This window comes from Lathyrus oleraceus, chromosome 4, assembly GCF_024323335.1.
Source record: "Lathyrus oleraceus cultivar Zhongwan6 chromosome 4, CAAS_Psat_ZW6_1.0, whole genome shotgun sequence".
In the NCBI taxonomy this organism is placed as follows: domain Eukaryota; kingdom Viridiplantae; phylum Streptophyta; class Magnoliopsida; order Fabales; family Fabaceae; genus Lathyrus; species Lathyrus oleraceus.
The window spans coordinates 20,034,530-20,106,618 of NC_066582.1; the positions used below are offsets into that span (position 1 = coordinate 20,034,530).

The following is a 72,089-nucleotide window of genomic DNA, read 5'->3' on the forward strand; positions in this document are numbered from 1 at the left end:
TGGACCCCCTACATTATCCACAGTCGGACCAACAGTTGCAGGAACTCTATTCGGTAAACCAATTGTCACTGGAGTTTGATTCACTGGTCTCGTCTGACTTTCAGCCCTTCTGTAACTGCGGTAAGCATTATCATACTTCCACGGCACGGCTCTACTATTCTCAACAGCCCTTCTTCCAGACGCAACAATAGTAGTCGGAGCACTGATGGTTACAGGCACGGAAATGGTAACTGGGGTACCATTCGTTGCAGGTGCACTAACGACCCTTTGTCCACGTCCTTCAGACGGTTTAAAGTAAATGGTGATAGTTGACACTGTCCCACGATCTTTTACAGCCCTACTGAATTGCAAACAACCCTCATCCATCATACCCTGGATACCGGCCTTTAACTGGTCGCAACCATTCTCAGATTCTGCACAACCCAAACAATCCTCATCACAGCCCGAGTAGACACCCCCATTCAGCAGACGGCCCTTCACAACTAGCAGAGAAGTCTGAACATCATCAACACTAACAACCAGATCTTCAGCTTCTTTCCCCTCAATATTGTTCACTCTATGCCCACCATGCTGAGGCATAGGGTTGTTTACGACGTTAGGCACTGGAGCGAAGTTGATTGCTTTGGCATCGATCAAATCTTGGACCTTGTGCTGGAGAGCCCGACACTTCTCAGTATGATGCCCTGGTGCCCCAGAGTGAAAGTCACAACGGACGTTGGCGTCGTACCCAGGAGGCAATACTGTAGGCGGAGCCATTGTACGCAACTCAACCAACCGCAACCTGAGTAGTTCGGGCAGCAGTTCGGCGTACGACATGGGTAGCGAATCAAAACGTCGATCAGGCATCCTTTGTCTGGGCTGATACGGACGTTGCAGTTGTTGTTGTTGTTGCGGTTGTTGAACTCTTTGTTGTTGTTGTTGACAAGGTTGAGGTGCCAGAATGGTCACTGCAGCAACCTGACAGCGTTGACTTCTGTTCTGATCTCTGCGGTATTGAACAGCATTAGTTTCACCCTCTCTTCGACGAGGTGCCCTAGCAAATGGCTTCTTAGAAGAAGAGGAACCAGCATCTTGGATCTTCCCAGTTTTAATCAAGCTCTCAGTCCTCTCTCCACAAATGACAACATCAGAAAAACTACCGAATGGGCAGCTTCCCATCCGGTCCATAAACACACCCTGAAGAGTGCCGATAAACATATCTGTCAACTCCCTCTCCAGCATAGGGGGTTGAACTCTAGCAGCCAGTTCGCGCCACCTCTGGGCGTACTCCTTGAAGCTTTCGTTGGACTTCTGACAAAGACTCTGCAGCTGAGTCCGGCTAGGCGCCATGTCCATGTTGTGTTTGTATTGCCTCAAAAAGGCCTCACCCAGATCCCTCCAACAGCGGATAGAATCTCTCTTCAATTCCATGTACCAGTCCAAAGAAGCCCCAGATAGACTATCTTGGAAAAAATACATCCACATCTTTTCATCATCGGTATACGCAGAGATTTTTCGATAATAAGCCTGCACATGGGTGCGAGGGCAAGAAGTACCGTTGTATTTATCGAAGGACGGTGCTTTGAACTTGTAAGGGATTCTCAAACCTTCCACCAACCCCATATTGGTAACATCAAAACCGAGAGAATTCTGACATTCCATAGCTCTAATCTTCTCAGCAAGGGCATCAACTTTACGATCCCTCTCATCAACCCTTCCCAGAACGTCTTCGTCTTCACTGAGCAGAGAAAACATATCCTCTTGTCTGTCAACAATCGGAGCAGGATTACGGGCCGGGGCACAGACTACTCTGGCATTAGCGGCATCTGGAGCAATAGGTTGACCGTTGATTCGAATACCCCCCAACTCATCACCTACAGCATAGTTGTTGATGGGTACAGCAACAGCAACATTATTATCATTGACCGGGCCTCCCTCTGGCGGAGCATGGTTGACCGGTGGAATTGCAGCCTCTTGTCTCTGAACCATGGCTCGAAGTTCTTCTTGACCTTGTGCAACCCCTTGCATCATATTCATAAACTGGGCCATGTTAGCCTTCATCTCAGCTAACTCAGCTTGAACTTGATCCATACCTCTCTGTTGATTCAGTCTTGTTGAGTAGCGGTGCGGACGTTGATCAGCTATCCTGCCTGAACAGGAACCAAGAGTGAGAAGTCACGACCAAGAACACCTGTTATGCAAAATGATATGAGTATGGTGCTAATGATGCGTATGATGCACATGATATGTTCATTTCTCAGGCATTCAAAGAGCCTGAGTCATTCTCAAAAGATGGCAACCTGCAGCAAGAACAACATAGAAGCACAGAAACAACATACACAAGAGTGATGAGTACAAGGTGAAACCAACAACCTCATCTATATGAGTAACAGGATCATACAACAAAGTCGACAAAGAAAATCCAAACAATCGAAGTACAACAATGAATCCCATCCAACAAGCCTGGAGGTGATTCTCAACATACATATCAAAGATACAGGCTAAGACAAACGGCCTCCCGGAATGAGAGTCTTCAAGTACTGACACTGGTCTATCAACAGGTCACATTCTGAACATTCTGGCAAAAGAGTGATCTTCCCCTTCAGTTGTCGTCTAAGCTCTACCACTTCTCCTCCAAGGTGGTTCTCTGATGCCTGTCTCAAGTCTACTTCTTCCTTCAACTGGATGTCTTTATCTCTGAGTTGCTTCTCCAAGTCTCTGATCTTCTTCTGATAGCTGGCCTCAACTCTCTGCAACCTCAAGCACTCCCGGTGTTCTGCATCTAACATGCTCTCCATCTCCTCGTAGGATCTCTTCTTGCTTCTCAGTCTGCTAGCATCTTCTTCTCGCACTCCTCTGAGTTGATGAGCCAAGTTCAACCTATCAGCTTTGGCTTTGTACAGCTCCATCTGGGTATCTTGCTCCTTCCCTCTCAAACGGCGATTCTCCATCAGGGCTTGCTTGTAGTGCTCCGCAGGCACACTCTCAGCAAGGATCAAAGGTGGTTGCTCCTGTAACGGCTCCATCCTATCGTAGGGTAACAACAAAGTTTCTACTCTCTCCTTGACCCAATCAGTGTAATCAGGCATAGCTACGGCAAACTTCTTCCCTAAGACAGATCCATCCTTCATACCAATAGACTTCCAAGCTCTCCCTATCTGCTCCAATCTATCCGGGTCACTCTTCTTCTCAAAATACACACTTTCAGCTACCTCAGCCTCAAGTGGTCTTCCCTTCATCACAAACCCCAACTGGCGAAGAGAAAGAACCGGGTTGTAATTGATGCAACCCCTAGTCCCTATGAGTGGCACATTACGGAATCCTCCACAGCTCATAATGACGTTACGCACATCCATCCGGTAAGATTGCCATCTGATATCATAGGAAGTAAGAGACATAATCCTCTGAGTCCACTTATGCGTGCTCTGAGCATCCACGAAAGGTCCACTGACTGGCAGAAGAGACAAGAACCACCTGAGCAAAAGCGGGAGACAACACCTGATAGCCCCACCCTTACCATGCCTACTGTGAATAGCATAGTAAATGTCAGCTAAAAGAGTAGGAACTGGATTTCCTCCAATGAAAATACTGACTGCAGCATAGTCAACAAAGTTGGGCATACTCGGAAACAGGACGATCCCATAGATCATGACGGCCAACTGAGCATGAAAGGCTTCCCAACTTCCCTTCTCTGCTTCCTCTCTAGCTACCCTCAACAGAAACTTCAAAGGCAATCCTACAACATCCCCACTGGACTTCCAACTATCACTGACTTCCTTGATACCCAAATGGAGAGCTCTGGCAACAACTCCGAAATCAACCTCCTTGGGCACATCCAAAAAAGGAACCTGATACCGGATCGGGACACTCAGCAGAATGGAGTACTCCTCAAGAGTAGGCGCCAACTGATAATCTTGAAAGGTGAAACAATGAAGCTCTGGGTCGTAGAACTGTAGAAGAGTCTGCAACGGCACCGGATCGACTACCATCTTCAACAGTGTCAGAATATCTCCATACTGGTCAACAAACCCCTTCTGGTTACCACTGGTCATAAGGTTGCTCAACTCAATCAGAGACGTCAAAGGTTCACGGTGAAAGCTGTAGGAACAAGTCTTCCGCTTCAACTCTGGGACTGTTGCCATCTCTATCAGTGAACAAGCTCTGGAATGTACCTGAGAAATGATATGCATGCGGGGATTAGTTTTTTTTTCTTTTCTTTTTCCCCTTTTCTTTTTTTTTGTATCTTTTTTTATTGCGTTTCTTTTGAAAAATAAATATGCTATGATGCAAATGATGCAGACTGGACTGGTTGGCTGTGTCTATCGGAACACAGGATCAAAGCTTCGGCTTGAACTCGGAACCATAAATTCATCTGAAACCCAAAGTCATCTGAGACCCCAAAATTCTGAACCAATAGTCACCAACAGGATCACAAGTCACCAACAAGTCACCAACAAGTCACCAACTGTACCTGTAATAATGATCATTCCATCCCCACTCACGGGTGTCGTCTAGGCCAGGGTAAGGTCGAGAGAAACGCAGCATAAATAACCTTTCGCAGAATATCATCATATACACACCCGAAGTATGTAACGATAATATCCCACCAGGGTCTGAACTGCTCGTGATATCAATGTTCCGCTAAGTGGCGCAATACCACCCGCTTCCCATGAATCACTCTATTCCTAAGTATCCTAGATTTCACTCATGGCCTGGGTATTGGGCCTTTTACCTCATGTAACTCCCACCCCAACAGAGAGAAACAGACAACCAGCCAGGTGAACAACGAATGAATGCAAACATTAATGCAAACAATAAATGCAAACAGTAAATGCAAATATATACAAATGAATGCAATAAATAACAGCACAAAGCAACCAAAGCCTTAACCTAGAGAGCGCTAGGAGAGACTCGCTTAGGGAAGATGGACCAGCACAGGTCAACTTCTCTAGTCCCCAGCAGAGTCGCCAGCTGTCGCATCACGCGAAAAACCGGCGGGAAAACAAGAACAACAAAGCCGCCACCGTGCGTTATTTATCCCAAAAGAGGGAAAGGAAACGCTCAGAGTAAACCTAGGAAAAGAACATGGTCTCGCGACCAAAGAGAATGGGATCGGGAGTCGGTTATGCGAAGGGAAGGTATTAGCATCCCTACGCATCCGTCGTACTCGACGGGATCCACGCACAATAGGAAGGAAAATGGTTGCTAAACACTGCTCAAACTCACACACACTGGCTGAAAGAGACACAAGAAACAAACAAGACGGACTCGGCAGGATATCGCATCCTGGGCCTACTTAGTCTATCAGGCATAGACATCAGAGTCGAAGTAGTTCGGACTGGGGAAACGACACATGCTCGCTAGGATATCGCATCCTATGCATACGTATCTTCTTGGACGAAGAAGAATCAGAGCATTCGTAGCTCGGCTAACACACACACAAACAAACACAGGCAAAGGCAAACATGGAGCCTGAATACCAATCACTGGACTTACATCAGCATCCGAACCAAAATACACCCACACTGGAACCTAACTGCCACTCGATGGACTTACATCAGCTTCCAAGCACACAACAAGACAAAACAAAGACACAGGCGCCCGAAGAGATCTGCTCATCTCCTGCCTACGTACCTCATCTGGTATGAGGATCAGGGCGACGTAGTTCCCCTACAGAGGGATAAAGGACTAGCCTAACCAGATAACAGAGGGAGACACAACTAGGGAGACTACGACTCGAGCCTAGATGTTATCATGCAAATCATCCCTAAGTTAAGGTTTCTAACTAACTGGCACAGGGAGCCAGCCTATCCTAGTCATGACTTGCACGGGAAGCAAGCCACACACACACTTAACTTGCACAGGAAGCAAGCCAAGCAAAACCTAACTTGCACAGGAAGCAAGTCTAAACTAACCCTAACTTGCACAGGAAGCAAGTCAAACAAACATACAAGCACAAATAGCACACACTATACACAAACAAGTGGCTCAAACAAGGGTTAGGTTTTAGTCGAGGGGTCATATCAACCTCAACAAACAAACCTCTGGAACGGGGTAAATGTGCTCTTAACCTTGCCATTGAGGGGCTAAGGTGAAGCAGATGAAAGGTGAGTGAAGATAAGACTTCACAGCTCTTATCCCTGGCCTGGGAGAGCTTAAGACAAGAATGTGTGGGTTCAGAAAGTGGGAACCCTTCTACACATTTGAAAACTGACTCAACTGTGCAATTGCACAAGATCTTGGGTTTTTATCTGTAATGCATCAACACAGTGGTGCGAGCAAAATAGATGACACACAGAATAGCAGGGGATAGGTTGCATATCCCTTGGGTTCTGCCAATTGCCTCTTCACTTAGGAGGTCTTTGACTCTGTACCAGGACAAATTAAACATACACAAACATTGCCTCTTAAGGAGGACTTCAGACAGTTGCCTGGCCAAGTAACAGGCCAGGTCTTCCAGACTACATGAAGAAAAAGGAATTATACCTCAAGCAAGTTGCTAAATAGCAAAGCAAAGCAAGTTCAAAGAACTTAAGCAACTAATGGTACCTGAAATGGTCAAACAGATCAGTACACAGTTCAACAGTCAAAGCAAAAGGAATTGGGAAACAACAGTCAACACAGAGGGACCAATGTGCAAAGCACAAGACTCAAATCATGAGCCAAGCCACCTACAAAACAAAGGTTAGCTCAATGACAAATAATCAAGCTTAATCAGAAAGAAATTGATCTCATTGGTCATTTGGTGTTCAACCTGAAAACATAAGCTCAACAGTGAGTAACAGGACCACTAGGACAAGCCTAGGGTCAAAAGAGAATGAGAAAGTCAAAACAGCAAAGGGAAGGCATCCAAAATCATGTTCAAACAACCAAGAATCAATACCAATTGGGTTCACATTCATATCAATCACTATCACCATTTCATGAACAAATTAGGTCAAAACATGGCATTTAGAAGCTCATAGAAGTCAACAGCAAGACTTGAATCAAAAGAAATCTTAAACATTTCCAAAAATCACCAAATAAATCATGACCAATCACAACCCACAGCATGGTAAGTATGTCAAATTTCATCTCACTTGGACAAGTGGAAGGCAGTCAATGAAAATCAGAAAGTCAAGGCAATTTTGAACATGCTCAAAGAAGTCAACCAAACATGCATCAACTTGAAAAATTCATAAATCAAAGATGGCATATGATAAATGAATGGGACCAAAACCATGTCAAAGATTAGGATGTCTAGTAATCACATATCAAATTTCAAGTTCATCCAATAAAGTATGAGAATTTCACAAATGAAATGGGAACAAGTGTCACAAAAAGTCAACATATGACTAAACAGGGGAGAAAATCTCAAACAATTAGGAAATGCCACAAATAATTCCAAGAAAATTCACATGTAAACTAGACATATAATAGAAGGTTCATGCAAAATTTCACATCAATTGGAGGTCAGGAAGCATGGTATCAAAAATCATGAAGTTGGACATCAATGGTGTGACACAAATTGTCACACCCTAATTCAAAAAATCATATCTCACAAACCAGCAATGATAAATTCACAAGCTCTACACCAAAATCACCATGAATGTGTCTAGTTTAAGCACAAAAAATTTGGGAGCCATTGGATAAAGTATCACCATTTCACAAATGTTTTGGCAAAGTGTACAAAATATGCATACATGTCACAAACCCTCATACCAATTAAAAACCATCCATCAAAAAATTCTGGAAAAATATGATAAAAAACTAGAGATGGAGATGAACATTCCACAAAAAACCCCATGAATTTTGGATTAAAATTGGATGCGCAATGATTTTTGTAAGATTGATATACAAAAGTGAAATTAAAAATAAAAAACAACATAATCCAATGTGTCATGTGCCACGGCCGTGGCATTTTTGTAATTCCGGAATCCACTTATCAAAACACGGCCGTTTTGGGCGACGAAAGGAAATAATTTGATTGGCTCTTGGTTAATGGGGGCATGCAGCACGTGAAACAGCAGAAAAATCTGGAAAAACTGGCTTTAGGGTTTGCTACAGTAACCGTGTGTGTTCATCAACTTCATTCAAATCATGAAAAATTAAATCGCCCAGAAACATGAATCGATCATACCATTCTCATCAGCACTCCACATACATTAAGAATCCAAGCATCATTTTCCTTAAAACACACTAACCATCATGAATCGAAGATAAACATATTTCAAACTCAAACTTAAAACCTAGATTTCTCCTAACTCAAGCAACCAATTAACACGATTCCAAGTTCATAATACTCAGCAAGGTAAAGTCTACACATGGCATAGCAAAATTTTGAGAAAAGAAGTGGTCGAAACCTTACTTGATTTGGAAGAAATGGAGGAAACGGCTGTTGTTTTGATGATACAAGCTCAAACAGGTGTCCAGCAAGCTTCCCAAAGTTGAATGGAGGAGAGACTTTGGCTCAGTGGTGCTTGGAAATGCCCGAATCATGATCTGCCATTGTTGGTAGCTTGAAGAAACAGAACACGAAAATGGTTGTACAGTTGGTGTTATATGCTTGCAAAGGGCTCACAAAGATGGTCAGGTGATGAAACAATGAAAGCTAGCTCGAGTGGTTTGGGAGTTTTAGCAGGAATTGCAATTGGTGAAAAATGCAAAATGAGAGAGAATGAGAGTTTCTGTATGTTAGATGGCTGCTGCTAGGGGTTTCATTTTGCAGAAAAAATGATGTACCTCTGCTGTTTTTGTGGTACTAATGATGGTTCATGAAAATATGGAGTAGAGTGGGTGAAAAGTGTACTTTCTTTCCAATTTTCAAGCAACTAGGTGATGGCTATGTGTACTGCATAAAAATGAGCTTGTAACAAGTTTCAAATGACATTTCAGAACATGTTTGATTGGTAGAATTGGTTAGAAATGGTTAATTTTGAAACTCACTTTTGTACCACACTTGAAATCAATTCATGCAAGTCCAAAAATGCCATTTTGATTGGTGAAGTTTTGGTACATGAAAATTACATTTTTGGAAAGAGGGCATCAAATGTGACTTGTAGGAAAAAACCCCACCAAATTTGGCCAAATGGTTTGAGAGATATGGCCTTTTGAAGTTCAAAAATTTCTGAAAACGATTCGATCATAACTTGCCAACCATACATGGGAATTGAGAGTTCTTGGAATTTTTGGAAATGGGAGAACAAGATCTTCAACTTTCATGTTGGGCAAAAATTCATTTGAAGCTTGTATCATGATGTAAGTTTGAGGATCAAGACTTTCCATTTTGGGCAGGTTTCAATTACAGGTCCAGTTTCCATTTTTGGAAATTTCTGATCTGGCTTCAAATTCTTCCATGATGGTGTTTGACATGATATATGAGGCCTATTGGGACATGAATAAGCTCTCTCAAACCAAATCCAATCATCAAATCACTGATTAAATGGACAGTTGACCAACAGTTGACTTTTAGGGTTTCTGACTGATTGTGCATTGACTGATGACTTCTGAACATCCAATCCTTGACCAAAACACTCCAAATGGATCCCCAAGTCATGTGAACATGTTGGACCAACCCTAGGGCCTTGGCTCCTTGAGAAATGCACTTGCTTGCTTGACTGACTGATCTCCTGACCAGTTTGACCTAATTTCTTGATTGGCTTGCACTTGAGGCAAATGGGACAATGCAATGCTATGCAATGGACCATGTTATGCTATGACCTAATATGAGAATGTATGTACAATGATAGGTGCAAATTTGAGGTGTTACAACAACTTACCAGAACGAACACCAAATGTACACTTATTGGGATTCAAGTGGAGTTTATACTTCCTCAAACGCTAGAATAGCTTCAATAAATGCTCAACATGTTCCTCTTCATCAATTGATTTAGCAATCATATCATCGACATAGACTTCAATCTCTTTATGCATCATATCATGAAAAAGAGTAGTCATTGCTCTCTGGTAAGTTGCACAAGCATTCTTCAAACCGAAAGGCATCACTCTATAACAGAATGTTCCCCAAGGTGTAAGGAATGTGGTCTTCTCCATATCTTCGGGTGCCATCTTGATCTGATTATATCCGGAAAATCTGTCCATAAACGAAAAGACTTTGAATTTAGATGTATTATCTACCAACATATCAATGTGTGGTAGAGGGAAATCATCTTTCGGACTGGCTTTATTCAAATCTCTATAATCAACACACATGCAGACTTTTACATCCTTCTTCAGAACAAGCACAATATTGGCCACCCACTGCAGATACTCAGCGGTCACAAGGAAACCAACATTTATCTTCTTCTATACTTCTTCTTTGATCTTTACTGCCATATCAGGATGCGTTCTTCTCAACTTCTGCTTGACTGGCGGGCACTCTGGCTTCAACGGTAATCTATGTTCCACTATCTCAGAATCCAAATCAGGCATGTCTTGATAGGACCAAGCAAATACATCTGAATACTCTCGGAGAAGATCAATCAATCCCTTCTTCACATCTGGACACAGTCGAGACCCAATCTTGACTTTCTTCACATCATCCTCGGAACCCAAGTTGACTAATTCAATTTTCTCTTCGAATGGCTAAATGGCTTTTCCTTCATGCTCAAGAAGAAGAGACAATTCATCACTCACTTCTTCATCACTTTCCTCCTCAGCCTCAAACACGGGGAATTCAAAATTTGGAGAAGGGGAAGGATCATTGTATTCAATGGGGTTAGAAACCAACCTGCACAATGATTTGATATTTTGATTTTAGAGAAGTGAATTTGTGACCAAATATTATGCAGATGGACAATTATATTATTTATTTATGTTTTTTGTGATTACCATTTTCAGAATAAAGAAAAAAGTAAAAACAAAACATCATAGATGTGGATGAATAGAATTATACTTTATTAATGATCAAATTGAAAATGCCCAACAATGCTCACTTCTCCCTTAGGCATAGGAGAAGGATTTTTTTTAAAACAAATAAAAGAAATTACTTAGATTGATGCATAATAACAAGAATATTGACAACTGTCCAATTGTAGAAAGCCTTTCCATGCGTCACAAAATTGGTGCAGTCTTCCTCTTCATCATCTTTTAGCACAACAGTTAAGTGTTGTTCATTGCCATGAATGAACCCTCTGCTACGGAAGTTGAGTTGCATATCCTCTGATCTAATAGCTGACGAACCTTGCTGAAAACCCAAACTGGTTCTGTCCTTATTATCAGAGACCTCTACCATTCGCCCCCACTGATCAACATTTCCTTCTTCAACAATCTTCCTTGCATCCTTCAATGAGGACATGGGTGCCCAACTCTCTTTTCAGCAACAATAGATAAGGCTTGGAACGGAGTTCCAACCTCATCCTCAGCTTCAACATAAGAGAAAGATGGCAGGTGGCTAACCAACAGTGCCTTCTCCCCGCCAACAATGACTAACTTCCCATTCTTGACAAACTTGAGCTTCTGATGCAATATGGAGGTAACAGCTCCTGCCTCGTGGATCCATGGCCTTTCTAACAGACAATTATAGGTCGGGTGGATATCCATTACTTGAAAAGTAATCTAGAAGTCACTCGGACCTATCATAACCAGAAGGTCCACTTCACCAATCACCGTCTTACGCGAACCGTCAAAAGCTTTGACGATTACACCACTATATCTCATAGGCGCTCCTTGGTATGACAATTTTGACAATGTTGACTTCGGCAGCATATTCAAAGAAGATCCGGTATCAACTAGCACATTGGACAAAGCATCATCTTTACAGTTCATGGAGATATGCAAAGCCAAGTTATGATTCCTACCCTCCTCAGGGAGTTCCTCATCACAAAGACATAGATTATTATAGGAAGTGATGTTGGCCACAATATGATCAAACTGATCCACCGTAACATCATGTTCCATGAAAGCTTGCTCCAGAACTATTTGTAGTGCTTCTCTGTGCGCTTCGGAATTCATAAGCAGAGGTAGTACTTAAATCTTTGAGGGGGTTTGGAGCAGCTGCTCCACCATATTGAACTCACTCTTCTTTATTAGCTTGAGTACCTCATCATCATCGTTAAGCTTCAAATTGCTGGATTCACTAGACTGACACTTTGGAGCGCTAACTGGATCTATTGCGGGTACTTCCACCTTCTTACCGACTGGACAAACTTGTATATTCTTTGGGAACACCGGCCCAAACACACGACCGCTACAGGTCACCTTAGTAACATCAGCAATGCTTACGACAGAACTGGTCGTAGGTGATAACACTGAAATTTATCGTATTTTCGACTCCGATTTCACATGCATTCTAGTTGTTTTATTGCTATTTTGTTATGTTATTACTATGTTTTTCTTTGTTTTCAGGTTTTTACTTTAATCGGAGCCCTGATCAAGAAAAGGAGCGAAAAAGAGCTAAAAAACCCTAAAATTCAGCATTTTGTACTTGTGGCTTCCCCCATGGCTGGCGCCATAGACCCTGCCATGACGTGTCCAAGCTCAACTTCCCTCAACTACCACGTTCTCCACTACTTCCACTAAGGCGCCTCAGAATGGTCTTGTGGCGGGCGCCATGGCCTTGTGGCGGGCGCCACAAGAGGAAAAGTTTTCCCTCCCATTTTCAAGTTGAAGGGCATCCTTGTCATTTCCATCTTTTTACTTGCTTATAAATAGAAACTCGAAATCACTTTTACAATCATCCAAACTTAGAACAGAGGCAAACTCAGAGCAACTTTGTTTCACTTAGGCATATATTCAGTATTTTAAAGTGGTAATCGCTTCGCATTGGCGTGTTACCACAATTGTGTAATCGAGTCTGTGATAGAGTTTGTAATCGAGTTTGGAGCACTTTGGAAGGAAGTTAATCCTGCCGTCATTTTCATTTCCGCTTTGCAATTTACTCAACCCTCCGATTGGAGCAGGTTTTTATTACTTGTCTTTATCTTATTTATTTTCCCGCACTCGCTTTACTTTATTTATTTTCCCGCACTCGCTTTATCTTATTTATTTTCCCACACTCGTTTTATCTTATTTATTTTCCCGCACTCGCTTTACTTTATTTATTTTCTCGCACTCGCTTTACTTTATTTATTTTCTCGCACTCGCTTTAAATTATTTATTTCCTAGCACTCGCTTTACTTTCATTTATTTCCTCGCACTCGCTTTAAATTATTTATTTCCTCGCACTCGCACTACTTTTATTTAAATTAATGCACTTTTACTTTACCATGTCTAACTAAATTTATAAGGTTAGAATGTAAGGATCGTAATTGAACCGATAATTCGTACAATTGTTCGTAGAAGCACTTAAGGGCTATTTTAACTTTCAACTTAAGTTTTCCCGCACTTCAATTCCGTTGGGTAAGATCGAAAGCAGTCCAACGTCTATCTAAACTTAATTGTTTTTAACTATTTCAAAAACAGCGAAAGCGCTTTGTTTAGTTCATTAGGAGTTTTTAGTTTAAGAAGAAAAGAGATTTTAAAACTATTTTCGGACGCGTTTATAAGTTTAGAGTCTGGTTCGTGAGAACCTCTTTCGGTTAAGAAATCCAGGTTAAAATACTTTTCAACTTAGTCAAGATACTATATTTCTTAAAGATAGGTTTACTATTCTAACACAATGCGCGCCTTTTTATAAGTGACAATAAGAGGGTTTTATTAGGGAGTACAACTCGGTTCTGAATACGCAAAAGCGACAGTTCCCGTTAAATTAGTTCTTTTCAAAGTAGGAAACATTGCCCATAAGTAATTCTATTAGCAAGTACTTGGATTATTAATTAATTATGTGAATTACATTCGACCCTGTCTTTATTAATTAAACTTTATTCAATACTTTACTTTTCATTGCACACTCTCAAAACACCTATTTTGATTGCCTTTGATAAACACCATAACAATAGTTAACGATAGATTGACACTTGGTCTCTGTGGATTCGACAATCTTTTATATTACTCTGACGCGTTCGTATACTTGCGAAAAGCAACGCATCAAGTTTTTGGCGCCGTTGCCGGGGACCAATTTCGTCAAATTTCATTTTCCTGTTGTTATATCATTTAGACTTAGGCTATTTCCCGCCGGTCAATGCGAAGAACTCGCAGCACCGGAAGTTTAAGCTTAGTATACCCTCTGGCGGAACCTGAACGTTACGCTCGCCCACGTTTATTCTTTCATAGAATTAAGAGAGCTATGGCCGAAGATAAAAATCAAAGACCTCTTAAGGATTTCGCCCAACCATCAAATGAAGAACCTAGTTCTAGTATAGTAAACCCAACCATCCCAACTAATAATTTTGAACTTAAACCATCCCTGTTGCAACTAGTGCAACAGAGACAATTTGCAGGTCTCGCCACTGAGAACCCAAACCAACATTTAAAAATATTTCTTCAATTAGCAGACACTTTTAAAACCAATGGAGCTTCTCCTGAGGCAATACGTTTAAGATTATTCCCTTTTTCCCTCAGAGATAAAGCCCTATCATGGTTAGATTCCCTTCCACCCAATTCCATTACGACTTGGGATAACCTTAGAAGAGTTTTTCTTGCCAGATATTTTCCCCCGAGTAAAACCGCCGTTCTTCGAAACCATATAACTAGATTTACCCAAAACCAAGGAGAATCGTTGTTCGAAGCTTGGGAGAGATATAAAGAGTTGTTACGAGCATGCCCACATCATGGCTTAGAAAATTGGTTAATCATTCAAACCTTCTATAATGGACTTCATTACAACACAAAGATGACCATCGACGCTGCCGCAGGCGGTGCTCTGATGAATAAATTTTATCCTAAAGCTAGTGCCCTCATCGAAGATATGGCTCAAAACCATCAATCATGGGGAGTCGAACGAGCGACAGTTGAGAAGAAGGAAGCCCAAGGAGGAGTGCATGAACTAAGCTCTATAGACATGATGCAAGCTAAAATGGACGCATTAGCCCTTAAGGTCGAGCATATGTGCATAAACCCGAATACTGTAGCCGCAGTTTCGTCGGATTGTGAGATATGTAGAACCAAAGGACACCAATCTGCAGAATGCAGTCTATTAAACGAAACCCACTATGAGCAAGTGAACTACACCCAAGGGAACCCATACTCGAATACCTATAACCCTGGATGGAGGAATCATCCGAACTTCTCCTATAAAAACAATAACCCAATCCAAAATAACGCACCTCCGAGACCTAGTTATCAAGCACCAAGATTAAATCAACCTATGCAACCTGTGCCACCAAAGCCGAGCCTTGAGAAAATTATGGAAAATTTTATCACCGCTAAAACCCAACAAAACAAGGAGTTCATGAACCAGAACATTCATGTTAACGAATTGATTACTCAGTTAGGAACCAAGGTTGACCAAATAGTTACTCATACTAAGATGCTTGAAACCCAGATCTCTCAGGTAGCTTTAAACCAAGCCCCTCAGACTACACCTGGAGGACAGTTCCTTGGACAACCTCAACAAAATCCGAGAGGACAAGCCAATGCCATTACCCTACGAAGTGGGAACGCTTATGATGAGCCACCAAACCTAATATTGGGTGAACCCGAAACTTCTAAGGAATGTACCAAACCCACAGACGAAGTAAAGGAACCAGAGGAATCTAAAAACCAGGAAGGTCGAGAAAAAGAAGAGGATCCTAAAGATAAAACTTACGTACCACCCCCGCCATATAAACCACCTATACCATATCCGCAAAGACTCAAACAAACCCAGATCAGTAAACAATATCAAAAATTTATTAAAGTTATAGAAAAACTTCATGTAGAAATCCCTTTCACAGAAGCCATCACCCAAATACCTTTTTATGCAAAGTTTCTCAAATACATCCTTACCAACAAACGTAGACTTGACGATCCGAAGCCTTTGGAATGTAATGCTATTTCCGAGGACAAATTAGCAAAGAAAGATAAAGACCCTGGAAATTTCTCCATTCCTTGCCTTTTGGGTAATCATGTCATCGAAAAAGCTTTTCTAGACTTAGGAGCTAGTGTGAGCCTAATGCCTTTAGCAGTTTGTGAGAGGTTAAACTTAGGAGAATTATAGCCCACTAAGATGTCACCTCAGTTAGCCGATAGATCTGTTAAATATCCGATAGGCATTTTAGAAGATGTCCCTGTTAGGATAGGTCAATTGTTTATCCCTACTGATTTTGTTGTCATGGACATCAAAGAGGACAATGATATACCAATCCTTCTAGGTAGACCATTCTTATCGACTGCAGGAGCCATAATAGATGTCAAGAAAGGAAAGTTGACATTTGAGGTAGGTGACGAGAAAATAGAATTTATACTTTCGAAATTTCTTATGGCACCTGTGATGGGAGACGTGTGTCATGCCTTAGATATCATTGATGAATGTGTTAGAGAATTAGAACAAAAAGAAATTATAGAAACAATTAAGTTACCATCAACTCTCATAAGGGAAGATGATGACTTTAAGAAACCCTACATCGATGATAACCTTTACGAATGTTTATCCCTTACCCCAGATCCTATGCCATGCCCTAAGAAACCAATCTTAGAACTTAAGGAACTGCCTAAGAACCTGAGATATGAGTTCCTCGATGAAAAGATGAACCGTCCAGTGATAGTCAGTGCTACCTTGAGCCAAGAGGAAACGAACCAACTTTTAGACGTTTTACGAAGATATCCCTCAGCCTTAGGATATAATATCTCTGACCTGAAAGGTATAAGCCCATTTGTATGCATGCATCGGATTTCGCTCGAAGAAGATTCAAAACCCTCCAGGGAACATCAGAGAAGAATAAACCCTATAATGAGTGATGTTGTTAAAAAGGAAGTTCTTAAGTTACTTGAGGCAAGTATAATCTATCAGATCTCGGATAGTAAGTGGGTGAGCCCTGTGCATGTAGTACCTAAAAAGGGAGGCATCACAGTCGTGCAAAACGACAAAGGCGAACATGTAGCAAAACGGTTAGAAGGAGGATGACGGATGTGTATAGATTATAGAAAATTAAATAAAGCAACTAGGAAGGATCATTTCCCTTCACCATTTATAGACCAGATGTTGGAGCGTCTAGCCAGACACTCTTACTTCTGCTATCTAGATGGATACTCAGGATTCTTCCAAATACCTATCCACCCCGAAGATCAAGAAAAAACTACCTTTACATGCCCTTATGGAACTTTTGCCTACAGACGAATGCCATTCGGCCTCTGTAATGCCCCAACCACTTTCCAACGCTGCATGATGTCAATCTTTGCAGATTACCTAGATGGTATCATGGAAGTGTTTATGGATGATTTCTCGGTTTGCGGATTTGATTTCCACAATTGTCTTGTTAACCTTGAGAAAATCCTGGAGAGATGCGTGGAGGTGAACCTCGTGCTAAACTGGGAAAAGTGTCATTTCATGGTGACCGAAGGAATAGTTTTAGGACATATAGTTTCTGAAAAAGGTATAGAGGTAGATAAAGCTAAAATAGAAGTTATAGAAAACCTAAAACCACCAATAACCATCAGAGAAGTCTGAAGCTTTCTTGGACACGCTGGATTCTACCGGCGTTTTATTAAGGACTTCTCCAAAATAACCAAACCTTTAACTGGACTTTTAATGAAAGATGTTGAATCCATTTTTGATGAAAAATGTAATGACGCGTTTAATCTTTTAAGGCAAGCATTAATCTTAGCATCTATTATGAAACCGCCTGATTGGTCGGAACCTTTTGAGATAATGTACGATGCTAGTGATTATGCAACTGGAGCCGTTCTAGAACAAAGGAAAGATAAAAAATTACATGCCATTTATTATGCCAGTAGAACCCTAGATGCTGCCCAACTTAACTATGCAACAACTGAAAAAGAATTACTTGCTGTAGTTTTCGCTATAGACAAATTTAGATCTTATCTAGTAGGAGCAAAAATTATAGTTTACACCAATCATGTTGCCATTCGTTACCTATTAAGTAAAAAAGATGCCAAGCCCAGGTTACTCCGATGGATTCTATTACTACAAGAGTTTGATTTAGATATAAGAGATAAAAAAAGGCACTGAAAATGTAGTAGCCGATCACCTTTCTAGGCTAGAACATCTAAAACCTGAACTAGTACCCATAAATGATGATTTCGCCTACGATAGACTGATCGCTAGAGTAGAAACCATTGAAGATAATAACCTAGATCCTAATGAGCACCCCCGAAATTCCTTAGCAATAAGTAACATGCCCTGGTATGCGGACTTCGTTAATTACCTAGTTGCCGATATAGTAACCCTTGATCTATAGTACCCCATGATCTTGACTACCACCGCAAGAAAAAATTCTTCCACGATGTGAGAAACTTCTATTGGGACGAACCGCTCCTTTTCAAAAGGGGTAAAGATGGCATTTTTCGCCGTTGCATTCCGGAAGAAGAGGTAAATAGTATTACCAAGCATTGTCATTCTGCACCTTATGGTGGACATGCGAGCACCTCTAAGACATACGCCAAGATTCTTCAAGTTGGCCTATTTTGGCCTACCATGTGGCATGATGTCTATGCTTGCATTGTCAAATGTGATAGATGCCAACGCACTGGAAACATTTCAAGGCGTGATGAAATGCCTCTAAGAAACATTCAGGAAGTAGAACTCTTTGACGTATGGGGTATAGATTTCATGGGACCTTTTCCACCATCCTTAGGAAACAGGTATATCTTAGTAGCTGTAGACTATGTGTCTAAGTGGATTGAAGCTATAGTTGCACCCACAAACGACACTAGGGTAGTAATCAAACTATTTAAAAACTATATATTCCCTAGATTTGGAACACCATGTTTAGTCATAAGCGATGGAGGATCACACTTTATATCGAGAATATTTGACAAACTTTTAAGAAAATATGGAGTTAGGCATAGATTAGCAACACCATACCATCCACAAACTAGTGGCCAAGTAGAAGTATCTAATAGGGAGATAAAACAAATCCTAGAGAAAACTGTTTCTATTTCTAAGAGAAACTGGTCTCAGAAGCTTCAAGAAGCATTATGGGCCTATAGAACCGCTTTCAAAACCCATATAGGAACTACTCCTTACCAACTAGTTTATGGAAAATCCTGTCACTTACCGTTCGAATTAGAGCATAAGGCCTATTGGGCCATTAAAACTTTGAATTTAGACTACCTAGCCGCTAGAGAAAAGTGTACCCTAGACATTCATAAACTAGAAGAACTTAGGCAATCTGCCTACGAGAATGCAAAAATATATAAAGAGAGAACAAAAGCCTATCACGACAAAAGAATAGTAAAGAAAAACTTCAATATAGGCGATCCTGTTCTCCTTTTCAACTCTAGGTTACGACTCTTCCCTGGAAAGCTACGTTCAAGATGGACTGGTCCCTTCGAAGTATCCAAAATTCTGAGATCTGGAGCCGTAGAAATCAAGAACGAAACCTATAGTCCATTCATTGTAAATGGACAAAGACTGAAGCTCTACGAAGGAGGAGACATTCCAACATACTACTCAAGCCACACTCTGATTGATCCACCGATTCCTACTACTACAGGTGTATAAATTCTAATTGTCAAGCTAATGATGTTAAACAAGCGCTGCGTGGGAGGCAACCCATGGTTTTTCTTTTATTTTTACTTTTTCGCATTTATTTAATTTTATTTTATTTTTTCATATTTTGCATCAAGACTATAAATTTTAATGGTTTGCATTTTCAGGATCACTTTCCTAACCTTTACAGGATGCAGGATTTCGATGATATGCACGTGGCCTATAGAGATAATGCTCAAAGAGAGCGCTACATCGCTCTGTATCAGTGCCCTATGGCACCCACACGTTATCCTGATCAGCATTGTATGGAGGTATTGGGTATCGAGTCGAGTATCCGATTCCTTAGCCACCAGCTTCACTGGGACGAGTTTGTCGATGACTTGAGTAACACCTACAGGAACCTGACATTGGAGTTCCTGAGTTCATTCGACTATGACCCATACTCTGAACCAGATGGGTATGCTGCTTTCAGGCTCTTTATAGTTGAGTACTCTTTCATCCAGAAAGAGTTCGGCGACCTATTGGGCTTCCAGACCACTCCTGATGCTATCTCGGAGACACCTATGGGATATTTTATGGGTAAGGAGGTGGAGAAGTTTTGGAGTGATATATCAGGTGGCGGAAGCCAGGATCCATCTACACAGCTATCTCATGTTATACATAACCCCGCCTTTAGATACTTTCAGATGATATTGGCACATTCCTTCCTGGGAAGACCGGATGCAGAGACATTATTGAGTGAAGAGGAGATCTTCCTACTATTTTATGCATCCCAGTGTCGCCCAGTGGCATGTGGGAACTTTTTGTTATATAGTCTCAGCGGTGTCTCCAGATCTACCGAAGGAGCCATCCATGTGGGCGGGATCATCACGCAGATTGTTGTCTCTTTAGGTCTGTCTCGCAAGCTGTTACATCTCCGGACCTATTGTGGGTACACTACCATGGACATCGACTTTTGTTTGACCAGAGGGTTGATGAGGAGAGTCTCCTTCCACCCATGTCAATTCCGATTACTGGTCGACAGCGAGGCTATCCATTATTTCACACTGCCAGATCCTATGATGACTAGTGTGCATGATCCAGCGAATTGGAGTTATGCTCTAGAGGGCCAGGGAGAGACCGTCGAGGAGCCGAGAACACCACCCATTGCTGAATACACGCCTACACCACCATCTCCCAGGATCACTGTTCTCTCTAATAATCTTTCATTGCAGACCCCCGACATCCGCACCTAGATTGTTGAGTGCCGTAGAGAGATCGCAGAGCTTAGACAGGAGGTGGCTGACCTCACTTTACAGATAGGAGTGTCTGATCTCACCCATGCTACCGAAGCCGATTGTTTATATCAAGAGATCGCAGAGCTCAGGCAGGAGGTAGCCATCCTCCGTGGACCCACTCAGGAAGACGACATCCCTACTATATGATCTCACCATTTCATCTTATTTTATCTCTTTTTATATTTCTCGTATTTACGTAACTCATTTTATATTATCGCAGTTGGAATATTATATAAACTATGTCTATACATTGATATTTCTACTTTTATCTATATATGTCTTATGTTTGTTTTTTTATTTTAGTTGTTTACTCATTTATTAGTCTAATATTTAATTTTTGTTTCATTTTTATTTTTATTTTTACTTTTATAAAATTATGCAAGCCAATGATGCTAGGAAATCACAAGACAAATACTATCCGGACCCCTCAAAGCCAAAAGACAAGAGAAGCCCAAGCCAAAGGCCCCAAATCCGGCCAAGCCAGATTTTGCCTTGTGGCGCCCGCCATAGACCCTGTGGCGCCCGCCACAGCGTCTGTAAAAGGTCGGGGCAGAACCCCTTTCTTCACCATTTTCACACCTTACAACCTTCTAAACCCATTTTTCCACCTTGCATAAACATCCTTGAACCCACAAAAAGCTCATACCTTTCTAACCATCACACCGTACAAATCATTTCTCCGATTTCCGTTTTCATTTTCATCCGTCGGATTTCGTAAAAATCCAACCTTTTCACATTCCACTTCATCTTCTTCGTCACTTTTCAAGAGCTACACAAATGGAGTTTAATGGATTCATTCTTCGAGGAGGGAAACCGGGGGATAGACAAAGAAAAATCATCGAACGGTTGCAAAATCGGGAGATCCTCCCGACAAGGTATGTTGACGAAAATTGTCTCTACACTTTAGGTATCTATCATAGCATATTTCATTTATTATATAACTTAGGATTGCATAATTTATTTTCCAACAAAGAACCCACCTATGAGCGATTGACAATTGAATTCTTGAGTTCCTTAATCTATATTGTCAATCCTAACACTGCTAGCACAGTTGGTACTGTCAGATTTAGAATGTTTGCCGTTGAATATGAATTCAGTACCGACAAACTAGCCAGCTTGTTGGGAATCCCTCATGGGGACGGTGCTATTTGTGAGGCACCTTTGGATTCGGAGTGGTCAGTTGAGGTATTTTCCTTATGGGAGCGATTATCAAACACTTCCATAAACTTTTTTGAAGGAGTTCTTGCCTCAACTATCCACAACCCGACCATCAGAGTTTTTAGATATCTGTTGGCATGCACTATTTTTGGCCGGGAGAATCCAAATAAGGTTAATGCTAGAGAGCTTCTATTTTTGCAAGGAAGCCTCACAAATAGACGAATTAATTCGGTCCCGTTCATGCTTGCCCATATGACTTTAACTTTGAATAAAGCGGGACCGATTTCTTTTGGTGGATTGATTACGTCTATTGCTCGGGCCCTTAACCTGAACAATGAGATGGCTACCCTAGACCCCTTACCTCCTCGCACAATTAACCTAACATTTCTGAGAGACATGAAATTGTTCCGTTTGAGGAGAGAAGGAGGCTATATTCTTATGGTTCATGGTGTAGCCATCCCATATGTTGTTTTACCGTGCACTAGACGTACAGATGTACGAGATGAAAGGAATTGGACCTACGCTTTAGATGTTCCACCTGTTTAAGGTCCTCTTCCTCCTAACATTCCTGATGAGGCGGGACATGACACTGATGATGAATATGATCAGAGAGAGAGATCTCCCGTACCCCATGTGTCCCCCCCATCATCCTTCACCACCACACACCGCACCATCTTCTTCTTCTGCAGGTACCACTCCTGGCTTTTATATTACAGAGGAGATGTGGCGTGACCACATGGCTAGAGAGCAAAAGCGTGACGACCTACTCTCTACCATCCAACAACAGCTGAAATTTACATTCCATCAATCCCCTAAATCCAATTATCTTAATCTAACAAAATCAAATCAACTTTGACCAAGGCCTAACAACACAAGTCAAACTTACAAAGTCAATCAAAATGGCTCTACACAATTTATTTGACATTTATTCAATTAAAAATACTAAAAATAATACATTAAATTAAATATGGTTGGTCAATTTCCTAAAACCTCATCAAAACAACAAAGAAATGGCCATGAGATTTATCATAGGTCAAACAAGGTCAAAGGACCTTAGAGAAAAAATTTCAGAATTTTTGGAGACTTAAAAGTATTTTTAAACAATTAAAAATATCCACAAAATCATGAAAAATATTAATAATGATCCAAAAAATAATTTCAATTCAGCAAATGAAATAGGATTTTATTTAATTTTTTTTGGTGAAACTCTCATATTTTTTCGATCAATATTAAAATAAATATGAATTAATGAAAATCAAAGGAATAAAAAAATAAAAACAAAAAAACAAAAAAGCGTGGATCACTTGATCTGCCTCATTAATTGAGGTGGCAGATCAAGTGGTTGAGCGCGCGCATTCCATGATGCGCTTGAGTCAAACATCCACACGCTTGGTAATCAACATGTACGCTCATGATTAAAACATTTTGAATCCATCTAATGGCTCTGGACCACGCCACATCATTGCCGGAGCAAAGTGATGGTCGTCTTCTCAGGCGATCTTGGCCGGACTGGTCCATTCATGACTACATCATAAATGAAAAAGGAGGACATAATCTGAAATATAAAATGGCGTAGATAATGAATATCACCTTAATTTTGACTAACTCCAAATATATAGAGAGATACGTGGAGTTGAATTTTGAGGTGTGTCAATTGAGTTACTTCGATTTGACCTCAAAGCAACTCAATCTTCTTGCCTACATGGGTAGGACTTCAGATACCCAAGGATCCAAGAGAGTTGACGAGTATTAAGAGATAATCGAAGAGAAGAAAAATCTGGAAACTTACATTCAATGTCGTGCAGAAATGGATCTCTCTTGCTTCAAACTCATGTAGGCAAGAAGATTGAGTTGCTTATGGAGCTTGTGGAAGTGGCTTAAGAACAATGCAAAGCTTTGGATCCTGGAGTTTTTGAATCTCCAAACAGTGAGATTCAAACTCAATTTTCAAAATGAAAATTCTTAGGTTTTCCTTTCTAATGTGAGGGTTTGAAGTATGGAGGCAAAGCTGGCGCGCAAGGGTCCTCTGAAATGAGCATATAGGGTCTCTATTTATAGCAAAATGAAGTGTTATTTGCACACTTGAAAATTTGTCCAAATTTGGCAATGCAATGCACATGCTTGCATGGGCGTGTACAGGCCCATGAAGCAATCCAATTAAGTCCATAATCAACTAAAATAAGGACTGCATGAAGCTTGAGTGGCAAGGCAAAGTTATTTGATCATTTGAAGCTTGAATCTTGCCAACTGATACAGGCCTGTTTACACCATGTGCAAACCCATCAAACTTAGTCCAAAATGAATGAATTAGGACTCTTTTGAAAGCTTAGATCAAGAGGAACAACTCTTATGTTGAACACGCTTCCATTTGGAACATGCATCATGGTGAATTTTGAGGTGGAAGTTTGGATATTTCAACATGTTGAAAAAAATTCTAAGTGTCAAGCCTCATATTCAATTATTCCACCTTGCTTAACTTTTTATGTGAACTCCAAATGAGATCAGTGTCTTCATCAAAGTTGTATATATTTCAAATACCTTAAAAATGGTCACCAATTTGACATTATTTGGATTTAGAACGAGTGAGTTATGCATTTTTGAAGTTGAGGAAAATCACTTGTTCAATGGTATTGGTCCAAAATGACCTATAATGTATCCTCATATCACATGCTCATAAAAGTTGATTTAGCTCTCACTCCAAACATAAAAGTTGAAGTAGACATATTGAATTTGATTGTGTAACTTGGAAATCTTTCATCTCATAAAAAAATGAGCAAGGTATGACCTTGGGAAGTTGACTTTCAAATTAGGATTTAAACAAAATGACCTATAATGTTTCAACATAGAAAACGACTTTCCAAGCAAAATTAGATCTAGAACTCAACATGAAAGTTGTTTGGAATGTCATTTAGAGTAACGTTTCGCTTGGAATCATTTTCATATGATGAAAATTGTAGGAGATAGGGTCCAGGGAGACCCAGTTTTGATCAGATGAATTCATCTGGCCAACCACCATCAACCAACTTGCTAGCTTCCAATTATCTTGACTTTTTAGGCTCATGGTAGATCATATATGCATAAGATGATGGAACTTGAAGTTTCCCTTGAGAAATTTGATCAATTGGTGAAGAAGCTTTTTGAAGAAGTTACTCAGGTACCCAGATGAACTAGGGTTTCCAAGACAAACCAATTCCAAACTCTTGAAGAATTCTTGATTAAAATAACATGCAAAGATCATGGGGACTCATATATAATGCCTAATGCCATTGTGGATCATTCCTTGGTTGTGCTCTTAGCAATGGGGGTTTCAAACACTAGATGTGAACATGATGGATCAATGATGATCATGCCCTACCTACAAAAGAGTTAGGCAAATGATAATATACAAGTATGATACAATCACATGGTGGTTGGTGATCTCTCCCAAAACAAACCCAATGAAAGAGGGGTAAGGAGGATGCCAAGGTATGATCCCTGTCGTACCCCAAATTTTGCCCACACTTCATATGCTTTCTAGTGCCACTTTATGTTGAATAAATGAAATGGCACAATTGGCAAGAGAGCATGTGAAAGGCATGTAAGCACAAGGACATGGGTTCGATTCCAACTTTTTTCATATTTTTGGCATCATTTATTAACAAATATTTTAAATAATAATTAATTTTTTTATTTTTATCCGAAATAAAAAAAAAATGATTAAAAGAAGAGTGTAAGGAACTTAAGGGCAAGCACGCAAGTTCAAATCTCACCATCTTTAAATTTAGTACTTTTGTGCTCTTATTTTTAAAATCATTTTTTTTTCTTTCTACTTTTATTTTGGCATTTTTTTATAATTAAACCTCTATTAGACACTATTATTTTCATTAGCACTATGATTAATATTCTTGTTACTATTAATTTCGTTTTTATGTTACGTTAATACCTTTAGTATATTAAAATTGTTATTACTAGGTAGATATTATAGGTTTATTAATGCTATTTTTATGGCACTATTATTATTATTCAATTCCATTAAATTCAAATAAGAAAAGAAAGAGAAACAGAAAGAGCATTTTGGTTCATCATCATCAATGCCGTATCCCCAATGTCCAAATTACAAAAGAAAAAATCAGAGTTTCCGAAAGTTAAAGTCACAGTTTCTACCGATTCAATCATAAACATATCTCTATCAGATTTTTATTAACTCCAAAATCAATTAATCAATTTCAAATATGATACGAAATTCAAATCACAGTAGACAATCCATTCTTCCCAAATTTAACAACAATCAAAATCAATTCCTAAAATTGTTTTTTATTATAAAAAGATAGAATAGTAAGAAGAAAAGGGGGACACAATTGGAAACCAAGGAAAATTACTGTAAGAGAAAAATTAAAACACCGCAACAGCATCCACAACGATCGGAAGAAGAGAAGACGATACTTCAAAAACCTACGCGACCAATCACGACATCCTCCTCTGTGCACCAGTCGCGCGCTGCCTCTCTCAATCGATCTTCTCATCGCTGTTCATCCTGAACGCCACTGCACCACCGCTAACGGCGTTTCCGGTCAAGGTCCGAACTCAACCCCTTACTTATTTTGCATAATGATCGCTTGACTATGGTTGTTATTATTAAATATGATGTGGTGGGTTTGTGTATGATGATGGAATTAAGGGAAAGAAGATCTGTTTTTTTGTTGTTAAGAGAGAGATGAAAATCTATGGTGTTTTATTATGTCTTATTTTATATTATTTTTCTCTTACTTATTTGCCACTTGTCACAATTAGAATGAGAATTTGTTTTGGTTGAAATCTTGACCGAAAGAGCTGTATTGTGATGCATGCATTATTTCAATTTTTTTATTATTCTCGTTGTTATAGTACATGCCTAACTTACTTAATTTATTTTCTTATATAAAAGTCATGATAAATATCCTTATCTAATTGTATGGTTAATTTTAAAGAGAGGGATATGGATGGGGTAGACTCCAATTTGCCTTCCTGGATTTATTTTTGTGTTTTTTTCATACTATTATTTATGTTTTTTATGGACTTTGAGATTTAGAAATGCTAATAGGTTTGAAATCCTAATTATTGACTCTAACTCTAGGTTTCGGAGTATTGAAAAGTGTTTATAAAAATTAAATATTTAAATTATTTAGTATATTTTAAAATTTGTAGTCTTTTGTGTCAAAGAAATATTTATTTTATTTTCACGTTTTGTTAATAGGAATAGAGGTAAATTGTATTGACTCTCATTCATTACTAAATATCTCCCATAATCTCTTTTACACCCCTTCCAACTTGTATATGTTTTTTTCAATTATTATTATTAATATTAGAATAGTAATTCATAAAAACATTTATAGAAAAAAAACAGTAAAAATAATTATACATCTATTAGGAGTTTATTTTCTAAATCAAACTAATCATTATATTGTTGCAATCAAAATAAATGGGATAAATATGGGAAAAAAAAATTAGGGATATTTTATGGGATAATCATGGGATAACTTTGGGATAATATGGGATAAAATTCTATGACAAATTCTAAGGATTTTAAAGGGATAAAAATTGGGGTACGAAATATATTATCTAAGGGATACGTTATTTATTTTCTTAAATAAACTAGATGTTATATTTTTGAATCAAATAATTGGGATAAAATTGATCTCAACACACTTCAAATTATAAGTCCTCTACCCTAAGGTATTGAGGCATTTTAAAAATCAATCATTTCTCCGCCCCCGATGCGTGAGAGTTTTTCAAGGGATAAAAACGACAAAACAAACAATTATTTTCTAGAAGAACTACGGTACTCTGATCCCTCGCCTAATGCGAAGGTACGTAGGCATAGAGTTGTAAACTCTAGCGAGTACAATTATGAAAAACATTTTTGGGTCTCTCGTCCATTTAAAAGTAACACCTTCTGTAAATAAATAATTAATTAATAATTAGTAAATATCAAAGCAAACACTTTAGAAACACACACTAGCCCTAGAATTGTAGGAGGATTCCATTGAGTACAATGGAGGTAAGGGGTGCCTAACACCTTCCCCTTACTTAACTGACTCTCGAACCTAGTCTCTCACCCTTAGTCATTAGGTTTTATCATTATTTCCCTATTCCTTAGGAATGAATAAAGGATGGTGGCGACTCTGTCATTTTTCCAGCCGCGACAGCTGGCGACTCTGCTGGGGAGTTCTAATACTTTCCCTAAAGAGAGTCCATCCTAACCTCCGATTTTAGGATTTTGTGTGCTTCCTTGTTTGCTTCTATTTGTTTATTTATTTATTTACTGCTTTTCATTTATTTATTTTTCTTTTTATGCTCTATATTATTCTCTTATCTTATTAAATTATCATATCATTGGTGGGAATCGATATTATGTGAGGAGCTAAAACCCAAGCTCGAGAAAAAAGTTAAGCTTAAGTAAGGGGTCGTCCTGTCTCGGCCACCGGGGTTTTCATCCCGTAGGGTCTTTGATGACGATTCCGCCCAGAATAGATCAATTCAAGAGGTTTGTCATGAGAAGGCCAGCACTTCTTCATGATAGAGCTTTGGGTTCGATCCATGACTCTGGGGACCTAGTATAGAACCCTCGCAATTTAGGGTGACCTTACGTTATCAACCTGCAAAGGTCGTTACTAAGGTCCCGCCTAGACGAGGCTTATCCCGAAGGATTACCATAGGAAGGCTTGCTCCTTCTCATGGTAAAACAAGGGTATAGTCCATGACTCTATGACTATTATTTTACCAAAAGCTTTATATCCTACAAGTGAGGGGATTGGGTAGTCTAACCTTATATCCAACCTAATCTTAAGTAGCCTACCCAATATAGGGCATACTTACACGACCATCCTAACCAAAAATATGTAAAGATAAGATACATTCATATCATCATGTCATTAGCATCAAAAATAAAGCTCTTACATACATTTACCATCCTTTGGGGAATTTCAAAATTCGTTGTAGGTACTCAATGGAAATGAATAAAAGAACAACTCTCCGCATCAAGGCAACCATACCAGACCTCCAAAGTTTAAGGATCCTTCAGGGGTTGATGCCCAACTCCATCCAGAGGAAGTTTACGCTCAAATATGGGGGGATTCTTGATCTCTTAAGAGTCCCTGTGAAGGCAGAGGCAGTTACTGCCTTAGCTCAGTTCTATGATCCGCCCTTGCGGTGTTTCCTCTTACAAGACTTTCTCCTAGCCCCCACGCTAGAAGAGTTTAAATTATATGTAAACGTCCCCAAAAACAGAAAGGGACCATACATGGGAATGAGGCAGAAGATAAATCCCAAAGATTTGGCTTTGACTTTAGGGATATCCCCTGAGGACCTTCTGTCACATTATAAGGAAGATAAGGATGTCCAAGGTCTTAGGAGGAGTTACTTGGAAGGGGTAGCCCGAAGAATGGCTGGGACAGAAAGGTGGGGTTCATATATTGACGTTATGGCTTTAATAATGTTTGGGATAGTCCTCTTTCCTAATGTGGGTGACTTCGTGGATGTCTCGGCCATTAGTATCTTTTGGGCTGTGAAAAATCTCGAGGTGGATCCAGTGCCTGCTCTACTAGCTGACGTCTACTATACCATGAACATTTGCCATAGTAAGGAGAAGGGATCCCTGCGCTGTTGCATTCCATTGTTGTACCAATGGTTTGCCTCACATCTTTATAGGGACATCCATCTAATAGAGACCAAGGGTAATCACGCTTTGGCTCAAAAGCTGGCATCCCTAAATGAAGGATCGATCCTCTGGTATCCGAAGGAGACAGATACCAGAGACATAATCATCAGTTGTGGGAGTTTTCCCAATGTACCCCTCATTGGTTCCAAAGGGTGCATTAACTACAATCCAGTACTGGCTCTAAGACAGTTGGGTCACCCCATATGGGAGAGGCCTAAAGAAGATGAGATAGAGGAGTTTATCTTACATGGTGGAGAAGCTTCATATAGAGAACAACTTAGGAAGGTTACTCGGGCGTGGGAAAAAGTGCATGTCAAGGATAACAAGCCAAAGAGAAAGGATACTTCATTCGGAGAGTCTTACACCCCTTAGATTAAGGAAAGGGTCCGTCTAATTAAGTTACCTTTCGTGATTGACCAAACTTATGTTCCAGACATACCTAACCCTGTTACAATGTCCACTGAGGAGGTCGACCATCTCAAAGACACTATTGCTAGGCTAGAACAAGATAAGGAAAGCCTAGAACATAGTCTTTATGACGTAAACTATGAGAAGAACCAGATAAGCTATGACCTGGAGCAGAAGGACAGACAACTCCTTGAAAATATGGAGGAACTCCGGACTGAAAGAAGTAAAAGACAAAAGACCTTAGGGGGTTTATTTAGTGCCGGAGTTAATTTTGAAAATCTCAATGGTAAGTTGAAAGAGGCCCAAGCTGAAGGTCAGAGGTGGAAGAGGGCATGGGAGCTTGCCACATGGGAACAACAGGAAAGAGAAAACATTGTAATGAATCAAATCCAGGGATTCGAAGAGGCGCTTAGGAAATCTCAAGCTGTTGCTGCTAGGCAACGACAACTAAGAATAGAAGCCGAGCAAATGCTACCACTTGAGTGGAGGAAGATCTACCAAGAGGTCCGGAACCTAAGAGAACAAGTGCATCTTCAAAATCAAGACCACGAAGTCTTGACAACTCAGGTCGCACAGTTAGAGGAAGATATCCATCACCTAAGGGACCTCTCCGCCGCAGCTCAAGTCATCGTTCAAGAACAAGGTGACCGAGCTGAAGCCTGGAGGATCGAACATTCCAATCTGGCTGAGTTCGCCAACAACTTAGTACGAGATATTCATAGGATGTTCAGAAGAGCTGATGGCGTGGCAAACTTCCACAACACTGCCCAAGAAGTACTCGAGTTTATCAGGCTATGCGACGTCCTGCTGAAGGAATTTAAGGCCCACTTAAAGAAGGCCATGAACACACCACTTTAGTTTCAATTTTTCGTTAAGAATTTATCCTTTCCGTTTTTATTATTATTGTTGGACGTGTTGTTATAATTAGGGCATCGCCCCTGTACGAACCTTTGCTTTGGATTTATAAATAAAGTTATTTCTATAATATTTACGATCATGTTCATATTCCTAAATGTGCGACAATGGATTTTGAGTGTCCCCCAAAGGAATAAAAATATATATTTTTCTGCATACATCATCATTCATTCATGCACATCTCATTTCATATGCATGGAAAAGAAAACAAAATCATTTTTCCTCATACTTTCCCAGTACCTTCGAACGTGACAACCTGACTCTCCAAACTCGAGCTCAACGTAAGAAGGTCATGGAGCAACTTGAACAAAACCAGGTAGCACTCAGGGTAGACATGGACTCAGTCAAAGGAAACGTGGAGGAAATGAAGGACAAGATGGATCAACTCACTAGGGCCATTACTAACATGTTGGCCAGGGAAGTTGAGACTGAAAAAAGGAAGACTACTTCCACACCCATACCACCACTCTGGGACGGTAACCCTCTACAAGGGTTTACTTCCGACATCCAAGGGGGTGAAGCCAAGGATGGTGCTGTTCATCCTGAGGGGTCTACCCCAACTCTTGCTCACAATGGGGAACCTCGTTCCGTACAAATACCTGTTCCACAAGACAACTATGTGGACCTAAGTCAACAATATGAGGAGGAAGATCCTAAGGGAATGCTCCAAGGAAACAAACCAGTTACTCACTTGGATGCCACTATTGGAGAAACGAGAACCGAAGACAGATATAAAGTCCTAGAAGAGAGATTGAAAGTGATTGAGGGCTTCAATATCTTTGGAGTTGACGCTATGGGAATGTGCCTGGTGCCAGACGTCACCATACCTCCAAAGTTCAAAACTCCTGACTTTGAGAAGTACAAGGGAGTCAGTTGCCCAAAGAACCATCTCAGGATGTTCGTCAGAAAGATGGCTGCCTACGCGGCAAATGAGAAACTAATGATGCATAGCTTCCAAGACAGTCTAAGCGGGGCATCCCTAGACTGGTACATGCAGCTGGAAAGAACCCATGTCAAGACGTGGGAGGACCTAGCTAATGCCTTCTTAAGACAATACAAATATAATTTGGACATGGCTCCCAATCGCATGCAACTTCAGAATCTTTCCCAAAAGGGCAGTGAATCCTTCAAAGAGTATGCCCAACGGTGGAGAGAACTAGCCTCCCGCGTACAACCTCCACTTTTGGAGAACGAGTTAGTTGACATGTTCATGGGCACCCTGCAAGGCCCTTACTACAAAAAGATGATCGGTTCAGTATCCACTGGATTTGCTGACTTAGTGATAATTGGGGAAAGAATTGAGAATGGCTTGAAAAGTGGTAAAATTGGAAAACCATCCTCAAATCAAAATAGTAATAAAAGGTACTCCAACAATAACGATTCAAAGAAAGGTGAGACTAACGCTGTCACAATTGAAGGGAATTCTCAGGCGTCTTACAATCCTTACGTTGCGGCAGTAGGCCCCAATCAATGTCCACAACAGGCATACTCTAGGCCTCAAACACAACAGGCAAGAACACCGCCTCAACAAAATCAACAAAATGGGTATGCACGGAGGGATCAACAAAGGCCGTGGAAGGAATTCGATCGCATACCTACAACCTATACTCAGGTCTTACCATATTTAATTCAAAAGGGATTGGTAGAGATTAAACCTCTAGCACCTCCGCCAAATCCGCTTCCACGTGGTTATGATGCTAATGCCAGGTGTGACTTTCATGCCGGATCTCCAGGGCATACTACTGAGAAGTGCTTGGCACTTAAGTTTAAGGTACAAGACTTATTAGAGCGCAAGATCATCTCTTTCACTCCAGAGGGTCCAAATGTGAAGGGAAATCCAATGCCAGGACACAATGATCCAACTATCAATGCGGTAGAAGAACTAGACAACACCGTTCCGACCCAAATGGTAGATCATGTGAAAACTCCCACATCAAAGACACATGAAAAATTGATCGGATACAAGGCATTCGAAGAGTTACATGCTAACTGTAAAATCTGCCTCGTCAATCCAGACACTTGCGGGAGGATGAAAGAGTGTCTCCAACGAATGATGAGTGATGGTTTGGTTCAAATCGGCTATACCAGAAAGCTAGAAGAGGTCTCATTCATAGAATCTCAAGGACACACACCTTTTGAGATCCCTTACCAGCAAGTAGAAACCCCAACACCATTTCAAATACCATTTCAAGCGTCGTCCCATATATCAGTATGTATACCGGTTCCAATCCCATCTCAAGTTCCATTTCAAATACCAGTGAAGTCAGAGGACCCTATTGTCTTTCATGTCCCTGCACCGTTCCCGTTTGAAAGCACTAATTATGTACCTTGGAATTACGACTCTACGGCATATGTAGGAGGCAAACCTATAGTGCTAGAACCAGTAATCACTAATATTGCTGGAATTGGGGGCATGACCCGGAGTGGTAGAGTGTTTTCTCCTGAGCCACAAATGAAAGAAAAGACACCAGAAAGTTCAAAAGAAAAGGAAGTTGAATCTTCCAGGAAGACCGTACCTCAAGGAGAAGCCGAGGAATTCTTAAGGTTGATCAAAAAGAGCGACTACAAGGTTGTAGACCAATTAAGCCAAACACCATCCAAAATATCCATACTATCTTTATTGTTGAGCTCTGAAGCCCATAGAGAATCCTTGTTGAAAATGTTAAATGAAGCCCATGTTACCCAAGACATAACAGTAAATCAATTCGATGATGTGGTGGCCAATATCACCGCTAGCAGTTGTTTGGGATTTAGTAACGATGAATTACCACCAGAGGGACATGCTCATAACAAAGCTTTACACATATCTGTCAAATGCCAGGATAGTCTCATATCAAAGGTATTGGTGGACACCGGATCGTCTCTAAATGTCATGCCTAAAAATACTCTGGGAAAACTAAACAATGTAAGAACTTCCATGAAAGCTAGTACTTTGGTGGTCAAGGCTTTTGATGGTTCGAAGAGGATGGTAATTGGGGAAGTCGACTTACCAATAACTGTGGGACCTCATACCTTTATGGTCACTTTTCAAGTGATGGACATCAATCCATCATATAGTTGTCTCATAGGTCGACCCTGGATCCATGCTGCAGGAGCTGTAACTTCGACCCTACACCAGAGGTTGAAATTCGTAATCGACGACAAGCTAATAATCGTCGAAGGGGAGGAGGACATGTTCGTTAGCCACCTTGTATCCTTCAGCTACATAGAAGCGGAGGGAGAAACATTGGAAATACCCTTTCAATCCTTGGAAATTGCAGCAGTCAGTCGAAGAAAGGAAAAATCAATATCCCCATGGGAGAAGATGTCCAAATTGATCAAGGGTAGATATACCCAGGGCTAGGGCAAGTTGTTGGAGATACCAGAGAAAAAGGATCGACTCGGGCTGGGTTACAAACCAGCTAATGAAATAATTCAGAAAACAAGCCAGAAGAAGCTTTATACACTTCAAGAAACCTTCCACAGTGCAGGATATAGGGATGAAGATCAAGTGACTATGATTGAAGAAGAAGAAAAAGGGATGCCTAGCTTGGTGTGCCACTGTTCATCAAATATACCTCTCAACAATTGGAAGGCCATCGAGATCCCGAAGATGATTTCCAATTTGAAGTAATTTACTGTTTTCAAAAAAATATAATAAGTCTTTTGCTACGCCCGAGGCAAATGGACAAGCTTTGTAGGGCCCCCCTTCGTTTCAATTACTTATTTATGAATAAAATTGCATTTTTGTTTTCAATCAAGATCATTTTCTTTCGTTTTAAATCTTCTTTTCAAAAAAAATGGCAATACCCTTCCAATATTCTTTCATTGCTATCAAATCATCTAAAAGACAATAATATATATATATAAAAAAATCTTCCTCATGCAGATTAATGAATGAACCTATTGAAAATGACACTACTATAATCCCTTATGACTTCGAATTCCCAATTAACCAAGCGGAAGAAGGTGATGAGGACGATTGTGAACTACCAGAAGAGTTAGCAAGATTGCTGAAGCAGGAGGACAAAGAAATTCAATGTCATCAGGAACCAGTGGATGTGATCAATCTGGGGACTGAAGAAAACAAGAAAGAAGTTAAGGTCGGCGCTTCCTTGAAAGATGAAGTCAAGAAAAGGTTGATCGATCTCTTACATGAATACTCAGATGTGTTTGCCTGGTCATACCAGGATATGCCGGGATTAGACACGGACATAGTCGTACACAAATTACCACTCAAACCAGAATGCCTGCCAGTTAAGCAAAAATTGAGAAGAACCAGACCAGACATGTCTCTAAAAATCAGGGAAGAGGTCAGAAAACAACTCGATGCTGGGTTCCTAGCTGTTGCAAAATATCCAGAATGGATGGCTAACATAGTTCCTGTTCCAAAGAAAGACGGCAAGGTTAGAATGTGTGTAGATTATCGGGATTTGAATAGAGCGAGTCCTAAGGACAATTTTCCACTACCGCACATCGACGTACTTGTAGATAACACCGCTCAGTTCTCACTCTTCTCTTTCATGGATGGATTCTCGGGTTATAACCAGATAAAAATGGATCCTGCAGACATGGAGAAAACCACGTTTATCACTCCTTGGGGCACCTTCTGTTATAAGGTAATGTCTTTCGGATTGAAAAATGCTGGGGCAACATACCAACGGGCCATGGTAACCCTATTCCATGATATGATCCATAAAGAAATAGAAGTCTACGTTGACGATATGATTGCCAAATCACAGACTGAAGAGGATCACATAGTCAACCTACAAAAACTTTTTGATCGTCTAAGAAAGTTCAAGTTACGTCTGAATCCAGCAAAATGTACTTTTGGGGTCAGATCAGGAAAGTTACTAGGGTTCATAGTCAGCCAGAGGGGAATTGAAGTCGATCCCGATAAAGTGAAAGCTATCCAAGAGATGCCATCCCCAAGGACGGAAAAGGAGGTTCGAGGATTCCTAGGGAGATTGAATTACATTGCTAGGTTCATCTCACATCTTACAGCTACATGTGAACCAATCTTCAAGTTACTCAGGAAAAATCAAGCCATCAAGTGGAACGAAGATTGTCAAAAAGCCTTCGACAAAATCAAGGAATACCTGCAAGAGCCACCTATCTTGGTACCACCAATCCCTGGGAGACCACTTATAATGTACCTAACGGTACTTGATAACTCTATGGGATGCGTATTGGGACAACAAGATGAGACTGGAAAAAGGGAGCACGCAATCTACTATCTAAGTAAGAAATTTACCAATTGTGAATCCCGATATTCACTCTTAGAGAAGACTTGTTGTGCCCTAGTGTGGGCTGCTCGGCGGCTTAGACAATATATGGTGTGTCATACCACTCTATTGATATCCCGAATGGATCCTATCAAGTATATTTTCGAGAAGCCTGCAGTAACCGGGAGAATAGCCCGATGGCAAATGTTACTAACCGAATATGACATCCAGTATGTCACACAAAAGGCCATAAAAGGAAGTGTGTTAGCAGATTATCTTGCACATCAACCAACAGAAGATTATCACCCTATACAGTTTGACTTTCCTGACGAAGATATTATGGTGATAAAGGATTGCGAGACCCCAGGTCCCGATGAAGGACCTGAACCAGGATCACGATGGAAATTGGTATTTGATGGTGCTTCAAATGCAACCGGACATGGAATCGGAGCTGTCATAACCTCCCCAACAGGGTACCATATTCCTTTCACTGCTAGGTTATGTTTTACCTGTACGAACAACATGGCAGAGTATGAGGCGTGCATCCTAGGGATTAACGAAGCCATTGACTTAAGAATCAAGATTCTAGAGGTATATGGAGATTCAACTCTTGTTATCAATCAAATCAAGGGAGAATGGGGGACTCATAATGCTAAGTTAATCCAGTACCGAGACCACGTCCGGAAGATGATTACTTACTTTGATGAAATTACCTTCAATTATATTCCTCGAGAAGAGAATCAACTAGCGGATGCCTTGGCCACATTATCGTCCATGTTCAAGGTCAAGTGGTATAACGAGGCGCCAGCTATAAGAATTCATCGGTTGGATGAGCCTGCCTATTGCGTAGCCGTAGAGGCAGAAGGAGATAATAAACCATGGTTTCATGACATCAAAAATTTCCTTCAGAAACAAGAATATCCCACGAACGCCTCCAGCGGTGATAAGAAGACACTTAGAAGATTGGCTTCCCAATTCCTCCTTAATGGGGAGGTGCTTTATAAGAGGAATCATGACATGATCTTGCTCAGATGCTTGGACGAGTATGAGAAGGACGTGCTTATCAAAGAAATTCATGAAGGATCCTTTGGAACTCATGCCAATGGGCATGCCATGGCTAAGAAAATTCTCCGGGCAGGATATTACTGGTTGACTATGGAGAGCGACTGTTACAAGTACGTCAAGAAGTGTCACAAGTGCCAGATCTATGCAGATAAGGTAAATGTGCCACCTACTCCCTTAAATGTCTTGACCGCTCCATGGCCGTTTTCCATGTGGGGTATAGACATAATCGGGATGATTGAGCCCAAAGCTGCAAATGGACACCGATTCATTCTGGTTGCTATCGACTACTTCACCAAATGGGTGGAAGCTACTTCTTACACCAACGTGACAAGACAAGTGATTGCACGATTCATCAAGAAGGAAATCATATGTCGGTACGGGGTTCCTAACAAAATTATCACAGATAATGGTTTGAACCTAAATAATAAAGTGATGGATGAGTTATGCGAGAGCTTCAAAATTGAACACCATAATTCATCACCCTATCGACCAAAGATGAACGGCACAGTAGAAGCGGCCAACAAGAATATCAAAAAGATTATCCAGAAAATGGTGAAGACCTACAAAGACTGGCATGAGATGCTTCCTTTTGCACTACACGGCTACAGAACTTCCATCCGCACCTCAACAGGGGCAACTCCCTTCTCTTTAGTATATGGTACCGAAGCTGTACTCCCTGTTGAAGTTGAAATCCCTTCATTAAGAATCCTGATGGAGACCCAGCTAGATGAAGCAGAATGGGTGCAAACCAGGTTCGACCAACTAAATCTCATAGAAGAGAAGCGCATGGCTGCAATATGTCACGGGCAACTGTATCAACAAAGGCTTAAAAAGCATTCGACAAGAAAGTTCGTCCTCGACACTTTGAAGAAGGTGATCTAGTTCTTAGGAAAGTCCTACCCATCCATAAAGATCCCCGCGGCAAATGGACCCCAAACTACGAGGGACCATATGTCGTGAAGAAGGCCTTCTCTGGAGGAGCTCTGATTCTCATGACTATGGATGGAGCTGAGTTACCACGAGCCATAAACTCAGATGCAGTTAAGAAATACTATGCCTAGAAAAAGAGGATAAAAAGCCCGCTAAGTTGAAAACCCTAAAGGGCGACTTAGGCAAAAATTAGGGCGTCCCGGTGGATTGAAAACTTGAAAGAGCAATCCAGGCAAAAAATTAGGGACTTGTATAATAATAAAACCCGATAAGTCGAAAACCCAAAAGGGCGGCTTAAGAAAAATAGGGTGTATCATCTCGGTGGACTAAGACTCGAAAAGAGCGGTCCAGGCAAAAATTAGGGATATCCAAAAGGCATGTGACCACATCATTTATTTCATCCTACGACAAGAATTCAGATGGGAGTAATCAATTCAATCATCACCGTCGGAAGCAAAGTATTGTAACCTCGAAGATGTAGGGATAATAACACGTGTTAAATTCAATAGGGACATGAATAAATCTGTTTTTTGTTGCCATTTTTATGTCTTTGTAGACTTTCGGTAATCTCTCCTTACGGGAATTACCTCCTTATGTAATATTGCCTATTTACGGGCAAAATCTCAATTAATAAATTTTGTTTTCCAAACCTCTTCCTTTACTTTTCAATTTTTCCGCTTGATTACAAAATGTCAACTATTTGTGAATAATGCATTGAAATGTTGGGCATACTAAAAAAGGCTTGCAAGAGAAAACATATTTTACTTCGATTTTGAAAGTGTTAAAGGGATCATATTCTTATAACATCGCTTCTCAGGAAAAATACAGGGTTCATAAACTAACAGTCACACGAATATAAAAGTTTCTCCTTATACAAGAAGAAGGGCACATTGCATATTCGTGGATATCAAGAACATCACGGTCAGTTCCATGGCCATAGCAAAATCTCAAGGGGTCGGAGGGTCAAAACATCAAGAAAACACTGATTCCCACAAAAGCATACATTGCATATACATATCATAAAAGAAGCATTAGCAAAAAAAAAAGGGTTGCATCATGCACCAAACATCAAACATACATCAATTCAAAATACACATACACATAAACATGCATCCATAATACATGCCATAAGATTTGCGACCACTTTTAGAGATTCAATCCCTAGCTATACCAATACATTTCCCCAAGCATAAATGCTTATGGGCCTTCCCTAGTAAGTAACACTCCCTTAAGCACCTTTTCATTAAAGGACTTATTCAGCAAGCTCGCTCGCTAAGAATCTTTAAAAGGAATCTATCAAGTAGCCGGTCATCCTGAATGATCGTTATCAACCAGTGAGCAGGTCTTCACCTCTCACCTTCCCCAACTCACCTGTGGGATATGTTCCAACACGCTAGGGTTTTCATCAATATAAAGGGTTATATCAAGAGATTATGTCAATGGATGCTATCAAGGGGTTTATCAAGGATTCTACCAAGGGGTTTGTCAAGGATTTTTACCAAGGGGTTTTCATCAGAGATTATCTGTCGAGGGTTCATTAGGGTTTTATCATCAGGGGTTCCATCAGAAGTTGTATAAGAGGTATCACCAAGAGTTATGCCAGGGATTTTATTACGAGTTTCATCAGGGGTTCTACCAGGGTTATCAAACAGTGACCAGAGGATCGTCCGAGTCTTGTCTGGTTTCTGTGATTATGGGAACCGTATGCAAATAGATATTATTAGGGATACATCAAAGTGGGATACCAACAGAGCACCAGCGATTGGTCAATCATTGCTCGGCTCCGGAGTCTATTAACCCCGCGGTCAAAATTAGGGTTCCTCTTTATATTTAATCATCTTCCATCATGAGATGATGAAGGCTCAACGTCATCATCCTCTCAGTTTGAAGCTAATTAAATAGGGGCAGCTGTCGTACCCCAAATTTTGCCCACACTTCATATGCTTTCTAGTGCCACTTTATGTTGAATAAATGAAATGGCACAATTGGAAAGAGAGCATGTGAAAGGCATGTAAGCACAAGGACATGGGTTCGATTTCAACTTTTTTCATATTTTTGGCATCATTTATTAACAAATATTTTAAATAATAATTAATTTTTTTATTTTTATCCGAAATAAAAAAAAATGATTAAAAGAAGAGTGTAAGGAACTTAAGGGCAAGCACGCAAGTTCAAATCTCACCATCTTTAAATTTAGTACTTTTGTGCTCTTATTTTTAAAATCATTTTTTTTTCTTTCTACTTTTATTTTGGCATTTTTTTATAATTAAACCTCTATTAGACACTATTATTTTCATTAACACTATGATTAATATTCTTGTTACTATTAATTTCGTTTTTATGTTACGTTAATACCTTTAGTATATTAAAATTGTTATTACTAGGTAGATATTATAGGTTTATTAATGCTATTTTTATGGCACTATTATTATTATTCAATTCCATTAAATTCAAATAAGAAAAGAAAGAGAAACAGAAAGAGCATTTTGGTTCATCATCATCAATGCCGTATCCCCAATGTCCAAATTACAAAAGAAAAAATCAGAGTTTCCGAAAGTTAAAGTCACAGTTTCTACCGATTCAATCATAAACATATCTCTATCAGATTTTTATTAACTCCAAAATCAATTAATCAATTTCAAATATGATACGAAATTCAAATCACAGTAGACAATCCATTCTTCCCAAATTTAACAACAATCAAAATCAATTCCTAAAATTGTTTTTTATTATAAAAAGATAGAATAGTAAGAAGAAAAGGGGGACACAATTGGAAACCAAGGAAAATTACTGTAAGAGAAAAATTAAAACACCGCAACAGCATCCACAACGATCGGAAGAAGAGAAGACGATACTTCAAAAACCTACGCGACCAATCACGACATCCTCCTCTGTGCACCAGTCGCGCGCTGCCTCTCTCAATCGATCTTCTCATCGCTGTTCATCCTGAACGCCACTGCACCACCGCTAACGGCGTTTCCGGTCAAGGTCCGAACTCAACCCCTTACTTATTTTGCATAATGATCGCTTGACTATGGTTGTTATTATTAAATATGATGTGGTGGGTTTGTGTATGATGATGGAATTAAGGGAAAGAAGATCTGTTTTTTTGTTGTTAAGAGAGAGATGAAAATCTATGGTGTTTTATTATGTCTTATTTTATATTATTTTTCTCTTACTTATTTGCCACTTGTCACAATTAGAATGAGAATTTGTTTTGGTTGAAATCTTGACCGAAAGAGCTGTATTGTGATGCATGCATTATTTCAATTTTTTTATTATTCTCGTTGTTATAGTACATGCCTAACTTACTTAATTTATTTTCTTATATAAAAGTCATGATAAATATCCTTATCTAATTGTATGGTTAATTTTAAAGAGAGGGATATGGATGGGGTAGACTCCAATTTGCCTTCCTGGATTTATTTTTGTGTTTTTTTCATACTATTATTTATGTTTTTTATGGACTTTGAGATTTAGAAATGCTAATAGGTTTGAAATCCTAATTATTGACTCTAACTCTAGGTTTCGGAGTATTGAAAAGTGTTTATAAAAATTAAATATTTAAATTATTTAGTATATTTTAAAATTTGTAGTCTTTTGTGTCAAAGAAATATTTATTTTATTTTCACGTTTTGTTAATAGGAATAGAGGTAAATTGTATTGACTCTCATTCATTACTAAATATCTCCCATAATCTCTTTTACACCCCTTCCAACTTGTATATGTTTTTTTCAATTATTATTATTAATATTAGAATAGTAATTCATAAAAACATTTATAGAAAAAAAACAGTAAAATAATTATACATCTATTAGGAGTTTATTTTCTAAATCAAACTAATCATTATATTGTTGCAATCAAAATAAATGGGATAAATATGGGGAAAAAAAATTAGGGATATTTTATGGGATAATCATGGGATAACTTTGGGATAATATGGGATAAAATTCTATGACAAATTCTAAGGATTTTAAAGGGATAAAAATTGGGGTACGAAATATATTATCTAAGGGATACGTTATTTATTTTCTTAAATAAACTAGATGTTATATTTTTGAATCAAATAATTGGGATAAAATTGATCTCAACACACTTCAAATTATAAGTCCTCTACCCTAAGGTATTGAGGCATTTTAAAAATCAATCATTTCTCCGCCCCCGATGCGTGAGAGTTTTTCAAGGGATAAAAACGACAAAACAAACAATTATTTTCTAGAAGAACTACGGTACTCTGATCCCTCGCCTAATGCGAAGGTACGTAGGCATAGAGTTGTAAACTCTAGCGAGTACAATTATGAAAAACATTTTTGGGTCTCTCGTCCATTTAAAAGTAACACCTTCTGTAAATAAATAATTAATTAATAATTAGTAAATATCAAAGCAAACACTTTAGAAACACACACTAGCCCTAGAATTGTAGGAGGATTCCATTGAGTACAATGGAGGTAAGGGGTGCCTAACACCTTCCCCTTACTTAACTGACTCTCGAACCTAGTCTCTCACCCTTAGTCATTAGGTTTTATCATTATTTCCCTATTCCTTAGGAATGAATAAAGGATGGTGGCGACTCTGTCATTTTTCCAGCCGCGACAGCTGGCGACTCTGCTGGGGAGTTCTAATACTTTCCCTAAAGAGAGTCCATCCTAACCTCCGATTTTAGGATTTTGTGTGCTTCCTTGTTTGCTTCTATTTGTTTATTTATTTATTTACTGCTTTTCATTTATTTATTTTTCTTTTTATGCTCTATATTATTCTCTTATCTTATTAAATTATCATATCATTGGTGGGAATCGATATTATGTGAGGAGCTAAAACCCAAGCTCGAGAAAAAAGTTAAGCTTAAGTAAGGGGTCGTCCTGTCTCGGCCACCGGGGTTTTCATCCCGTAGGGTCTTTGATGACGATTCCGCCCAGAATAGATCAATTCAAGAGGTTTGTCATGAGAAGGCCAGCACTTCTTCATGATAGAGCTTTGGGTTCGATCCATGACTCTGGGGACCTAGTATAGAACCCTCGCAATTTAGGGTGACCTTACGTTATCAACCTGCAAAGGTCGTTACTAAGGTCCCGCCTAGACGAGGCTTATCCCGAAGGATTACCATAGGAAGGCTTGCTCCTTCTCATGGTAAAACAAGGGTATAGTCCATGACTCTATGACTATTATTTTACCAAAAGCTTTATATCCTACAAGTGAGGGGATTGGGTAGTCTAACCTTATATCCAACCTAATCTTAAGTAGCCTACCCAATATAGGGCATACTTACACGACCATCCTAACCAAAAATATGTAAAGATAAGATACATTCATATCATCATGTCATTAGCATCAAAAATAAAGCTCTTACATACATTTACCATCCTTTGGGGAATTTCAAAATTCGTTGTAGGTACTCAATGGAAATGAATAAAAGAACAACTCTCCGCATCAAGGCAACCATACCAGACCTCCAAAGTTTAAGGATCCTTCAGGGGTTGATGCCCAACTCCATCCAGAGGAAGTTTACGCTCAAATATGGGGGGATTCTTGATCTCTTAAGAGTCCCTGTGAAGGCAGAGGCAGTTACTGCCTTAGCTCAGTTCTATGATCCGCCCTTGCGGTGTTTCCTCTTTCAAGACTTTCTCCTAGCCCCCACGCTAGAAGAGTTTAAATTATATGTAAACGTCCCCAAAAACAGAAAGGGACCATACATGGGAATGAGGCAGAAGATAAATCCCAAAGATTTGGCTTTGACTTTAGGGATATCCCCTGAGGACCTTCTGTCACATTATAAGGAAGATAAGGATGTCCAAGGTCTTAGGAGGAGTTACTTGGAAGGGGTAGCCCGAAGAATGGCTGGGACAGAAAGGTGGGGTTCATATATTGACGTTATGGCTTTAATAATGTTTGGGATAGTCCTCTTTCCTAATGTGGGTGACTTCGTGGATGTCTCGGCCATTAGTATCTTTTGGGCTGTGAAAAATCTCGAGGTGGATCCAGTGCCTGCTCTACTAGCTGACGTCTACTATACCATGAACATTTGCCATAGTAAGGAGAAGGGATCCCTGCGCTGTTGCATTCCATTGTTGTACCAATGGTTTGCCTCACATCTTTATAGGGACATCCATCTAATAGAGACCAAGGGTAATCACGCTTTGGCTCAAAAGCTGGCATCCCTAAATGAAGGATCGATCCTCTGGTATCCGAAGGAGACAGATACCAGAGACATAATCATCAGTTGTGGGAGTTTTCCCAATGTACCCCTCATTGGTTCCAAAGGGTGCATTAACTACAATCCAGTACTGGCTCTAAGACAGTTGGGTCACCCCATATGGGAGAGGCCTAAAGAAGATGAGATAGAGGAGTTTATCTTACATGGTGGAGAAGCTTCATATAGAGAACAACTTAGGAAGGTTACTCGGGCGTGGGAAAAAGTGCATGTCAAGGATAACAAGCCAAAGAGAAAGGATACTTCATTCGGAGAGTCTTACACCCCTTAGATTAAGGAAAGGGTCCGTCTAATTAAGTTACCTTTCGTGATTGACCAAACTTATGTTCCAGACATACCTAACCCTGTTACAATGTCCACTGAGGAGGTCGACCATCTCAAAGACACTATTGCTAGGCTAGAACAAGATAAGGAAAGCCTAGAACATAGTCTTTATGACGTAAACTATGAGAAGAACCAGATAAGCTATGACCTGGAGCAGAAGGACAGACAACTCCTTGAAAATATGGAGGAACTCCGGACTGAAAGAAGTAAAAGACAAAAGACCTTAGGGGGTTTATTTAGTGCCGGAGTTAATTTTGAAAATCTCAATGGTAAGTTGAAAGAGGCCCAAGCTGAAGGTCAGAGGTGGAAGAGGGCATGGGAGCTTGCCACATGGGAACAACAGGAAAGAGAAAACATTGTAATGAATCAAATCCAGGGATTCGAAGAGGCGCTTAGGAAATCTCAAGCTGTTGCTGCTAGGCAACGACAACTAAGAATAGAAGCCGAGCAAATGCTACCACTTGAGTGGAGGAAGATCTACCAAGAGGTCCGGAACCTAAGAGAACAAGTGCATCTTCAAAATCAAGACCACGAAGTCTTGACAACTCAGGTCGCACAGTTAGAGGAAGAAATCCATCACCTAAGGGACCTCTCCGCCGCAGCTCAAGTCATCGTTCAAGAACAAGGTGACCGAGCTGAAGCCTGGAGGATCGAACATTCCAATCTGGCTGAGTTCGCCAACAACTTAGTACGAGATATTCATAGGATGTTCAGAAGAGCTGATGGCGTGGCAAACTTCCACAACACTGCCCAAGAAGTACTCGAGTTTATCAGGCTATGCGACGTCCTGCTGAAGGAATTTAAGGCCCACTTAAAGAAGGCCATGAACACACCACTTTAGTTTCAATTTTTCGTTAAGAATTTATCCTTTCCGTTTTTATTATTATTGTTGGACGTGTTGTTATAATTAGGGCATCGCCCCTGTACGAACCTTTGCTTTGGATTTATAAATAAAGTTATTTCTATAATATTTACGATCATGTTCATATTCCTAAATGTGCGACAATGGATTTTGAGTGTCCCCCAAAGGAATAAAAATATATATTTTTCTGCATACATCATCATTCATTCATGCACATCTCATTTCATATGCATGGAAAAGAAAACGAAATCATTTTTCCTCATACTTTCCCAGTACCTTCGAACGTGACAACCTGACTCTCCAAACTCGAGCTCAACGTAAGAAGGTCATGGAGCAACTTGAACAAAACCAGGTAGCACTCAGGGTAGACATGGACTCAGTCAAAGGAAACGTGGAGGAAATGAAGGACAAGATGGATCAACTCACTAGGGCCATTACTAACATGTTGGCCAGGGAAGTTGAGACTGAGAAAAGGAAGACTACTTCCACACCCATACCACCACTCTGGGACGGTAACCCTCTACAAGGGTTTACTTCCGACATCCAAGGGGGTGAAGCCAAGGATGGTGCTGTTCATCCTGAGGGGTCTACCCCAACTCTTGCTCACAATGGGGAACCTCGTTCCGTACAAATACCTGTTCCACAAGACAACTATGTGGACCTAAGTCAACAATATGAGGAGGAAGATCCTAAGGGAATGCTCCAAGGAAACAAACCAGTTACTCACTTGGATGCCACTATTGGAGAAACGAGAACCGAAGACAGATATAAAGTCCTAGAAGAGAGATTGAAAGTGATTGAGGGCTTCAATATCTTTGGAGTTGACGCTATGGGAATGTGCCTGGTGCCAGACGTCACCATACCTCCAAAGTTCAAAACTCCTGACTTTGAGAAGTACAAGGGAGTCAGTTGCCCAAAGAACCATCTCAGGATGTTCGTCAGAAAGATGGCTGCCTACGCGGCAAATGAGAAACTAATGATGCATAGCTTCCAAGACAGTCTAAGCGGGGCATCCCTAGACTGGTACATGCAGCTGGAAAGAACCCATGTCAAGACGTGGGAGGACCTAGCTAATGCCTTCTTAAGACAATACAAATATAATTTGGACATGGCTCCCAATCGCATGCAACTTCAGAATCTTTCCCAAAAGGGCAGTGAATCCTTCAAAGAGTATGCCCAACGGTGGAGAGAACTAGCCTCCCGCGTACAACCTCCACTTTTGGAGAACGAGTTAGTTGACATGTTCATGGGCACCCTGCAAGGCCCTTACTACAAAAAGATGATCGGTTCAGTATCCACTGGATTTGCTGACTTAGTGATAATTGGGGAAAGAATTGAGAATGGCTTGAAAAGTGGTAAAATTGGAAAACCATCCTCAAATCAAAATAGTAATAAAAGGTACTCCAACAATAACGATTCAAAGAAAGGTGAGACTAACGCTGTCACAATTGAAGGGAATTCTCAGGCGTCTTACAATCCTTACGTTGCGGCAGTAGGCCCCAATCAATGTCCACAACAGGCATACTCTAGGCCTCAAACACAACAGGCAAGAACACCGCCTCAACAAAATCAACAAAATGGGTATGCACGGAGGGATCAACAAAGGCCGTGGAAGGAATTCGATCGCATACCTACAACCTATACTCAGGTCTTACCATATTTAATTCAAAAGGGATTGGTAGAGATTAAACCTCTAGCACCTCCGCCAAATCCGCTTCCACGTGGTTATGATGCTAATGCCAGGTGTGACTTTCATGCCGGATCTCCAGGGCATACTACTGAGAAGTGCTTGGCACTTAAGTTTAAGGTACAAGACTTATTAGAGCGCAAGATCATCTCTTTCACTCCAGAGGGTCCAAATGTGAAGGGAAATCCAATGCCAGGACACAATGATCCAACTATCAATGCGGTAGAAGAACTAGACAACACCGTTCCGACCCAAATGGTAGATCATGTGAAAACTCCCACATCAAAGACACATGAAAAATTGATCGGATACAAGGCATTCGAAGAGTTACATGCTAACTGTAAAATCTGCCTCGTCAATCCAGACACTTGCGGGAGGATGAAAGAGTGTCTCCAACGAATGATGAGTGATGGTTTGGTTCAAATCGGCTATACCAGAAAGCTAGAAGAGGTCTCATTCATAGAATCTCAAGGACACACACCTTTTGAGATCCCCTACCAGCAAGTAGAAACCCCAACACCATTTCAAATACCATTTCAAGCGTCGTCCCATATATCAGTATGTATACCGGTTCCAATCCCATCTCAAGTTCCATTTCAAATACCAGTGAAGTCAGAGGACCCTATTGTCTTTCATGTCCCTGCACCGTTCCCGTTTGAAAGCACTAATTATGTACCTTGGAATTACGACTCTACGGCATATGTAGGAGGCAAACCTATAGTGCTAGAACCAGTAATCACTAATATTGCTGGAATTGGGGGCATGACCCGGAGTGGTAGAGTGTTTTCTCCTGAGCCACAAATGAAAGAAAAGACACCAGAAAGTTCAAAAGAAAAGGAAGTTGAATCTTCCAGGAAGACCGTACCTCAAGGAGAAGCCGAGGAATTCTTAAGGTTGATCAAAAAGAGCGACTACAAGGTTGTAGACCAATTAAGCCAAACACCATCCAAAATATCCATACTATCTTTATTGTTGAGCTCTGAAGCCCATAGAGAATCCTTGTTGAAAATGTTAAATGAAGCCCATGTTACCCAAGACATAACAGTAAATCAATTCGATGATGTGGTGGCCAATATCACCGCTAGCAGTTGTTTGGGATTTAGTAACGATGAATTACCACCAGAGGGACATGCTCATAACAAAGCTTTACACATATCTGTCAAATGCCAGGATAGTCTCATATCAAAGGTATTGGTGGACACCGGATCGTCTCTAAATGTCATGCCTAAAAATACTCTGGGAAAACTAAACAATGTAAGAACTTCCATGAAAGCTAGTACTTTGGTGGTCAAGGCTTTTGATGGTTCGAAGAGGATGGTAATTGGGGAAGTCGACTTACCAATAACTGTGGGACCTCATACCTTTATGGTCACTTTTCAAGTGATGGACATCAATCCATCATATAGTTGTCTCATAGGTCGACCCTGGATCCATGCTGCAGGAGCTGTAACTTCGACCCTACACCAGAGGTTGAAATTCGTAATCGACGACAAGCTAATAATCGTCGAAGGGGAGGAGGACATGTTCGTTAGCCACCTTGTATCCTTCAGCTACATAGAAGCGGAGGGAGAAACATTGGAAATACCCTTTCAATCCTTGGAAATTGCAGCAGTCAGTCGAAGAAAGGAAAAATCAATATCCCCATGGGAGAAGATGTCCAAATTGATCAAGGGTAGATATACCCAGGGCTAGGGCAAGTTGTTGGAGATACCAGAGAAAAAGGATCGACTCGGGCTGGGTTACAAACCAGCTAATGAAATAATTCAGAAAACAAGCCAGAAGAAGCTTTATACACTTCAAGAAACCTTCCACAGTGCAGGATATAGGGATGAAGATCAAGTGACTATGATTGAAGAAGAAGAAAAAGGGATGCCTAGCTTGGTGTGCCACTGTTCATCAAATATACCTCTCAACAATTGGAAGGCCATCGAGATCCCGAAGATGATTTCCAATTTGAAGTAATTTACTGTTTTCAAAAAAATATAATAAGTCTTTTGCTACGCCCGAGGCAAATGGACAAGCTTTGTAGGGCCCCCCTTCGTTTCAATTACTTATTTATGAATAAAATTGCATTTTTGTTTTCAATCAAGATCATTTTCTTTCGTTTTAAATCTTCTTTTCAAAAAAAATGGCAATACCCTTCCAATATTCTTTCATTGCTATCAAATCATCTAAAAGACAATAATATATATATAAAAAAATCTTCCTCATGCAGATTAATGAATGAACCTATTGAAAATGACACTACTATAATCCCTTATGACTTCGAATTCCCAATTAACCAAGCGGAAGAAGGTGATGAGGACGATTGTGAACTACCAGAAGAGTTAGCAAGATTGCTGAAGCAGGAGGACAAAGAAATTCAATGTCATCAGGAACCAGTGGATGTGATCAATCTGGGGACTGAAGAAAACAAGAAAGAAGTTAAGGTCGGCGCTTCCTTGAAAGATGAAGTCAAGAAAAGGTTGATCGATCTCTTACATGAATACTCAGATGTGTTTGCCTGGTCATACCAGGATATGCCGGGATTAGACACGGACATAGTCGTACACAAATTACCACTCAAACCAGAATGCCTGCCAGTTAAGCAAAAATTGAGAAGAACCAGACCAGACATGTCTCTAAAAATCAGGGAAGAGGTCAGAAAACAACTCGATGCTGGGTTCCTAGCTGTTGCAAAATATCCAGAATGGATGGCTAACATAGTTCCTGTTCCAAAGAAAGACGGCAAGGTTAGAATGTGTGTAGATTATCGGGATTTGAATAGAGCGAGTCCTAAGGACAATTTTCCACTACCGCACATCGACGTACTTGTAGATAACACCGCTCAGTTCTCACTCTTCTCTTTCATGGATGGATTCTCGGGTTATAACCAGATAAAAATGGATCCTGCAGACATGGAGAAAACCACGTTTATCACTCCTTGGGGCACCTTCTGTTATAAGGTAATGCCTTTCGGATTGAAAAATGCTGGGGCAACATACCAACGGGCCATGGTAACCCTATTCCATGATATGATCCATAAAGAAATAGAAGTCTACGTTGACGATATGATTGCCAAATCACAGACTGAAGAGGATCACATAGTCAACCTACAAAAACTTTTTGATCGTCTAAGAAAGTTCAAGTTACGTCTGAATCCAGCAAAATGTACTTTTGGGGTCAGATCAGGAAAGTTACTAGGGTTCATAGTCAGCCAGAGGGGAATTGAAGTCGATCCCGATAAAGTGAAAGCTATCCAAGAGATGCCATCCCCAAGGACGGAAAAGGAGGTTCGAGGATTCCTAGGGAGATTGAATTACATTGCTAGGTTCATCTCACATCTTACAGCTACATGTGAACCAATCTTCAAGTTACTCAGGAAAAATCAAGCCATCAAGTGGAACGAAGATTGTCAAAAAGCCTTCGACAAAATCAAGGAATACCTGCAAGAGCCACCTATCTTGGTACCACCAATCCCTGGGAGACCACTTATAATGTACCTAACGGTACTTGATAACTCTATGGGATGCGTATTGGGACAACAAGATGAGACTGGAAAAAGGGAGCACGCAATCTACTATCTAAGTAAGAAAATTACCAATTGTGAATCCCGATATTCACTCTTAGAGAAGACTTGTTGTGCCCTAGTGTGGGCTGCTCGGCGGCTTAGACAATATATGGTGTGTCATACCACTCTATTGATATCCCGAATGGATCCTATCAAGTATATTTTCGAGAAGCCTGCAGTAACCGGGAGAATAGCCCGATGGCAAATGTTACTAACCGAATATGACATCCAGTATGTCACACAAAAGGCCATAAAAGGAAGTGTGTTAGCAGATTATCTTGCACATCAACCAACAGAAGATTATCACCCTATACAGTTTGACTTTCCTGACGAAGATATTATGGTGATAAAGGATTGCGAGACCCCAGGTCCCGATGAAGGACCTGAACCAGGATCACGATGGAAATTGGTATTTGATGGTGCTTCAAATGCAACCGGACATGGAATCGGAGCTGTCATAACCTCCCCAACAGGGTACCATATTCCTTTCACTGCTAGGTTATGTTTTACCTGTACGAACAACATGGCAGAGTATGAGGCGTGCATCCTAGGGATTAACGAAGCCATTGACTTAAGAATCAAGATTCTAGAGGTATATGGAGATTCAACTCTTGTTATCAATCAAATCAAGGGAGAATGGGGGACTCATAATGCTAAGTTAATCCAGTACCGAGACCACGTCCGGAAGATGATTACTTACTTTGATGAAATTACCTTCAATTATATTCCTCGAGAAGAGAATCAACTAGCGGATGCCTTGGCCACATTATCGTCCATGTTCAAGGTCAAGTGGTATAACGAGGCGCCAGCTATAAGAATTCATCGGTTGGATGAGCCTGCCTATTGCGTAGCCGTAGAGGCAGAAGGAGATAATAAACCATGGTTTCATGACATCAAAAATTTCCTTCAGAAACAAGAATATCCCACGAACGCCTCCAGCGGTGATAAGAAGACACTTAGAAGATTGGCTTCCCAATTCCTCCTTAATGGGGAGGTGCTTTATAAGAGGAATCATGACATGATCTTGCTCAGATGCTTGGACGAGTATGAGAAGGACGTGCTTATCAAAGAAATTCATGAAGGATCCTTTGGAACTCATGCCAATGGGCATGCCATGGCTAAGAAAATTCTCCGGGCAGGATATTACTGGTTGACTATGGAGAGCGACTGTTACAAGTACGTCAAGAAGTGTCACAAGTGCCAGATCTATGCAGATAAGGTAAATGTGCCACCTACTCCCTTAAATGTCTTGACCGCTCCATGGCCGTTTTCCATGTGGGGTATAGACATAATCGGGATGATTGAGCCCAAAGCTGCAAATGGACACCGATTCATTCTGGTTGCTATCGACTACTTCACCAAATGGGTGGAAGCTACTTCTTACACCAACGTGACAAGACAAGTGATTGCACGATTCATCAAGAAGGAAATCATATGTCGGTACGGGGTTCCTAACAAAATTATCACAGATAATGGTTTGAACCTAAATAATAAAGTGATGGATGAGTTATGCGAGAGCTTCAAAATTGAACACCATAATTCATCACCCTATCGACCAAAGATGAACGGCACAGTAGAAGCGGCCAACAAGAATATCAAAAAGATTATCCAGAAAATGGTGAAGACCTACAAAGACTGGCATGAGATGCTTCCTTTTGCACTACACGGCTACAGAACTTCCATCCGCACCTCAACAGGGGCAACTCCCTTCTCTTTAGTATATGGTACCGAAGCTGTACTCCCTGTTGAAGTTGAAATCCCTTCATTAAGAATCCTGATGGAGACCCAGCTAGATGAAGCAGAATGGGTGCAAACCAGGTTCGACCAACTAAATCTCATAGAAGAGAAGCGCATGGCTGCAATATGTCACGGGCAACTGTATCAACAAAGGCTTAAGAAAGCATTCGACAAGAAAGTTCGTCCTCGACACTTTGAAGAAGGTGATCTAGTTCTTAGGAAAGTCCTACCCATCCATAAAGATCCCCGCGGCAAATGGACCCCAAACTACGAGGGACCATATGTCGTGAAGAAGGCCTTCTCTGGAGGAGCTCTGATTCTCATGACTATGGATGGAGCTGAGTTACCACGAGCCATAAACTCAGATGCAGTTAAGAAATACTATGCCTAGAAAAAGAGGATAAAAAGCCCGCTAAGTTGAAAACCCTAAAGGGCGACTTAGGCAAAAATTAGGGCGTCCCGGTGGATTGAAAACTTGAAAGAGCAATCCAGGCAAAAAATTAGGGACTTGTATAATAATAAAACCCGATAAGTCGAAAACCCAAAAGGGCGGCTTAAGAAAAATAGGGTGTATCATCTCGGTGGACTAAGACTCGAAAAGAGCGGTCCAGGCAAAAATTAGGGATATCCAAAAGGCATGTGACCACATCATTTATTTCATCCTACGACAAGAATTCAGATGGGAGTAATCAATTCAATCATCACCGTCGGAAGCAAAGTATTGTAACCTCGAAGATGTAGGGATAATAACACGTGTTAAATTCAATAGGGACATGAATAAATCTGTTTTTTGTTGCCATTTTTATGTCTTTGTAGACTTTCGGTAATCTCTCCTTACGGGAATTACCTCCTTATGTAATATTGCCTATTTACGGGCAAAATCTCAATTAATAAATTTTGTTTTCCAAACCTCTTCCTTTACTTTTCAATTTTTCCGCTTGATTACAAAATGTCAACTATTTGTGAATAATGCATTGAAATGTTGGGCATACTAAAAAAGGCTTGCAAGAGAAAACATATTTTACTTCGATTTTGAAAGTGTTAAAGGGATCATATTCTTATAACATCGCTTCTCAGGAAAAATACAGGGTTCATAAACTAACAGTCACACGAATATAAAAGTTTCTCCTTATACAAGAAGAAGGGCACATTGCATATTCGTGGATATCAAGAACATCACGGTCAGTTCCATGGCCATAGCAAAATCTCAAGGGGTCGGAGGGTCAAAACATCAAGAAAACACTGATTCCCACAAAAGCATACATTGCATATACATATCATAAAAGAAGCATTAGCAAAAAAAAAGGGTTGCATCATGCACCAAACATCAAACATACATCAATTCAAAATACACATACACATAAACATGCATCCATAATACATGCCATAAGATTTGCGACCACTTTTAGAGATTCAATCCCTAGCTATACCAATACATTTCCCCAAGCATAAATGCTTATGGGCCTTCCCTAGTAAGTAACACTCCCTTAAGCACCTTTTCATTAAAGGACTTATTCAGCAAGCTCGCTCGCTAAGAATCTTTAAAAGGAATCTATCAAGTAGCCGGTCATCCTGAATGATCGTTATCAACCAGTGAGCAGGTCTTCACCTCTCACCTTCCCCAACTCACCTGTGGGATATGTTCCAACACGCTAGGGTTTTCATCAATATAAAGGGTTATATCAAGAGATTATGTCAATGGATGCTATCAAGGGGTTTATCAAGGATTCTACCAAGGGGTTTGTCAAGGATTTTTACCAAGGGGTTTTCATCAGAGATTATCTGTCGAGGGTTCATTAGGGTTTTATCATCAGGGGTTCCATCAGAAGTTGTATAAGAGGTATCACCAAGAGTTATGCCAGGGATTTTATTACGAGTTTCATCAGGGGTTCTACCAGGGTTATCAAACAGTGACCAGAGGATCGTCCGAGTCTTGTCTGGTTTCTGTGATTATGGGAACCGTATGCAAATAGATATTATTAGGGATACATCAAAGTGGGATACCAACAGAGCACCAGCGATTGGTCAATCATTGCTCGGCTCCGGAGTCTATTAACCCCGCGGTCAAAATTAGGGTTCCTCTTTATATTTAATCATCTTCCATCATGAGATGATGAAGGCTCAACGTCATCATCCTCTCAGTTTGAAGCTAATTAAATAGGGGCAGCTGTCGTACCCCAAATTTTGCCCACACTTCATATGCTTTCTAGTGCCACTTTATGTTGAATAAATGAAATGGCACAATTGGAAAGAGAGCATGTGAAAGGCATGTAAGCACAAGGACATGGGTTCGATTCCAACTTTTTTCATATTTTTGGCATCATTTATTAACAAAATTTTAAATAATAATTAATTTTTTTATTTTTATCCGAAATAAAAAAAATGATTAAAAGAAGAGTGTAAGGAACTTAAGGGCAAGCACGCAAGTTCAAATCTCACCATCTTTAAATTTAGTACTTTTGTGCTCTTATTTTTAAAATCATTTTTTTTTCTTTCTACTTTTATTTTGGCATTTTTTTATAATTAAACCTCTATTAGACACTATTATTTTCATTAACACTATGATTAATATTCTTGTTACTATTAATTTCGTTTTTATGTTACGTTAATACCTTTAGTATATTAAAATTGTTATTACTAGGTAGATATTATAGGTTTATTAATGCTATTTTTATGGCACTATTATTATTATTCAATTCCATTAAATTCAAATAAGAAAAGAAAGAGAAACAGAAAGAGCATTTTGGTTCATCATCATCAATGCCGTATCCCCAATGTCCAAATTACAAAAGAAAAAATCAGAGTTTCCGAAAGTTAAAGTCACAGTTTCTACCGATTCAATCATAAACATATCTCTATCAGATTTTTATTAACTCCAAAATCAATTAATCAATTTCAAATATGATACGAAATTCAAATCACAGTAGACAATCCATTCTTCCCAAATTTAACAACAATCAAAATCAATTCCTAAAATTGTTTTTTATTATAAAAAGATAGAATAGTAAGAAGAAAAGGGGGACACAATTGGAAACCAAGGAAAATTACTGTAAGAGAAAAATTAAAACACCGCAACAGCATCCACAACGATCGGAAGAAGAGAAGACGATACTTCAAAAACCTACGCGACCAATCACGACATCCTCCTCTGTGCACCAGTCGCGCGCTGCCTCTCTCAATCGATCTTCTCATCGCTGTTCATCCTGAACGCCACTGCACCACCGCTAACGGCGTTTCCGGTCAAGGTCCGAACTCAACCCCTTACTTATTTTGCATAATGATCGCTTGACTATGGTTGTTATTATTAAATATGATGTGGTGGGTTTGTGTATGATGATGGAATTAAGGGAAAGAAGATCTGTTTTTTTGTTGTTAAGAGAGAGATGAAAATCTATGGTGTTTTATTATGTCTTATTTTATATTATTTTTCTCTTACTTATTTGCCACTTGTCACAATTAGAATGAGAATTTGTTTTGGTTGAAATCTTGACCGAAAGAGCTGTATTGTGATGCATGCATTATTTCAATTTTTTTTATTATTCTCGTTGTTATAGTACATGCCTAACTTACTTAATTTATTTTCTTATATAAAAGTCATGATAAATATCCTTATCTAATTGTATGGTTAATTTTAAAGAGAGGGATATGGATGGGGTAGACTCCAATTTGCCTTCCTGGATTTATTTTTGTGTTTTTTTCATACTATTATTTATGTTTTTTATGGACTTTGAGATTTAGAAATGCTAATAGGTTTGAAATCCTAATTATTGACTATTGAAAAGTGTTTATAAAAATTAAATATTTAAATTATTTAGTATATTTTAAAATTTGTAGTCTTTTGTGTCAAAGAAATATTTATTTTATTTTCACGTTTTGTTAATAGGAATAGAGGTAAATTGTATTGACTCTCATTCATTACTAAATATCTCCCATAATCTCTTTTACACCCCTTCCAACTTGTATATGTTTTTTTCAATTATTATTATTAATATTAGAATAGTAATTCATAAAAATATTTATAGAAAAAAAACAGTAAAAATAATTATACATCTATTAGGAGTTTATTTTCTAAATCAAACTAATCATTATATTGTTGCAATCAAAATAAATGGGATAAATATGGGAAAAAAAATTAGGGATATTTTATGGGATAATCATGGGATAACTTTGGGATAATATGGGATAAAATTCTATGACAAATTCTAAGGGTTTTAAAGGGATAAAAATTGGGGTACGAAATATATTATCTAAGGGATACGTTATTTATTTTCTTAAATAAACTAGATGTTATATTTTTGAATCAAATAATTGGGATAAAATTGATCTCAACACACTTCAAATTATAAGTCCTCTACCCTAAGGTATTGAGGCATTTTAAAAATCAATCATTTCTCCGCCCCCGATGCGTGAGAGTTTTTCAAGGGATAAAAACGACAAAACAAACAATTATTTTCTAGAAGAACTACGGTACTCTGATCCCTCGCCTAATGCGAAGGTACGTAGGCATAGAGTTGTAAACTCTAGCGAGTACAATTATGAAAAACATTTTTGGGTCTCTCGTCCATTTAAAAGTAACACCTTCTGTAAATAAATAATTAATTAATAATTAGTAAATATCAAAGCAAACACTTTAGAAACACACACTAGCCCTAGAATTGTAGGAGGATCCCATTGAGTACAATGGAGGTAAGGGGTGCCTAACACCTTCCCCTTACTTAACTGACTCTCGAACCTAGTCTCTCACCCTTAGTCATTAGGTTTTATCATTATTTCCCTATTCCTTAGGAATGAATAAAGGATGGTGGCGACTCTGTCATTTTTCCAGCCGCGACAATCCCAATACTAATGCATATGATGAGATTGCATGAGGGATCTTAGGGTCAAAATTGGGGTCTTACAACTATCAATGATCTTCTCCCCAAAAAAGGTAAATCTAGCGTCTTCCATCACTGGTCTAAAAGAAGAGGTTAAAGTATTATAAACCAAAGGTGCAAATAATCCTGAATCATCTCACTTGGTAAGCAAAAATTCAGGGGTTTTGAATGTTATCTTGAATGATAATATTAAGGTCGTAGGGTTCGATGGTCCACATAAGAAGAAGACTACATTTTTGAAGTTGGACCACATATCTCAGCATCGTGCTCAACATGTGTCACCTTATCACATGAGAAACCAGAAACAACCTCTGATAAGTCATCATTATGATAAATATGGATATACGAGTCCCTATTGCTTTGAATGGTGGAAGATAAAAAACAAAGGACACAAGGAAGTTCATGCTAAGAAGAAGTGGAATCCCAATACTACTTCAATTTGCTCCATAGAACATAAAGGTTCCTTAAGTAAAAGCTATTATTTTAATAGTATGGGTACCAGGCACATGACCAAAGATTAGGCAACTCATGGGAATCATGCAAATGGAAGAATTAAAAGCTTACGGAGATTGGTTATTCCATGTCCAAGCGATCAAAGGTGGAATATGAACTTCAATAAGTCTAAACATTATGTCAAAGGTATAAAAGTTCTTATGCAGAATGAGGAAGACATTAAGAGTTTACAAGACCTTAAGATTGATAAAGTTGTTATGCTTGAAGAAAGGTACACATATATGTGAAAATAGATGGTCTAACATCAGCCTCTGGAGTCTAAAATAAATCGTGAGGATAATCTCGTTAAAGCAAAGGCTGATGGTTAGGCCGAAGGTTATCCCAAATTTTAACAGCCTATTGGAGTAAGGGAGAACACTTGTAATAGTTTTTATCATATATCTGAAAGTATGACTAATCAAGAACATGTCATGATGGTTGATGAATTGGAAGTAGGTGCGCTGGAGTTTGTATCAGGGAAGTCTGATCTAGATGCTGAGGGAATTGTGATTAGGATTGTGAAAATCCTTCAAGGTAAAGATTCCCAAAAATCAGGTTTAAGAAATGATGATGGTGATATCAATGTGTCAGACACCCTGTCCAACATGATGACTGAATCTCGTGTGCATAAGGAAGTTGATGGTCATGTCCATGAAAATGTTGAGGATGATAATGGAATAGATGATGATAGAGACAATTATCATGAGTATGCCTTAGAATATGTGAACACTCTAGTGATATGTAAGAATGAAAACATTCTTCTGGATTTTGATACTAATAACAAGAAAATGAGAGTGATCTCAAAGAACACACAATCAATGGATGATATGTCTCCTCATAATAATGAAGAGCTTATTATAATATGTAGGGATGAAGAGAAACCAGTAATTTAACGTGACAATAAACATGTGGAACAATTTAAAAGACTTTGTGATTCTTGTAGTAAGGATATGGAAAGGGTCTACATAAGAAACTATGAGGGTGTAAGGATAAGAATGAAAGTACAATTTATTGATCAAATGGTGACTGAGCTTTAGGTAGGCATGATGAGAGAGGTGACTACCTTTCTGAGTGTCAAGAAAAATAAATGAAATAATACTCAGGTGATCCCCAAAAAATAAGTTGCACTCAACTAAAGTGGAGTGAACCAATGCACAAGTATGTCATCAAAGTTGTTCAAGAAGTATCAAATATGGTGAGACACCTGATGGTAGCTGAGTGCCCTTTTCAAAGGAAGATCGAGCAAGCTACTGAAACAAGTAACTTGGTAATCATGTTTAATATTCAGGAAAGGATAAATTATAATGAGTATTCTTCAAACAACGAGGAAAGAATATTGAAGGGAATATGTGTGTATCAGAAAAGAATAAGACATAAAAGGAATATGTCAATAGAGGCATTGACAATTGAAGAAGTGGTACAACTATTGAAGAAAGTTGGTGTAACAAGAATAGAGAACCTCATTCTAAGTTACACTGGTGACAATCCAGATGAGTAGAAGAGTTTTATTGACTGCATAAAATCTTAGGTGAGCTAGGAGAAAATAAGAGTAATCGTATCTAATGATGAAGGTGAACACTCAATGGGTGGAAGCAGTGATAAAAAATTTCTCAGGCTAAAGCACATGTTGAATAAGTATAATGTCAGACACAATGTCATGACATTGATCTAAGATATTCTTACTAACTTTTTGGATGGAAATGAATTTGAAATGCTAAGGACTTTGCTTGGTACTTTCACTTTTTAGAGTCCGTAGAAATCAATGCTTGGGAATTATGCCAAAAGAGAGAAAAAAATTCCCTCCCCTAAGACCATTTTGGCACAAAAATTAGGAGGATTAGTTTAAGGTATAACTTGGCAGGCGTTACAAGCAATAAAAACATACATCTTGCCTTATCCTTCTCTCAGATTGCAAATCCTTCTCGCAACTTAAATAAAAAACAAGCTTGTGAGAGCAATCTTGTCAGAAAAAAAATGAGGTTTCAAATGAGGTTATTGAAATGCTAGAGTTATGGTTGAACAAAGCCAAGGAAGTTGAAGCTTTTAGGGATCTCATTACTGTTGTTGAACCATCTGGTCAGACATACTATAGGAAGATTCTTTTCAAGAATCTTAACCCGGAAAAGATAAAGACAATGAAGGCTATTGTGAAGGACCTATGAATCTAGATATAAGTGATTCTTATTTAGATTAAGACCTTAAGAAATAAATGGATTCAAAGCTTAAAGATTGCTCTTCCGAGAACTTCTAATCCTATTGAGTTAGAATTGCAGTCCTTGTCCATTGGACTTTTTTGTTTCTGTAAGGGATTTATAACCTTTTGAGACTGGGTTGTGTAATAACGATTATGCATTTGTTGATGTTGTTGCTGGTAGTTTTTATTCATGATTTGGGTGCGTATGTGCTAGCATACTAACATGACTAAGCTTGCATATATTATTCTTTGTGCATATTAACTTTGTTGAGAGACTAACCCTTTGCCAAATTATGGCATAAATGGGGAGTAATGAGATAAAGTAGTATGGTGTATCTGGTCTATGCAGATAAACCTGGTGATTGTTTACTACTACCCTATATGGAAAAATGTTAATTTTCATTTCCATGCTGAAGCATCGGGCATGACATCTGGTCATGGTCCTTGTATCTGTGAAAACAAATCTATATATGTTAGTAGTATTTATTGATCTCATACTAACTGATTTTGTGTGCATGATTAAGTATATGAATGATTGCATACTGATATATGTTAGATAGTAGGATTATTTTCTACTAACTATGTGGTACTAGATTCATGCATGACTAAGTCTATGAATGATTGCATGATTGACTGTTTGGTTTGGAGTAAGCCAAATGGACTATGTGTAAGCATATAAATATTGAAGATTCAGACTTTTGTTGTTGTTGGTGCTTAAGTATGATACATGGAAGTTACTGCTGCTCAAATGCTCTGAAGATCCAATACATCTATTGGCTATCACTTGCTCTCATGGAAGAAGTTCTTTTTATGTTAAAGAGTTATTTTTCCATAATTTTCCAAAGGGGGATATTCTTTTTCCTATTAGATTGACCCTTTAGATTGGCTGCATTTTAGCAAAATAACAACTTAGAGAAGTGTCCAAGTATTCAAGATTGGTCTAATTTGCTAAAGATGTATGACGCTCTAGAAAAGTCACATGATGGGCGTGGTGCTCCATCATCTGGGCCTTGTGCAATTGGCGCCACCATGATGCATTTTAGAGTATATTTTGCAGAAGATTTGTTAAAGATTTTATTGTTATTGATTTAACTATATGTTTAGGTGATTTGTTTGACAGTTGGATGAAGTTTAATTCAGGTTTAAATGAAGATTTAAATTTGAATGAAAATTAAATAAAAATCCTATCTTGTTGGAGATATTCAAAGAGAAAATCAAATATCCAACCGACTTTGCATTAGCTTTGGACTAATTAAAAGATATTATCTAAGTAGAAAATTCTAGAGTTACTTTCCTATATAAGGATCTCAAACCTACATTGGAAAGAAAGAACTCCCATTGAAGACCTTATAGTGTTAGGTTTTGTGTCGTGTATTCCACGCTTATGCCCTAATAGAATTAGTATAGGATCTTTATATACACCTCTATATTTCAACAACCTAGCGTATATGGTTTGTGTAGTGAATTTGTAATCAACATTGTTTATGTACATCTCTATGTTTAAAAAACTTTCCATAGAAGGTTTGTCTAGTTGATTTCTAATTTTTAACATTATTTTAACTTGTTAAATCAAATTTGATCACTAGGGTTTAGTGGTTGTTTTCCCTAGTCATTAGTATTGTGGTAGAGAAGAAAGTGAATAGGTTCTCATATTTAGGGGGAGGCTCTAAAAAGAAAGTTATTGGGTAGTGTTATGAAGAGACGTTGAGCAACACATGGTTTTTTGTTGCTTGGAAGTCTAATTGTACTAAGCTACTAATAGTGAATTTCCTTTCTTTGATTGTTGTCTCAGCCCCTTAGACGTAGGTGTAGTTTCACCGAACTGGGTAAACAATTGGTTATGCTCTTTATTGCTTTTCTGTTCCATAATCTATTACTTTTTATTATAGTGGTTACGGTATATATTGTCGAGCCTATTGTCGGAGCATAGTGTTCGACATCTGTCCCCTGAGGAACATAATTTTAATCACATATAACATTGAAGAATAAACATAATCTAGTTATAATTTATCTTACAATTTTGGTAAGATGTAGTTAAAGTGGTTGCACCAAGACATGACAATCACTAGATTTTAAGCCAGTTAGTTTGAGATCTTTCATTGATACAAGTTTCTTGATATTTGATGAGGAAATTTAAGGAACTTTAATACTCTGCAAACACTTAAAAAAGCTTTTTTTTTTCTTTTCTATAAATAGTATGACATGTCAATGGAAAATATATTCTTCTACATATTTATTAAGGGGCTAACTTTTGTTGTATATCCATATCCACCATATCTGGATGAACATTCTTACCATATTTTGTCTTTCCTTGAATGTTAAGAAGTGTTCTAATTACATTATCACATATTTTTCTCCATGTGCATCACATTAAGACAATGTCTTATATCGAGGCTAGATCTATATGGACTATCAAAGAAGATTGACCTCTTTTTCCATATATTTTTCTCCACGGGCCTCTTTTTGGTTTTTCCAAAGACAAAATCAATGGGTTTTTGTCGTTATAAATTTCTTCCCCAGTTAAGGGCTTTGGAGAATTATCACACTCTGGCTCTTTATTTGGTGATGACATGTATCAGTTTCAACATCATTGTCCTTCAACTTGTAGCGCGACTCCCCATACTTCGACACTAATCATGTTTTTCATACTCATTCTTTTAAAATAAGAAATAATTACAACATGTGAGTACTTTAATTTAGTCCATACCATAAGACCCCAATTTTGACCCTAAGATCCCCCATTGCTACAATATCTCATCATTTGCATTGATTTTTGGATCATACCTTGGCATATTCCTTACCCCTCATTCATTGGGTTTGCATTGGGAGAGACCACCAAGCATATTTGATTGTATCATACTTTGTTTTTCTTTGTTTACTAACCAAAATACCAAAAATATGTCCATGTTTAGCTTTGTTTCTTTTGTAGCTAGTTTGTGCATCCATCGATGCCTCATAAACCCCACAACTAGGGTTTGAGACCCCTAGTGCAAGGAGATCAATTAAGATATGGTTCATAATGGTTATAAACATCATAATGGATCCCTATGTTCTTAATTTATCATTTTGATCAAGAATTCATCAAGAGTTTGAAGCTAGTTTGCATTGGAAGCCTTAATTCATCTAGGTATCTTGTGTGACTTCCTCAGCAAGTTTCTTCAACATTTGGATCAATATATCAATGGATACTTCATTTCACATCACCTTATGCATATATGATCCTCCATGAGTCCGAAAGATCAAGAGAACTTCAAGTTTGCAAGTTGGTTCAAAGAGGTTGACTAGAGAAAGTCAACTAGTCAAAACTGGGGTTCCCCAGACCCTATCTCCTACAATGTCTGTCATATTAAAATGATTCCAAGAGAACATTTACTCCTTATGACATTCCAAAAAACTTTCATGTTGACATCAAGAGCTAGTTTTGTTTGGAAAGTCAGTTTATATGGTGAAGGATTATAGGTCATTTTGTATGTGCCCTAGTTAGGAGGTCACCTTACAAAGACCATAACTTTCTCAATTTGTATGATATGAAGGCCATCCAAGTTTCATGATCAATTTCAATCTATCGTCTACAACTTTGATTCTTTGAGGAATGTCAAATTCAACTTTCAAAGGCATATGCCAAGAGGAAACATTATAGGTCATTTTGGGCCATTACCATTGAACAAGCAATTTTCCTCAACTTCCAAAATGCATAACTCCCTCATGCCATATCCAAATGATGTCAAATTTGTGACCTAATTTAAGAGGGATGAAATATCTACAACTTTTATGAAAGAACCATCTCCATTTAAAGCTCATAGCAAACGTTATTCAAGGTGGAAGAAGTGGTCATTTAACTTGGTACTTAGAAATATTTCAATTATGTTTGATTTCTCAAACTTCCACCTCAAAATTAATCATGATACAAGCTTCAAATGGAAACTTGTTCAACATCAAAGTTGGTCCCCTTGATTTTATCTTTCCAAAAAGTACAAGATGACTTCACTTGGACAAAATTTGAGGGACTTGCTCATGGTTCCTTTCATAGGTTTGTTTTGGCAAGGTTTGAATCCAATTGTCCATTTCCTTTTGTATGCTTACATGTTATTGCTCTAGTATCAATTGGGCATGAATTGGAGTGTGATAACATCATGAATTGGGCCTAAATTATTGCCCATGCATCCATGCACCAAAGTTGCTAAATTTGGTAAAACTTCAAAGTGTGTGAAAAGCAACTTGCTAGGCTATATATACATGACCATTGTGATAAGAATGAGGATCCCTTCTGCCCAAGCTTTGAAGCCTTACATCCATAGCCTCCATTAAAGGATAAACTTGAAGATTTCAATTGAAATCGAGTTTAAATTCTCCTTCTGTTTTGAGGTTGAAACTCCAAGAATCCAAGCCTCTCCTTGATCCATTTCACTTCCTACAAGCTTCTAGAGTCGAGCCAAGGTAAATTGGAAGCAAGATCAAGTTGAATTGAAGCTACCCGAAGGTGGTTTTTCTCAAACTTCTCTTTTTCGATTCTCCCTCATTTCTCAACTATTTTTCTTGATTATTGGTCGTCTGAAGTCCTACCAATATAGGCAACAAGATTGAGTTTCTTTGAGGTCAAACCGAAGCAACTCAGATCATGAACCTCAAATTTCAAATCCATGTATCTTTCAATATACTTGGAATTGGATGAAATGGAGGTCAGGTTCGAGGTCCTGAGCATTTTTTCTTTAAAACCATGTCCAAACTTTTTATTTTGGGGAAGATTGGTGGTGGACCAGTCCTGTGAGGTCCACCGGAGAAGAAGGTCGGAGCTAGGGCTCCGGTGGTGCGTTGGCACCTTCCTAACCTTCTAATTTATTTCAAACGTTTTAATCACAGTCTTCGGTTAATATTACCATGTGTGTGGCGCATTGACTCAAGCGCATCATGGATAGCACACGCTTGACCATCAGATCTGCCACCTCAATTAAAGAGGGAGATCTGATGGCCCTTGTTTTTTTGTATTTTCTGATTTTTCATTTAATAGCTTAATTTTATTTAATTCATAGAGCTTTCATTTTTAATCCAAAAAACATGGGACTTTCACCAAAGTCTTGAAATATTTTTCTCTTCCATATTCTGATTTAAAATCATTTTTTGGAATAATTTTGGTGTTTTTCATGAATTAAATGCTTTTGTGCATATTTTTAATTGTTGAAAAATACTTTTGACCTTTTAAAATCATGAAATTTTTTGTCTAAGGTCCTTTGACCTTGTTTGACCTAGGATAAATCCCTTGGCCATTTATTTGGTGTTTTGAAGGGACTTGAGGTTTTGTCCAAATAAAAATGCCTTTTAATTCATTTTTAAAATTGATTTTTAATTGATTAAATGTTTAAAAATGATGTTGAGCCATTTTTATGGTCTTGTGATGTTTGAATTTCTATTTGGGCCTTGGTCATGGTTGATTTGACTTTTGTTTGATTAAAACCATTGGATTTAGGGGATTGATAAAATGTACATTTCATCTCGCAAAATGAATGGATGATATTGATCAGATGAAATTTCTCTCATGATCAATTTGTGTTTCTATCTCCCCTTCCCTCTTCATCTTCATCCCAATTCTTCCTCATTCCCTCATTTGACCAATGAAATCTCTAATGTCTAAATGCTAATTGATTCATCAATGATCTTGTGTCAAATGAATCAATACAAGTCTGACTGAGATAGGTCCCTCCCATTTTCTTTTAATGTGTGGTATGTTTTAGGAGTTTGGTTCTTTGTACAAAATCTCTAACATGCATTAACACCTATATTTTTATTACCTGACCTCAGATAGTTGTTACTTCTACATACGTCCAATTATGATTTCTTAACATAGAGCTAAATTTGACCTTTACAGCATATCATTCTAGTAAGTGAGATTGTAAGTATCACATTCTTCATGGTATTGTGTGGAGACTTGACCTTTTTTATTTCATGAGAGCTAGTGGCATACTTGTTGAATTATCCAAGTTGGAGCCCTTCTCATGGAAGATATCCTGGTTCAAGGATTCATACTTGTGAATGAATGGTTGAGTGTTCTCCAAAGAATGACTTAACAGATTAAAACTTAACACTAACATTTGAATAACCATTGACTAACTCTTATTCATTATGCTTTTACATCCAAGTCATTTACTTTATGCAATTTAAATTTCAGTCATTTATCATTAATTGCCATTTACATTTCATGCAACTTGTTTATGTTTAAGTCCTTTTTCACTTTGCTCACTTGAGCCATATCTTGTGATTGTATATATTTTTTGTGTGTTTTGATTTTATTTATGGTCTTAGGACTCTAAAACACCTAATAACAACAAAAACCCTAAAAAAACATTTGATGGATTGTTGTGACTTGATCTGAGCTTTGGACTTAGAATTAGGCAACATTCCCTGTGCTAAAGAAGTTGGCCAATGCCAACGTTTGAGACTTAGCTATCTTTGACAGTGACTTTTATCTGATGCAAGACCTTGGATCTCTTTAATTAATTTGCTAATTTGTCTTTGTGCCTAATTGTTATCTTACTATTGCTTATGTCTGGTGTTTTATTCTGAGTTGATCAAGGAATATTTCATCTGATACATTGGAAGACAATGAAGACTGCTAGATATTGGAATGCTTGCTTGGATATGGCTATCTTTATTTGATGCCTTGATATTTATGATGTCTAGATATTGCTCATTTCTTATTGCTTATTGCTTGATCAAAGTCCAAAGGAAAATGGGTTTCTATATGACATTCTTGTCTGTTGGATTGCATCCCATTAGTCAGATCTTTTCAACTTTTAACTTTTAAATTGTTGCTTAGGATAGTTTCATCATCTCCCCTCACTTATTTAATTTCAAATTCTCTCCCTCTTTTCAAAAAAAATCTTTGTTTGTGATTTTAAACTTAGACATGTTTTAATGATTAAAAACTTTGGCCTTATGCCAATGATTTTTAAAATCTTTTCTTAATCAAATTTGTAAATAAACTTAACCATATTTGACTTAAATTTCAAAAGACAAAAAGAATTAACAACCTCATTCAAATATTTGGCCTTTTTGTGTCTTTTCATTTAAACCTTTGTTAAAATCAATTTACCAACTTCTTTGAAATTTTTACCACGAACTACAAGGTTTTGATCCCTCATTTTTATGTTGGTATGTAGGCACAAGACCGAAGGTCTTGTCAAACACAAAAATATAATCAATGAATTCTTTTCTCATCCCCACACTCTATAATTTATTGAACATCATTTATACCCAAAAATATATGCAAACAAAATAGGGATCCCTAGGAGTATCTAGGACACTTTCAGTGCTAACACCTTCCCTCTGTGTAACCAACCCCCTTACCTTTTATCTCTGGCATTTTATTAGTTTTAATTTGAAAACTTCTTACCTTCAGTTTTTTTCGTACTTTTCCCTTCTCCTTTGGAAACAATAAAAGCGCGAAGGTGACTCTTGTTTTATTGACGTCAAGTTTATCCATAGCTTGATGGTCATGAATTTACCACTACAAAAATTAAGTGGCGACTCTTCTGGGGATGTAGTCCTCAGTGGGTTTAGCCTACTTTTTATGTGTGTATATATTTGTATATTTGATGTTTATATATGTGGTTTGTGTGATATAATTTGTCTGTTGTGCTTGGTGATATCTGAGTGGTGAGGTAAGTTCTAACCTGAACTTGAGTGCAATTAAGATAGGAGGATGGTATAGTCATGTTCAACTTGTGTGGAGTAGTCCTTAACAAGTTGGCTTGAGACCCATCTACTCAGTGGAGACCACTTTAGAGTTACTTATATCACACAAGTTATTTTTGGATATGCATTACTTTCTCTGATTTGGGGTCCGAGAAGCTGAGGACCGTAAAACATTTAACCCAACTTGGCCTATTTAGGACGCAGTGTCGAGACTGTTCAAGTGTAGACTTGATAATAGTTGTTACGTGATACTACACTCATACGAGTTTCTCTTGAGAATATTATGGGTTGATGAGCCACTCATCCATACCTATAATATTTGATAAATGGGATTAAGACTCTGGGCACTTTTATATAATATGACCTACAGGTTTCATCTATAGTACACTCCTTTGGGATGATTCTTAACCCGACTCCATGATCGTGACTCACAACAAAGCCTTTGATTCTTGGTTGATCCGATCAAGTCTTGTCATTATTAATGGAACTTGGGTGTTGATAAGGTGAAAACCATAATCCACCAAAATGGATGATTGATCTTGATGATGACTTGATTCATCCCTTGACCTTTGTTTGTGTTTGCCTTGTGTGTGATCCCTTGTGTGTGATTGTTGTATTCATGCATACATCCGCATCATGGAATTCATCTTAATAAATAAATTTCAAGGAAACTAAGGTCTTATTTGCAAATATTTTAAGACCATGGATTATGGGCGAAGGAACACTAAGAAGTACAGTTTCAGATGTCCTGATTTGAAGAAGCGAAGGAAATTGTCATCCTTTGTATTAGATCCCTTGGACTTCAAGCAAAGTCATGGGAATCTCTTAGTTGTGTTATTTACTGATGTGGTTGAAGGACTTCTGAGTGTTTTAGTCCAGTTCTATGATCCTCTCTATCGGTGCTTCACTTTTCCAGATTATCAGCTTGTGCCCATGTTGGAGAAGTATGCCCATCTCTTGGGTATACCCGTATCTAACAAGGTATATTTCATTGGATTGGAGGAGATCCTGAGATCTCATGTCATAGCTAAAGCTCTTCATTTGAAGAAATATGATATTAATGCTCATTTGGTGAAAAGAAAGGAGGAATTCTTGGGTTGACTTATGAGTTTCTCATTGGTAGGGCTAGTGTTTTTGCTCAAGCCTGTAGCATGGATGCTTTTGAGGCTATCCTGGTATTACTTATCTATGGCTTGGCTTTGTTCCCTAATATTGACGATTTTGTTGATATTAACGCCATGAGAATTTTCTTGATTGGGAATCATGTTCCGAATCTATTGGGTGACATGTATTTCTCTATGCATTTAAGGAATAATAAAGGTGGTGGGACTATTGTGTGTTGTGTTCCTCTTCTGTACAAGTGGTTTATTTTGCACTTGCCTCAAACGCATGCTTTCATGGAGAACCGACAATGTCTACGGTGTTCCCAAAGACTTATGTCTCTCACTAATGATGATATTATTTGGTATGATTCTGTATTGAGTAGCATGGATATTATTGATAGTTGTGGTGATTTCTCTAACGTGTCTCTCATTGATACGTAAGGAGAAATCGACTACAACCCAACATTGGCTCATCGTCAACTTGGGTTCCCCTTGAGAGATAAACCTAATAACACTCAGTTAGAAGGTCTATTTTATCAAGAGGGTAAAGATCTCTAACATTTGAAGAAAAGGATGATATATGTTTGGCATAATGTGCATAGGAAGGGAAAATTCGAGCTTGGTCTATGCAATTGTGTAGCTTTGGAAGCATACATTATTTGGGTGAAGAAGAGAGCTTTAGAGCTTAAGATGTCGTACGCTTGTGAGAGACCTATGTCTCTGGTTGTGGCTGAGCCATCAACTCTCCCTAACCAAGATGTAGAGGAGTTGGAAGACGCACTCGCCAAGATGAAGCAAGAGAGATATTTGTGGGAAAAGAGATTCCATGCTTTGAACTGAAAGCATGAAAAGTTACAGCTTGAGTCGAAAGACAAAGATGCGCTTATTGAGATTCTTGAGGACCGTGCAGTGAAGACACAGAGGAAGCCATAGGGTTTATCTTCCTCTAGCATGCCTCAGCCTTCCGGTGCTTGGAAGAAGACTGTTGATCAGCTAGTCCTTGTTTGACTAAAGATGAGGCATCAGCTAGCAAGAAGTATGGTGGGATTTTTTCTAAGAAGAAGGAAGGAGAGACTAATTCAGTTTCAGCAGGGAGGCTAAGGAGGCCTAATGTAAGGAAAAGTTCTCAACCCCTTCAGCATCATCACCATGTTTCTTCAGTGATTCCAATTTTTCCCAACAATTCCAACAATCAATCAGTTCCAATTTAACAATGTCATCAACAACAACCGCAACAAAGAACCAGCTACAACAATAACAACAACAATCATCATCAGCAAAATTTTGAAAGGAATAAGGTCTCCTTTGACCCTATTCCTATGACATATGCAGAGTTGTACCCGTCTTTGGTACTCATGAATCTTATTCATCTGAGAAACCCTCCGCAAATTCCTGAGCCACTACCATGGTAGTTCAAGCCTGATCTTCGTTATGCTTTTCACCAGGGATCCCCTGGTCATGACATAGAGAATTTTTACCCTCTAAAGTATGACGTTCAGAAGCTTGTGAAGAGTAGTATGGTGTCCTTTAAGGATAAAACGCCGAATGTAAAAGCCAATTTGTTGCCTGCTCATGGTAATGTTTTTGTCAACATGGTGGACGGCTATCCAGGGAATTTCAGAGTTTTTGATGTGAGGCGTATCCGAATATCTCTGGTGGAAATGCATAGAACTATGTGTTTAATCAATGACTATGAACATGACCATGATGGCTATGTCATTTGTAGTGTGAACCCCCATGGGTGTATGATTGTCAAAAGAGATATCCAGAAGTTAATGGATGAGAATGTAATCCAGATTCAACAGTCAAGGGATATGGGATATGATGTGAATGTCATTGTGTCGGTGTTTAAAACCCTTGAGCGGGTAGTCATTTAGTTTGATAGCAGCAACAACAATACTGTCAATAGATCGGTATCGTCGTTAGTTATACGGTTAGCGGGCCATGTCCCCTATGCATCCGATAAAGTTGTGCCATATCAATATAATGCCACAATGATTGAAAATGGTCAAGAGATTCCTCTACCAGTTGCAGACTCAGTGGTAAATATTGCAGATATTGCGAAGGTGACCCGTAATGGTCATGTGTTCAGTCCAATGTTTCCGAAAGTTGTGGAAGATGTTTATGTAGGGAAATAGGCATAGATTCTTGTAGTAAATCCGGTTAGTACTCCAATGTGTTAGTCTGGTGAATCCAACAAATTGAAGACTAACAATGATAATGAGGTGTTACGACTGATAAAAAGAAGTGAATTAACATGGTGGAGCAGCTGCTCTAAACGCCGTCAAAAATTTATGTGTTGTCATTGCTATTGAATTCTGAAGCGCACAGAGAAGCATTGCAGAAAGTGTTGGAACAAGCTTATGTTGAACATGACGTGACTGTGGATCAATTTGACCATATTGTTGCCAATATCACCTCTTGTAACAATCTGTGTTTTTGTGATGAAGAGCTTCCTGAGGAAGGCAAAAATCACAATTTGGCGCTACACATTTCAATGAATTGTAAGGAGGACGCTTTGTCTAATGTATTAGTTGACACTGGGTCATCACTGAGCGTGTTGCCAAACTCAACTCTGTCAAGACTCTCCTACCAAGACGCCCCGATGAGGTGCAGCGGTGTAGTTGCCAAAGCGTTTGACGGTTCTCGTAAAATTGTCATTGGAGAAGTGGACCTTCCTGTTAAGATAGGTCCGATTGATTTCCAAATTACTTTCCAGGTAATGGATATCCACCCGGCCTATAGTTTCTTGTTAGGAAGGCCATGGATTCTTGAAGCTGGAGTTGTGACGTTTACTCTTCACCAAAAATCAAATTTTGTGAAGAATGGCAAGCTTGTCATTGTTGGTGGAGATAAGGCATTGTTGGTGAGCTATGTGTCATCTTTTATATACGTTTATGCTGAGGAGGAAGTTGGAACATTGTTCCAAGCTTTGTCCATTGCTGATGAGTCAAAGAAAGTTGGGGCATCCATGTCTTCTTTGAAAGATGCACAAGAGACTATGCAGGTTGGCAGTATTGATAAGTGGGGCCATGTTATGGAGGTCGCTGAGAACAAGAATATGACGGGGTTAGGATTTTAACCGAGGCCATTTAACGCCAATGTCAAGGTTATGCTACCAGTATTTCGCAATGGAGGGTTCATTCATGAGAATAATCAACACTCAGCTGCCATTATTGAGTCCAGTGGTGACGAAGACGAAGCTTGTGCCAACTTTGTGACGCATGGCCAGACTTGCAACAACTGGGTTGTTGTTTATGTTCCTACTGTTATTCATCGTTCTAAGTAATTTGTTTTCATTTATTTTAAGA

At 39.1% G+C, this 72,089-nt stretch overlaps 5 protein-coding genes and 1 non-coding gene across 6 annotated transcripts; 5 read left to right on the plus strand and 1 right to left on the minus strand.

Moving 5' to 3' along the window:
* Nucleotides 1-14,506: 14,506 nt before the first annotated feature.
* On the minus strand, nt 14,507-14,613 carry LOC127077895 (small nucleolar RNA R71). Its single transcript, XR_007787660.1, has one exon. It is a non-coding gene; the product is annotated as a small nucleolar RNA R71 (small nucleolar RNA).
* A 14,212-nt stretch (nt 14,614-28,825) lies between these two features.
* Nucleotides 28,826-29,908, plus strand: LOC127135796 (uncharacterized). The gene has a single exon (XM_051062430.1). It carries the CDS (start codon nt 28,826-28,828, stop codon nt 29,906-29,908), a length of 1,083 nt encoding a protein of 360 aa, XP_050918387.1.
* A 1,285-nt stretch (nt 29,909-31,193) lies between these two features.
* On the plus strand, nt 31,194-34,202 carry LOC127135797 (uncharacterized). The gene has a single exon (XM_051062431.1). The coding sequence runs from the start codon at nt 31,194-31,196 to the stop codon at nt 34,200-34,202; it is 3,009 nt and encodes a 1,002-aa protein (XP_050918388.1).
* A 9,252-nt stretch (nt 34,203-43,454) lies between these two features.
* LOC127135799 (uncharacterized) lies at nt 43,455-44,537 on the plus strand. Its single transcript, XM_051062433.1, has one exon. The coding sequence runs from the start codon at nt 43,455-43,457 to the stop codon at nt 44,535-44,537; it is 1,083 nt and encodes a 360-aa protein (XP_050918390.1).
* Nucleotides 44,538-45,822: 1,285 nt separating this feature from the next.
* LOC127135800 (uncharacterized) lies at nt 45,823-48,831 on the plus strand. Its single transcript, XM_051062434.1, has one exon. The coding sequence runs from the start codon at nt 45,823-45,825 to the stop codon at nt 48,829-48,831; it is 3,009 nt and encodes a 1,002-aa protein (XP_050918391.1).
* A 527-nt stretch (nt 48,832-49,358) lies between these two features.
* On the plus strand, nt 49,359-52,817 carry LOC127135801 (uncharacterized). The gene is made up of 3 exons (XM_051062435.1): nt 49,359-50,084; nt 50,208-51,683; nt 52,479-52,817. Exons 1-3 carry the CDS (start codon nt 49,359-49,361, stop codon nt 52,815-52,817), a joined length of 2,541 nt encoding a protein of 846 aa, XP_050918392.1.
* Nucleotides 52,818-72,089: the final 19,272 nt, after the last annotated feature.

What these genes read in the sequence shown, in the direction of transcription:
- LOC127135801 (XM_051062435.1), top strand. Translation starts at nt 49,359, where the DNA reads ATGAATGAACCTATTGAAAATGACACTACTATAATCCCTTATGACTTC. An exon ending in GGGGCACCTTCTGTTATAAG is followed by an intron (nt 50,085 to 50,207) that starts GTAATGCCTTTC and finishes GCCAAATCACAG; the next exon opens with ACTGAAGAGGATCACATAGT. An exon ending in AATTCCTCCTTAATGGGGAG is followed by an intron (nt 51,684 to 52,478) that starts GTGCTTTATAAG and finishes ATGGAGACCCAG; the next exon opens with CTAGATGAAGCAGAATGGGT.
- LOC127135799 (XM_051062433.1), top strand. Translation starts at nt 43,455, where the DNA reads ATGGAAATGAATAAAAGAACAACTCTCCGCATCAAGGCAACCATACCA.
- LOC127135800 (XM_051062434.1), top strand. Translation starts at nt 45,823, where the DNA reads ATGGACTCAGTCAAAGGAAACGTGGAGGAAATGAAGGACAAGATGGAT.
- LOC127135797 (XM_051062431.1), top strand. Translation starts at nt 31,194, where the DNA reads ATGGACTCAGTCAAAGGAAACGTGGAGGAAATGAAGGACAAGATGGAT.
- LOC127135796 (XM_051062430.1), top strand. Translation starts at nt 28,826, where the DNA reads ATGGAAATGAATAAAAGAACAACTCTCCGCATCAAGGCAACCATACCA.